This window comes from Sphaerodactylus townsendi, unplaced genomic scaffold (genome assembly GCF_021028975.2).
Source record: "Sphaerodactylus townsendi isolate TG3544 unplaced genomic scaffold, MPM_Stown_v2.3 scaffold_38, whole genome shotgun sequence".
In the NCBI taxonomy this organism is placed as follows: domain Eukaryota; kingdom Metazoa; phylum Chordata; class Lepidosauria; order Squamata; family Sphaerodactylidae; genus Sphaerodactylus; species Sphaerodactylus townsendi.
The window spans coordinates 1,767-73,855 of record NW_025950561.1 but is presented as its reverse complement, the minus strand read 5'-3'; the positions used below and the strand labels follow the sequence as shown (position 1 = coordinate 73,855).

The following is a 72,089-nucleotide window of genomic DNA, read 5'->3' as shown; positions in this document are numbered from 1 at the left end:
CTGGGAGTCTCATACTTGAAACAGCATCTCTAGGGACCCACTGACCAGCTACATTAAACCCTCCAACGGTTATTGGAAAATCCTTCTTACTGCTGTCTCGTGTTCTGTAACATTCTGACCTGGTGGATTGAGCAACCCAAGGGCGTGCCACATTCAGCCCGCTTCCACAAGTTTTGGACAGCAATTTCACTTCAGCAAGTTCTTTCCAACTGAGCCAGAAATGAGATTTTGGTGAGCTTGTGGTTCTGGACTAGTTTTGCGGGAACAGACATTATTTGATCCACTGTACTTGATAAGCTTGTTTTAATAGGATTTCTGTGTTCTGCAGTTTTTCACGGATCAGTAAGGCACTCCAAGTGTTTTCAGAAGCAAAGTCAATAGGTTCAAAAGAAGTTTAAAAAGAGAGACAAATGTTTTCAGTGTTGGATAAAGACATCCATACAATGTCCTTGAGTCTGCATTCCTAAAATCAAAACTGTTGAAAAGTTCCAGGAAGGACAATAACATTTTGCCACCTCGAACAACTTCAAAGCAGTTTGGGTACATCTCAGAAGCTAAGCAGTGTCAGATGGCAACGGCAAACCATCTCTGTTTGTTTCTTGCACCGAAAACCCTATGACAGTGATGGCGAACCTTTTTGAGACCGAGTGCCCAAATTGCAACCCAAAACCCACTTATTTATCGCAAAGTGCCAACACAGCAATTTAACCTGAATACTGAGGTTTTAGTTGAGAAAAAAAAACGGTTGGCTCCGTTACTCGGGAGTAAGCTTGGTGGTAGTCGGTGGCTTTGCAACTCTTCCAACGGGTGAATCACAACCCTAGGACCATTGCCAGCAACCGAGCTTACTCCCAGGTAAAGGATCACGCTTTAGTTGTTTGCATGAAAATCAGTGGGGTTTAACAGTGCTTGACAGGGTTACCTACACAACTTTCCAAAACTAAGTCTTTGGTTTTAATGCTAATAATCGAACCCAGTGTTGGAGCCGGCCTAGATGTATGTCGGGGGGGGGCTATGTTTGTCTTACGTGCCCACAGAGAGAGCTCTGAGTGCCACCTCTGGCACCCGTGCCATAGGTTCGCCATCACTGCCGTATGATGTCACCAACAGTTGACTACAGTTTGCTGGCAGTTAGTATTTCAGTAGAGAGAACAGCACTGTGGGCTATATTACTAATATTTATTATCCCACTTTTAACTATATGCTATCAGCGCATGATTGGAAGTCTATAGGATTGTGCATGGTGTAGAAATGTTGACAGAGGAGACAAACACCTATACCCTGCAATACTAGAACCAGGGGGCATCCATTGAAAATGCTGGGAAAGAGAATTAGGACTAATAAAGAACACTTCTTCGCGCAGCGTGGCGGTTGGGTGTTTGGAATATGCTGCCACAGAGGTGGTGATGGCCACTAACCTGGATAGCTTTAAAAGGGGCTTGGACAGATTTATGGAGGAGAAGTCAATTTATGGCTACCAATCTTGATCCTCCTTGATCTGAGATTGCAAATGCCTTAACAGTCCAGGTGCTTTCGGGAGCAACAGCCACAGAGAAAGGCCATTCGCGTTCACATCCTGCATGTGAGCTCCCAAAGGCACCTGGTGGACCCTTTCACGGTGGCGAAGGCTGGACGGGCGGACTCACAATTCTGATCAGCTGGCTTGTTCTTATGTTCTTATATTTAGCTTGCTTTCACTGTTATATTTCTGTATACAGCATACCATTTTTTACCGTCTTGCGCGTGGTGCCGTACGTGGTCAATACTTGCGCCCTGATTCAGACTTCTGCAAACCTAGTGTGGTTTATTATAATTTTATTACAATGCTTATTACATGACTCCTCAGCCTATCGATTGTAAGTACGCTGAGCAATCCATCTTGAGTCTCACAAAGCTGGACTGTAAATAACGTACAAAATAAAAAGAAATGTATAGAACACCAAAACAGTTGGCATATATGATAAGTGGACTCAGTCCGATGTTGGCATTGTGGGGATAAAAATGCAATATATATCCATATGTGGCTAGAGTGTCCAGAGGTAAAACATTTTTTGGGAAAATGTTATAATATACATAGAAAAATATGTGAAGGTAAAAATAAAGATAAACATAGATTTATTATTTATAGGCATATTGGATTATATACTAATAGAACAAAGAAAGAGAAAGTTATTCAAACTCATGATCAGAGCGGCCCATGCAGTAATAGCATTGGGGTGGAAAGACAAAAAAATCTGGACAATGCAGAAGTGGTTGGAATAGATATGGGAGCAAATAGATATGGGAGCAAATTCTCACAATACTAGAACCAGGGGACATTCATTGAAAATGCTGGGGGGAAGAATTAGGACTAATAAAAGGAAACACTTCTTCACGCAACGTGTGATTGGTGTTTGGAATATGCTGCCACAGGAGGTGGTGATGGCCACTCACCTGGATAGCTTTAAAAGGGGCTTGGACAGATTGATGGAGGAGAAGTTGATTTATGGCTACCAATCTTGATCCTCTTTGATCTGAGATTGCAAATGCCTTAGCAGACCAGGTGCTCGGGAGCAACAGCCGCAGAAGGCCATTGCGTTCACATCCTACATGTGAGCTCCCAAAGGCACCTGGTGGGCCACTGCGAGTAGCAGAGAGCTGGACTAGATGGACTCTGGTCTGATCCAGCTGGCTTGTTCTTATGTTCTTATGTTCTAAATACAATTAGAAATTTTTGACATAATGTCCAGAAACCAAAGATGGCAAGAAAAACAAAAAAGATATGAAGTGGATCTGGATGGAATTCAAAGACTGGTTAAACGAAATTGGAATTGCAGAAGAAAAATGGACAAGAAGATTGAAAAGAATGGACCTTCTGCTGCACATTTAAAGAAGAAAAGAAGAGGGGGGAGGGAGAAAAAAAGGGGGGGGGAGATATGGAGGATGAAATATAAGATGTACAATATAAATCTGTAATTTGGGTGCTGTGTGGTTTCCGGGCTGTATGGCCGTGTTCTAGCAGCATTCTCTCCTGACGTTTCGCCTGCGTCTGTGGCTGGCATCTTCAGAGGATCTGATGTTGGGAAAGCAAGTGGAGTACATCAGATCCTCTGGCTGCAAGCAACGTCAATACTAAATGCAAACCACTAATATTTAACATAATGAAAGCCTTCGACAATACATTAAATCTGTAATAATCCAAAATATCAATAAAATATTATTTTAAAAAAATCAAATAAAAAGAAATAAAGCAATGTCAAATCCAAGTGTCATTCGTTTTGATTGCCAGCTGCTCCTGCAATACAGTCGCCAACGCCTGCTTGGGAAAATTCCTGGACTTTTTTTCGGGGGGCGGGGGGTCGGTGCCTGGGGAAAGCAGAGTTTGGGGAGGGAGGGCTCAAAATCCTATGCTCATGGGAGAAACAAAATCCTCTTTATCCATTTTCTCTGCACTGTGCAGATATCTTATATACTCCTCTCACAGGACAACTCAGCCGCATTCCTTCTCAACTGAAAAGCTGCCAGCGTTGTAGTTTGTTTGTTTGGCACCCAAGATACGACTGGATGTTTTTGCTTATTATATTTTTATCACATGTCTATGATTCTGTTTGGTACCTTTTTTGACAGATCCTACTTTCCCCCCAAACTGTTCCAGTGGGTCCACAAAGGGCTACAGCAAGAGGAAAAATTAATGTGCATAAATGCCCTTCCTTTTTTTTAAACATCTAGCCAGCTTTTTCTATCACACCCAGTTTTCCTCCTTGTTGCAGCTGAGGTATTGCCACAAAGTAACTAAATATTAATCCCATGATCCCCAGCATAGCCTTTTGAAGGGGTAGAGGCAGTAAGGTGGGATCCACAAATTTACAATGGCTGGAGTTCCCCTTGGTGGTGGGATTCAAACAGTGGCCGGGCTCCAGTGGGACTGGGCGAGGAGACTTACTGACGGGGGGGGGTCTGTGGCAGACATTCGAGCGGGGCATTAATAATTTCTCTGTTACTGTAAAAAACTCTTACTGTAAAAAAAAGTTCCTAATTTCCAGCTGGTATCTTTCTGTCCATAATTTAAATTCATGATAGCAAGTCCTATAAGTCTACTGTAACCAAGAAACAACTACTTCTCCTCCTAACTGACTGCCTGTCAAATACCCAATACTTTCAAATACCTAATTTGTTTCTAGGAAATCCAAGAAGGATACTTTCCTTAAACAAGGAACTTTACCATATTTCTAAAACATGTTTTAAAACAATAACAGAATTATCCAGTTTTTCTACCTTAAGCTAACCAGCCACATAGAACAACAGGACTCTGGTTGCTTGGACCTAATGGAATTTCCTAGCGGGCAGACCCAATGAGTAACCCCCTCTCGGCACACACAAATAGTGGTAACCCTCTGGGAACTGGGTGAGGAGCCTACTGGATCCCACCTCTGGTGACATGCTCTGTAGCAGCTCTAAAGGAGACTTCAAGGTGGCTGGGGTGTTTTTTTTCTTTTGGCTGCCTGACCCCTGTGGACTTTCCCCAACTGAGGCCCTTGCTCTTAATGATCATCGTGAAACAATACACAGAATTCATAGAAATAATTATTCCCCATGACAACTGTCTATGCGTCATGGTGCCTAACAGTCTTGGTATGCCTCCAGAGAGACATGGTTTTCGTTGGTAATTATTTTTGTTCTTACAGACACACCTTCTAAGCCTGCTACGTATTAATAGTTACACTGAAGCCCACATACCCATTCTTTCTTCGCATAGCCTACCAATGACATCGCCAGATACTACGGTTACAGGTTCAAGGTATGGAAAATCCTGATGCGGCACTTGTTGATTAATAGCACGATAGATGGAGCAGCGTCCTAAATAGTACACCAATGCAGAAATGGAAACCATTTCCAGAGCAAAGGAGTCTAGATTTGCACTGAGCCTACAGTCTAGAGACATACGTGCTCTTCTACAAGCAAACCTTCATTAGCGCATTGTCAAATTATGGGAAGCCACTGTTGATGATCCCGTCTTGTATACAACTAGAAGTAAATTACCTGACAGAAAATATATTCTGGTTGCTTTTTGATGTATAGCTTCCTAAAAAATAATCCCAAGCAATCTGAACCACAGAATGGGTGAAGACTGCCTGCCCTTTCGCCAACACTGAAGGGTATATCTGTGCTGTTTTATCAAGGGAAGGGGGAAAATAGACATAAGGAGGATTTCTGATCACATTGTGAATGCCCTTCTGTTGTCTGATTCCCGATGGATCCAGGAAACAGGAGCAGTGTGCAAGAATTCATTTTGCTGGGATTTGGAGGCGGGCGTCAGAGGCGGTTCTGCCTCCTGATCTTTTTCGCCGTTCTGTACGTGCTCGCTTTGGCGGAGAACCTCTTCATCATCGTACTGGTGGCCCTAGATGCTCAGTTGGCCCGGCTTCCCATGTACGTCTTGCTCAGCAACTTCTCTTGGCTGGAGATGTGTTATGTGACTTCGACTGTGCCTCGCATGCTGGTTGACTTGGCCTCCGCTCAAGGAGTCATCTCCTTCAATGCCTGCATCCTTCAGTTTTATACCTTCTTCTCTCTGGGTGCCGCAGAATGTTTATTCCTCTCAGCCTTGGCCGGATGGTGGCCATCTGCCACAGATCATGTCCCGAGATTTCTGCTATTCTCTGGTAGTAGCATGTTGGGCCCTCGGTTTCATGTGGCATGTTTTTCCAGTGGTTTTGATTTCCAGGTTGTCCTTCTGTGGTTCAAACATAATTGATCACTTTGTATGTGATCCCGGGACAATTTTGTCATTGGCTTGCCCTCCAGGAAAAAACTTATCCTTCATCAGTCAAATTGTAACTGATGCCTCAGTCATTCTGGCCAATTTCTTCTTCGTTGCGCTGTCCTACGGTGCCATAATTCTCACCCTGATGAAAACCTCTCGCAAAGGCAGTCGTGTGAAAGCATTCTCTACCATATCTTTCCACTTGGTGGTGGTGATGCTGTTCTATGGCCCCGTGGCAGGGATGTACATGATTCCAAATGGAGGAAGTGAGTCCGAAGTTGCTAAGTTGGTCACGGTGTTCTACACGGCCGTGACACCTTTTCTCAACCCCCTGATTTACAGTCTGAGGAACGATCAGGTGAAAGAGGCACTGAGGAGGCTGAGAAGGAGAAAGGTGAGATTATTAGGAAGAAGGGAGAGGGGTTAAAAAGATATAGCTAAACAAGGAAGCAACCATGTATTGTCGAAGGCTTTCACGGCCGGAATCACTGGGGTGCTGTGTGGTTTCCGGGCTGTATGGCCGTGTTCTAGCAGCATTCTCTCCTGACGTTTCACCTGCATCTGTGGCTGGCATCTTCAGAGGATCCTGCAAGAAATTGCAGCCCAAAACCCACTTATTTATCGCAAAGTGCCAACACGGCTATTTAACCTGAATACTGATATTTTAGGTGAAAAAAACGCTGGTCTAAGTTACTGGGAGGTAAGCTTTGCGGTAGTCGGTGGTTTTGCAACTCTTCCAACTGGTGAACTACAACCCTAGGAGAGGTTTTGTTTCCAGAAGCAAGCCCCACGCCATTGCAACCGAGCTTACTCCCAGGTAAAGGATCACGCTTTAGTTCTTCGCATGAAAATCAGTGGGATTTAACAGTGCTTGACAGGGTTACCTACACTGCTTTCCCAAAACGAAGTCTTTGGTTTAATGCTAATAATCGAGCCCAGTGGCCCAGGCCAGCCTAGATGTATGTGTGTGGGGGAGGGGGGGCAACTGTGTTTGTGAATGCCCACAGAGAGGGCTCTGAGTCCCACCTCTGGCCCCCGTGTTGTGGTTACGCTATCACTGCCCTAAGGATGTCACTCATCGCTGACTGCAGCCGTATTGCGGCGAAGTTAGTATTTCAGTAGAGGGAACAGCACTGTGGGCTATATTACTAATATTTATTATCCACTGCTATATGCTATCAACTTTTATGATTGAAGCCTATAAAATTATGCATGGGGTGGAAAATGTTGACAGAGAGAATTTTTTCTCTCTTTCTCACAATACTAGAACCAGGGGGCATCCATTGAAAATGCTGGGGGGAAGAATTGGGACTAATAAAGGGAAACACTTCTTCCACTTAACGTGTGATAGGTGTTTGGAATATGCTGCCACAGGAGGTGGTGATGGCCACTCACCTGGATAGCTTTAAAAGGGGCTTGGACAGATTTATGGAGGAGAAGTCGATCTATGGCTACCAATCTTGATCCTCTTTGATCTGAGATGGCAAATGCCTTAACAGTCCAGGTGCTCGGGAGCAACAGCCGCAGAAGGCCATTGCTTTCACATCACTGCATGTGAGTCTCCTAAGGCACCTGGTGGGCCACCGCGAGTAGCAGAGAGCTGGACTAGATGGACTCTTGGTCTGATCCATTGGTTTGTTCTTATGTTCTTATGTTAACTCCTGGTTTCTCACTGCATTATATATTTCTGTATACAGCCCACCATTTTACCACTGCCCTATTCCTTTGTCAATGCCTTGTCATGGTCAATAACTTGTTCTGATTCAGGACCCCCCCTGCAAACCCTAGTGTGGTTTATTATGAATTTTATTACAATGTTTATTACATGACTCCTCAGCCTATCGCATTGTGGCATTTTGAGCTTGAGTCTCTACAGCACGCCTGAGCTTGAGTCTCACAAAGCTGGACTGTAAATAACGTGACAAAAATAAAAAAAAAGAAACTAATAGAACACCAAAAACAGTTGGTATATGTGATAAAGTGGACCTAGTCCAAATGTTGGCATTGTGGGGATAAAAAATGCAATATATATCCATATGTGGCTAGAATGTCCAGAGGTAAAACATTTTGGGGAAAATGTTATAATATACATAGAAATATGTGAAGGTAAAAATAAAGATAAACATAGATTTGTTATTCATAGGCATATTGGATTATATAATAAAAGAACAAAGAAAGAGAAAGTTATTCAAACTCATGATCAAGGAGGCGGTGGCCCATGCAGTAATAGTATCAGTGTGGAAAGACAAAAAAAAAAAATCTGGACAATGTAGAAATGGTGGGAATAGATATGGGAGCAAATACAATTAGAAATTTTTGACATAATGTCCAGAAACCAAAGATGGCAAGAAAACCAAAAAAGATATGAAGTGGATCTGGACGGAATTCAAAGACTGGTTGAACAAAATTGGAATTGCAAAAGAAAAATGGTCAAGAAGATTGAAAAGAATGGACCTGCTGCTTTACATCTAAAGAAGAAAAGAAGAGGGGGGAGGGAGAAAAAAGGGGGAAGAAGATATGGAGGATGAAATATAAGATGTACAATATAAATATGTAATAATCCAAAATATCAATAAAATATTATTTTTAAAAAAAATCAAATAAAAAGAAATAAAGCAATGTCAAATCCAAGTGTCATTCGTTTTGATTGCCAGCTGCTCCTGCAATACAGTCGCCAACGCCTGCTTGGGAAAATTCCTGGACTTTTTTTCGGGGGGCAGGGGTGCCTGGGGAAAGCAGAGTTTGGGGAGGGAGGGCTCAAAATCCTATGCTTATGGGAGAAACAAAATCCTCTTTATCCATTTTCTCTGCACTGTGCATATATCTTACATACTCCTCTCATGGGACCACTCAGCCGCATTCCTTCTCCACTGAGAAGCTGCCAGCTGCTAGAAGTTTGCTCTGTTTGGCACCCAAGATCACGACTGGATGTTTTTTTTTGCTTATTATATTTTTTATCACATGTCTAGGGATTTTGTTTGGTACCCTTTTTTGACAGATCCCTGCACTTTCCCAAACTGTTCCAGTGGAGTCCCACAAAGGGCTGGCAGTAAGAGGAAAAAATTAATGCGCATAAATGCCCTTCCTTTTTTTTTTTAAAGCATCTAGCCAGCTTTTCTATCACACCTAGCTCTCCTCCTTGTTGCAGCTTAGTGTGCCACAAGCGTAGTAATCCTCAGATATTAGTCCCATGATCCCCAGCATAGCCTTTTTGAGGGGTAGAGGCAGTGGTGGGATCCAAAAATTTTAGTAACAGGTTCCCATGGTGGTGGGATTCAAACAGTGGCGTAGCACCACTGGGGCTGGGCGGGACATTCGACAGGGGCGTGGCCGGCATTCCTGGGCGGGGCATTTGACAATTTCTCTCGGTTACCTTGTAAAAAAACTCTTTTACCGTAAAAAAGTTCCTAATTTCCAGCTGGTATCTTTCATGGTCCATAATTTAAAATTCATGATAGCAAGTCCCATCGCCTACCGCCAACAGAAAACAACTACTCTCCCTCTAACTGACTGCCCGTCAAATAATTTAATAATTTCAAATACCTAATTTTGTTTCTAGAAATCAAAAGAAGGATACCTTTCCTAAACAAGGAACTTTACCATATTTCTAAAACATGTTTTAAAACAGCCCAACAGGGAGAATTATCCAGTTTTCTACCTTCGCTAACCAGCCACAAAGGGAAAACAACAGGACTCTATGATTTTTGGACCTAATGGAATTTCTAACGGAAAAGCAGACCCAATGAGTAACCCCCTCTCGGCACACACAAATAATTAGTAACCCACTCTCGGGAACTGGTGAGAACCTGCTGGATCCCACCTCTGGTGACATAACTCTGTAACGCTCTAAAGAGGGCTTCAAGGTGGGTGGGGTTTTTTTCTTTCGGCTGCCTGAGCCCTGTGGACTTTCCCCAACTGAGGCCCTTGCTCTTAATGATCGTTGTGAAACAATACACAGAATTCATAGAAATAATTGCTCCCCATGAAAACTGTCTATGCGTCATGGCGCCTAACAGTCTTGGTATGCCTCCAGAGAGACATGGTTTTCGTTGGTAATTATTTTGTTCTCACAGACACACATTCTAAGCCTGCTACGTATTAATAGTTACACTGAAGCACACATCCCCATTCTTTCTTCTCATAGCCTACCAATGACATTGCCAGATACTACGGTTACGGGTTCAAGGTTTGGAAAATCCTGATGCGGCACTTGTGATTAGCCTTTTGATAGATGGAGCAGCGTCCTAAATAGTACACCAATGCAGAAATGGAAACCATTTCCAGAGCAAAGGAGTCTAGATTTGCACTGAGCCTACAGTCTAGAAACATATGTGCTCTTCTACAAGCAAACCTTCATTAGCGCATTGTCAAATTATGGGAAGCCACTGTTGATGATCCCGTCTTGTATACAACTAGAAGTAAATTACCTGACAGAAAATATATTCCAGTTGCTTTTTGATGTATAGCTTCCTAAAAAATAATCCCAAGCAATCTGAACCACAGAATGGGTGAAGACTGCCTGCCCTTTCGCCAACACTGAAGGGTATATCTGTGCTGTTTTATCAAGGGAAGGGGGAAAATAGACATAAGGAGGATTTCTGATCACATTGTGAATGCTCTTCTGTTGTCTGATTCCCGATGGATCCAGGAAACAGGAGCAGTGTGCAAGAATTCATTTTGCTGGGATTTGGAGGCGGGCGTCAGAGGCGGTTCTGCCTCCTGATGATCTTTTCGCCGTTCTGTACGTGCTCGCTTTGGCGGAGAACCTCTTCATCATCGTGCTGGTGGTCCTAGATGCTCAGTTGGCCCGGCTTCCCATGTACGTCTTGCTCAGCAACTTCTCTTGGCTCGAGATGTGTTATGTGACTTCTACTGTGCCTCGCATGCTGGTTGACTTGGCCTCTGCTCAAGGAGTCATCTCCTTCAATGCCTGCATTCTTCAGTTTTATACCTTCTTCTGGGGTGCCGCGAGGAATGTTCATTCCTCTCTCAGCCTTGGTCTTGGATCTGGTACTCTCTCATCTGCCATCTGCTACCCACAGATCATGTCCCAGATTTCTGCCTATTCCTCTGGTAGTAGCATGTTGGGCCCTCTGGTTTCCATGGCATAGTTCTTCCAGTGGTTTTGATTTCCAGGTTGTCCTTCTGTGGTTCAAATATAATTGATCACTTTATATGTGATCCCGGGACAATTTTGCCTTTGGCTTGCCCTCCAGGAAAAAACTTATCCTTCATCAGTCAAATTGTAACTGATGCCTCACTCATTCTGTCCAATTTCTTCTTCGTTGCGCTGTCCTACGGTGCCATAATTCTCACCCTGATGAAAACTCTTCGTGAAGCGCCATGCGTGGTGGAAAGCATTCTCTACCATATCTTTCCACTTGGTGGTGGTGACGCTGTTCTATGGCCCCTGAGCATGATGTGCCGATTTCAATGGAGGAAGTGAGTCAGAAGTTGCTAAGTTGGTCACAGTGTTCTACACGGCCGTGACACCTTTTCTCAACCCCTGATTTCATAGTCTGAGGTTCCATCCAAGGCAGTGAGGCCACCGAGGAGGCTGAGGAGGCGAAAGGTGAGATTATTAGGAAGAAGGGAGAGGGGTTGAAAAGATATAGCTAAACAAGGAGGCAACCATGTACTGTCGAAGGCTTTCACAGTTGAATCGAGCTGAAGTGCTGTGGAGCTGTTCCGGAGATGTATGGTAGTGTTCTAGCTTAGCATTTCCTCTCCCTGACGCTTCACCTGCATCTGTGGTTGGGCATCTGCCTGTGGAGAGAATACAAGGAACACGGCCATACAGCTCAGAAACCACACAGCACCCCAAGGAAGCAACCAGTCGACTGAGAGGCACTCTTTAGGATTCTTGGAAACTTCATCTTGCACAGAGAGATATGTACTGGAATAAAAGAGGCAGGCCTTTTTCACAACAATTACATTGGCTGCCCATTTGTTTCTGAACATAGCCAAAAGTTTGAATGTTAATGTGTATAGCTCTTCAGGTTGTGAGATCTGGGAGTCTCATACTTGAAACAGCATCTCTAGGGACCCACTGACCAGCTACATTTGACCCTCCAACTGTTATTGGAAAATCCTTCTTACTGCTGTCTCGTGTTCTGTAACATTCTGACCTGGTGGATTGAGCAATGCCATAAGGCAGTAGCCGATTCAGCCCGGCCTCAATAAGTTTTGGACAGAAATTTCACTTCAGCAAGTTCTTTCCATCTGAGCCAGAAATGAGATTTTGGTGAGCTTGTGGTTCTGGGCTAGTTTTACGGGAACAGACATTATTTGATCAACTGTACTTGATAAGCTGTGCTTGTTTTAATAGGATTTCTGTGTACTGCAGCTTTTCACGGATCGGTAAGGTACTCCAAGTGTTTTGAGAAGCAAAGTCAATAGGTTCAAAAGAAGTTTTAAAAAGAGAGACAAATGTTTTCAGTGTTGGATACAGACATCCATACAACGTCCTTGAGTCTGCATTCCTAAAATTGAAACTGTTGGAAAGTTCCAGGAAGGACAATAACATTTTGCCAACTCACACAACTTCGAAGCAGTTTGGGTACATCTCAGAAGCTAAGCGGTGTCAGATGCAGGCAACGGCAAACCATCTCTGTTTGTTTCTTGCACTGAAAACCCTGTGATGTCACCATCAGTTGACTGCAGTTTGCTGGCAGTCAGTACTTCGGTAGAGAACAGAACTGTGAGCTATAGTACTAATATTTATTATCCACTGCTATATGCTATCAACTTTTATGATTGAAGTCTATAAAATTATGCATGGGGTAGAAAATGTTGACAGAGAGAAATTTTTCTCTCTCTCTTCTCACAATACTAGAACCAGGGGGCCATGCATTGAAAAATGCTGGGGAAGCATTAGGATTCAATAAAAAGGAAACACTTCTTCATTTAACGCAGTGATTGGTGTTTGGAATATGCTGCCACAGGAGGTGGTGATGGCCACTAACCTGGATGTAGCTTTTAAAAGGGCTTTGGAGAAATTTCCATGGAGGAGAAGGTCGATTCATGGCTGCACCAATCTTGGATCCCTCCTTGATCTCAGATTGTGCAGATGCCTTCAGCAGACCAGGTGCTTGGGAGCAGCAGCAGCAGCAGGCCATTGCTTTCACCTCCTGCATGTGAGCTCCCAAAGGCACCTGGTGGGCCACTGCGAGTAGCAGAGAGCTGGACTAGATGGACTCTGGTCTGATCCAGCTGGCTTGTTCTTATGTTCTTATGTTAACTTGCTTTCACTGCATTATATTTCTGTATACAGCCTACCATTTTTACCACGTCTTGCCTTGTCAATGCCTTGTCATGGTCAATACTTGTGCCCTGATTCAGACTTCTGCAAACCTAGTGTGGTTTATTATAATTTTATTACAATGCTTATTACATGACTCCTCAGCCTATCGATTGTAAGTACGCTGAGCTTGAGTCTCACAAAGTACGCTGAGCTTGAGTCTCACAAAGCTGGACTGTAAATAACGTACAAAATAAAAAGAAATGTATAGAACACCAAAACAGTTGGCATATGTGATAAGTGGACTCAGTCCGAAATGTTGGCATTGTGGGGATAAAAATGCAATATATATCCATATGTGGCTAGAATGTCCAGAGGTAAAACATTTTGGGGAAAATGTTATAATATACATAGAAAAATATGTGAAGGTAAAAATAAAGATAAACATAGATTTATTATTTATAGGCATATTGGATTACATAATAATAGAACAAAGAAAGAGAAAGTTATTCAAACTCATGATTAGAGCGGCCCATGCAGTAATAGCATTGGGGTGGAAAGACAAAAAAATCTGGACAATGCAGAAGTGGTTGGAATAGATATGGGAGCAAATACAATTAGAAATTTTGACCTGTGTCCAGAGAAACCAAAAGATAACTAGAAAACCAAAAGAATATGGGGAAGTGGATCTGGGCGAATTCAAAGACTGGTTGAACAAAATTAGATTACCAAAAGAAAAAATGGTCAAGAAGATTGAAAAGAATGGACCTGCTGCTTTACATCTAAAGAAGAAAAGAAGAGGGGGGAGGGAGAAAAAAGGGGGAAGAAGATATGGAGGATGAAATATAAGATGTACAATATAAATATGTAATAATCCAAAATATCAATAAAATATTATTTTTAAAAAAACAAAATAAAAAGAAATAAAGCAATGTCAAATCCAAGTGTCATTCGTTTTGATTGCCAGCTGCTCCTGCAATACAGTCGCCAACGCCTGCTTGGGAAAATTCCTGGACTTTTTTTCGGGGGGCGGGGGTGCCTGGGGAAAGCAGAGTTTGGGGAGGGAGGGCTCAAAATCCTATAGCATGGGATAACAAAATCCTCTTTATCCATTTTCTCTACTTGCGGTGCATATATCTTATATCCTCCTCATGGGACCACTCAGCCGCATTCCTTCTCCACTGAAGCTGCCAGCGTTGTGGATTTGTTTGTTTGGCACAGAATACGACTGGATGTTTTGCTTGTGCTCATTTTTATCACATGTCTAGGATTTTGTTTGGTACCCTTTTTGACAGATCCTACTTTCCCCCCAAACTGTTCCAGTGGGTCCACAAAGGGCTACAGCAAGAGGAAAAATTAATGTGCATAAATGCCCTTCCTTTTTTAAACATCTAGCCAACACCTATCACACGGATTCTCCTCCTTATTTGCAGCTGAGTGTGCCACAAGTGACCAACCGATATTAGTCCCACGATCCCCCGCATAGCCTTTCTGAGGGGTAGAGGCAGTGAGTGGGATCCACAAATTTTAGTAACAGGTTCCCATGGTGGTGGGATTCAAACAGTGGTAACTTCCAATGAGACTGGGCGGGGACCGACAGAGGTGATGGCGAAGACATTCGAGGCGAGGACTTTAATAATTTCTCTGTTACTGTAAAAAACTCTTACTGTAAAAAAAAGTTCCTAATTTCCAGCTGGTATCTTTCTGTCCATAATTTAAATTCATGATAGCAAGTCCTATCGTCTACTGCCAACAGAAACAACTACTTCTCCTCTAACTGACTGCCTGTCAAATACTTAATACTTTCAAATACCTAATTTTGTTTCTAGAAATCAAAAGAAGGATACTTTCCTTAAACAAGGAACTTTACCATATTTCTAAAACATGTTTTTAAAACAGCCAACAGGAGGAGGTTATCCGCGTTTTCTGCAGCCGTAACCAATACAAAGGAAACAACAGGACTCTATGATTTTGGACCTAATGGAATTTCTAACGGAAAAGCAGACCCAATTAGTAACCCCCTCTCGGCACACACAAATAATTAGTAGCAAGAGGAAAAATTAATGTGCATAAATGCCCTTCCTTTTTTTTTAACATCTAGCCAGCTTTTTCTATCACACCCAGTTTTCCTCCTTGTTGCAGCTAGTGTGCCACAAGGCGTAACTTCATATTAGTCCCATGATCCCCAGCATAGCCTTTTTGAGGGGTAGAGGCAGTGGTGGGATCCAAAAATTTTAGTAACAGGTTCCCATGGTGGTGGGATTCAAACAGTGGCGGGCCTTCAATGGAGACACAAGGCGGGGGGCACAACAGAGGCGTGGCGAGACATTCAGTGAGGGCATTAATAATTTCTCTGTTACTATAAAAAACTCTTACTGTAAAAAAAAGTTCCCAATTTCCAGCGGGTATCTTTCTGTCCAACTCATTATAGCAAGTCCTATCGTCTACTGCCAACAGAAACAACTACTTCTCCTCTAATTGACTGCCTGTCAAATACTTAATACTTTCAAATACTTAATTTTGCTTCTAGAAATCAAAAGAAGGAGACTTTCCTTAAACAAGGAACTTAACCATATTTCTAAAACATGTTTTTAAAACAGCCCAACAGGGAGAATTATCCCGTTTTCTACCTTCGCTAGCCAGCCACATAGGAAACAACAGGACTTTATGATTTTTGGACCTAATGGGATTTCTAATGGAAAAGCAGACCCAATGAGTAACCCCCTCTCGGCACACACAAATAATTAGTAACCCACTCTCAGGAACTGGTGAGAACCTGCTGGATCCCACCTCAGGGCATAACTTCATATTAGTCCCATGAGTCCCACAGCGCCTTGCTAGCCTTTTTTGGCGGTAGAGGGCACCTCTCCTTCCCATTTTCATGCATGAGGAAAGCTGCTGGGATCTAAGCCTTGGCCCTATATCTGTTTGTAACCTAGTGCCATCTCAAAGAGATGGAAGGTTATCCATCCTATCTCAGCCACAGTCCTTCAGGGAGGTATCCAAGCATCCAGCCAAAGTTCTCTGTTTTTCTATGTGGAAGAAAGTATTTTTGTGGCTGTTTTGATCCCGTGGTAGTAGTTCTTCCCTTGATGCAACTACCAATAGGGGATGGTCCATGTTTACCAAACACCAGATTCCAGAGGGAAAAACTGATTGCCCATGGTAATTTTCTACATGTCATAAAAACAAAGGGCATTTAATTGTCTTCAGAATTGTAATCTACAGGCTTCGGATGATATTACTCTAAAGGGGCCCTTCCCCAACAGTCGTGATCATTTATCAGTAGCGTTCATTTTGTCCTCTCGCTTCTCGTCAAACCAGCTCCACGAACAACCGATGCTACAGCTGAACACCATTGTCAGACCAGAGGAAAGAATCGCAGGAAAAAATCTTCCCAAGATTTGACCTACTACTTCTGATGTAGCTTTTTCTGGGTAAAGCACAATTTTGAAAACTGCAGAGAGACATAAACAGGAACTTTAACAAGACAATAAACAGCAGGATGGGACATAGAGGGACTGGTTGAGTGAGCATCACCTTAATTCAATAGATGTGGATTTCTTTTAAAAAAAAAAAAAAAAAAATTATGGTCAGCTATTAGAAAAGTCTGTTTGGAAAGAGACTGAAAGGGAGAGCAAGCGTGGTGTAGTGGTTAAGAGCAGGTGGATTCTAATCTGGAGAACCGGGTTTGATTCCCCACTCCTCCACCTGAGTGGCAGAAGCTTATCTGGGGAACCAGGTGTTTTTCCGCTCTCCTACATTCCTACTGGGTGACCTTGGCCTAGTCACAGTTCTCTCAGTCCTCTCTCGGCCCCACCTGCCTCACATGGTGTCTGTTGTGGGGAGAGGAAGGGAAAGGAGCTTGTAAGCCACCTTGAGTCTCCTTACAGGAGAGAAAAGTGGGGTGTAAATCCAAACTCTTCTTCTTTTGGTTCTGGTGGGTTTTCCGGGCTGTGTGGCTATGGTCTGGTGGGTCTTGTTCCTAACGTTCTGCCTGCATCTATGGCTGCCATCTTCAGAGGTGTATCACAGAGAAAAGCCTTCTTCTTTTCTTCATCCCATATAATAGTTTAAGGACGGGTTACAATAAAAAGGCTGATAAAATCCAAGTTCTAAAAACTCCCATCCCAAACTTCCACAAAGGTGGACGGAGTGTACAGGATACCTAGTGGGAGGGTGTTCCAAGGTGCATGTCCCGCTGTTGAGGAGGTTGCCCCCACCTCCCCCTTTTCTTTTGGTTATTTGTAGGATCAATGCTTCACTGTTTCATTGCTTCAGTGCTTCCTAGCTGCAATTCTCTGTAGCTACATGTGTTTGATGGTTCAAAGATTTAAAAAAAAACCAAAGGAAAAAACCCACACAAAAACGATGAAAACAAAGAGGTGATGGGGAATGAAATCAGCTCAGGGATACGATAAAATAACACCAAGGAGGAAATTCGGGGACGGCACAGAGGCATGAAAACAGAAGTAGATGAAATGCTTTAAATATGCCCTTTAGCAAGAGAATATGTATTGAAAATGCTTTAAACCAAAGAATTATTTTAAAGAATGATTATTAAAGAATTGTTTTAAAGAATAATTTTATTAATTATTATTATTAATAAAGAATTATTAATTATTAATAATTTTATTAAAGAATTATTTTAAAGAATTATTTTATTAATTATTACTAATAAAGATTTATTAATTATTAATTATTTTATTAAAGAATTATATTATTAAATAATTATTTAAGAAAGGGATTCGAGATAAAAAGTTTCCAAGCTGGAAACAAAGGGTGTTCTGAACCAAAAGAGGGGGAGGGAGAACGTTGCAGAACTCCATGGAAGAAATATTTTACTTCCTGCCTGAGAAGCATTTGAAAGGTTTGTGCGGAGAGGGCAAACGCCTCTCTGCAGATGCTATTTTAGAGAGCTCTGGTGAGGATGAAACAGAGGAGAATATCCACAGAGACCACCCTGAGAAATTTGGGGGGAAGATGAGACAAAATGTAACAGAACTGATATATGGGGGTTTCTTTCTGTGGTAAAAGCAATTGTATGTATTGTGCCTGAGAGCATTCCATCTGTAGTTTTGACTGGGACTTTAGTTTTAACCATGACATAGGATGCTCTCAAATGGAACTTGCACTTATTCTGGTTTAGCCTCACCAGCATCATTCCAGCATTCAGTCAGACAAGGTGTGAAGACAATTCTTAGGTGTGGCGTAGGAAAGAAATGGCTCCCCACCACATTCAAATATTTATTCAAGACCAGGGATCCCCAAGCTACGGCCGGGGGGGGCGAATGTGGCCCCCTGAAGGTATTTATCTGGCCACGCCAGGCATGGCGGTGATAATCCATTCATGTGCAGTGGGGGCTCGAGGGAGAGGAGGAACCGGCATTTAACAGCCATTGATTGCAGTTACATGATGACACCCCCAAATCTCCAGCCATTTTCTGACCCAGAGTTGGAAACCTTACATGTGGCAACGCCTGCTTAAGCCCTCTCGGCTTCTCCATGTGTTTGCTCTCAGGCTTTCTGTTTCGCCTCACTCCCATTGGCATCCAGCCAGGCTATTGATAAGCTGTGGCTGGCTGCTAGGGAGGAAAGAACCCAGGAAGATACCTGATCCTGGGTTAGATGGAATGCTTCATTGGGAAAGTTCTGCTTTTTTTTGCAGGGGGAAGGTATTCCGCAGCCTCCCCAACAATATTTGGAGCCCACCCTATACTTGACATACTTTGGTCACTGTTCTAAAAATAGACCATGACAGAAAGGCTGAAAGGTGAAAGTGAATATTTTACAAACATTTTGTGCATAGGAATTTGTTCATAGTTTTTTTTAGTCCGGCCCTCCAACAGTCCTGAGGGACAGTGAACTGGCCCCCCTGTTTAAAAAGTTTGGGACCCCTGTTCCAAGACTATCAGTGCCATCCCTGTGCAGAGATACTCCAGCCTGGGAGCCACTGAAATGAGCAAGGATTAGACTGGAGTGATTCTCCTTAGGAGAAAACCCGTTAGTGATTAATCAAAAGCTGTTCTTGATACTTTACCGTGGTAGGTACTTGGTGGAGTAATTGTTTCTGCAATGGAATATTCAGATGGGAACAGGACTTCTCCCCTTCCTAGATTGGAATGGCGTGGCTCTTCAGTGTTTCTCTTTCAAATCAGGAAATAATCAGGAAATAAAACATCAAATGTAATGATATCTTATCTACTTCCAGATTGGAGTTTGTCCAGCGGGGAGTAGGAGGTTTAGGAATTACGTTTTGCTGGGATTTGAGCTTGAACCCAGTCGAAGGCGGTTCCTGCTCCTCCTCTTTTTTAGCACTCTCTCACGTGTTGGCGTTTGGCTGAGAACATCACCATCATCACCCTGGTGGTTCTAGACACCCACCTGGCCCGGCTCCCCATGTACATCCTACTAGGCAACTTCTCCTGGCTGGAGATCTGTTGCGTGAGCGCCACCGTGCCCCGGATGCTCTTTGACTTGGCATCCCCTTATGGCATCATTTCCTTCAGCGACTGCTTCCTCCAGTTTTACATCTTCTTCTCTCTGGGCACGACAGAATGCTTCTTCCTCTCCTCCATGGCCCTGGACCGGTACTTGGCCATTTGCCACCAGCTGCGCTATCCTGGAGTATGTCCCCAAATTTGTTGTTATCGCAGCTGGTAACTGCCTGTTGGCTTTGGGGATTCCTGGTGTATGTTATCCCGGTGATTTTGATCTCCAAGATGTCCTTCTGTGGCCCCAATATTATTGACCATTTTCTGTGTGATCCGGGGCCAATTTTATCCTTGGCTTGTCCCCCACTACCAAACGCACCAATCATCATTCAAACAATCATGAATGTTGTCGTTTGTCTAGGCGACATGGTCTTTGTTATGCTATCCTACGGGGCCGTGATTCTTACTCTGATGAAAAGCTCTCGCCCAGGACACCGGGTGAAGTCCTTCTCCACCATATCTTTCCACTTAGTGGTGGTAGCGCTTTTCTACGGCCCCGTGGCAGGGTCTTATGTAGTCCCCGCTGGAGAAAGCGAGGCAAAGGTCATTAAGGTAATAACACTCTTCTACACTGCGGTGACGCCATTTCTGAACCCCATGATCTATTGCCTGAGAAATGATCAGGTGAAAGAGGCACTGGGGAGGCTGTGGAAGAGAAAGGCAATGTTTCTGAAGAGGAAAGAGACCATGTGAAAAGTAGAGACACCCAACCTCTCAGCAATATTAAGGAAATCACCACGGGACGAGATTCTTTCATCGCTTTCTTGGGTTGCCAGATTAAGGGGGGGGGGGAGGGAAAGGAGTAGCTTATTAATTTCTTGGAAATCCAGACACTGCCTCAAGGAATGTTTACTATTGTTTTGTGAACCAGAACCCAGTGTTGTAAACATGTCGAGTCCAATATTATTGAGATTTCTCTGCTGTGCATCTCTTCTGTGATAACATAAAACGAAAGGCATCGCATGTGATAACAGCAGCTTCGACTGTGTGGTTTTTATGCGTTCCTTCAAATGCATTCAGAAGAACTGTCTGCAAAAAGCAAGCGTTATTTGTTTTTCTATATGATTTGTAGGAAATGGGTTGGGCATCTTTTCCAGTGGTGCAAGAGGAAGCCGTGGATTCCCTTTGGCTCTCCAAAAGGCCACAGCGGGAATTTGAGGTCATGCATGAACGAAAGACATATATGATGGACGGCATAAGAAAGAGTGAAATTGGGACAAGTTTTGCAGAAAGACTGGCTGAATACAACCCAATGCTGTTTTATGTATATAGATACATCATTGTGATAAGTGAACTCCAAATGGTACAATCAATCGACCACTCAATCATTTAATATGGGCATAGACCAGCAGAATAAAACATATGTAAACAGAGTGGCTACAGCAACATATGTACAATCTTCCATCAAAATATATATGAAAAATCAAATACGAATCACTGAATCAACATTGTCTCTCAGTAGCCTCTGGCAGCTGCATAGAATCTGGCAATTCTACCTGAGGTTTCAGATTCAAGGTCTGCCGGAAGAAAGGAGGTAGCCCATTCCTCCAATCTTCCTGGGATTTTTTTTGGATGATGGGTGTAATAAATTTAAAGAGAAGGGAAGATAAGGTGATTATAAGCCACTATGAGACTCCTTTCGGCAGAGGAAAGCAGTATATTGCTTTCTCCCTCCAGCCCCACCCCCCAGAGATACCTCCTAAATTTGCCATCATGTTGTTTTTGGCAGGTGGGGACCATGATAACTATGCAAATAAGAAGAGAGTTGCTCACACTGGGGGAAGGAAAAGAGAACATAAGAACTAGCCTGCTGGATCAGACCAGAGTCCATCTAGTCCAGCACTCTGCTACTCGCAGTGGCCCACTAGGTGCCTTCGGGAGCTCACGTGCAGGATGTGAAAGCAATGACCTTCTGCTGCTGCTGCTCCTGAGCACCTGGTCTGCTAAGGCATTTGCAATCTGAGATCAAGGAGGATCAAGATTGGTAGCCATAGATTGACTTCTCCATAAATCTGTCCAAGCCCTTTTTAAAGCTATCCAGGTTAGTGGCCATCACCACCTCCTGTGGCAGCATATTCCAAACACCAATCACACGTTGCGTGAAGAAGTGTTTGCTTTTATTAGTCCTAATTCTTCCCCCCAGCATTTTCAATGAATGCCCCCTGGTTCTAGTACTGTGAGAAAGAGAGAAAAATGTCTCTCTGTCAACATTTTCTACCCCGTGCATAATTTTAGAGACTTCAATCATATCCCCCCTCAGACGTCTCCTCTCCAAACTAAAGAGTCCCAAACACTGCAGCCTCTCCTCATAAGGAAGGTGCTCGAATCCCTCAATCATCCTCGTTTCCCTTCTCTGCACTTTTTCTATCTCTTCGATATCCTTTTTGAGATGTGGCGACCAGAACTGAACACAGTACTCCAAGTGCGGTCACAACAAGAGGCTATGCAAGACGCCATTAAAACCTTGGTCTGTATCTCTGTTAGTGAGATCCTTTCTAAAACACTATATAGAATCATGCCTCAGTCGGCTCAACAATTTTCAAGGAGAATAAGTGGTTAACATCTCTTGCCTTGAAAACCCTACGGGGTTGCCAAAGTCAGTTGTGACTTGATGACAACACACACACACACACAATATCTCTGCCTGGCACAGTTGATTTCCATGAGCAGGGTGGGTCTTGTTTTGATCTTCTGATGGCAAATAATCCATTGGGAGATATACTAATAGAACTTGAAGGCATCAGTCCTTGGGTGGAACCATTTCCTATCACATCTCACATGAACTAGAGACCTTGCCCATAATGAGTCCAAGCTATTAATATGTTTCATTGTTCATAATGATCCAAAGAAAACACAGAACTCCAAGGAGGGTTTATTTGGGGAAGTCGCCTATTTCGCTCCGCCAGGCAGAGCTAACCTACCTCCCAAGAGATAATACATTGTCTTAGATTAATACTGCTCTGAAGGGATCCTTTCCCAAGGGTCGGACTTGATGACCTTTGTGGTCTCTTCCAACTATGATTCCACCCATCATCTTCAGCTAAAAAAACCAGGTGGCAGCTAATCTGAAATACCAGCCCTGAAACCTGAAGAGTCACAGATAGTCTGAGAAAAGAATTCTAGCTTTGATAGACCAATGGTCTAATTCAGTATAAGGCAGCTTCATGCGTTTATGTGTTTCCAGAAGTTTTTGATTATGGCTTCCAAAGCCTGATGCTAGGTGTTCCTTGTGCTGGAGAAGTATGAGCAACTTTTTACCAATTGGCAATCCTCTCGTGAATGGTAAGGCCAAATTATTTTTGATAATTTTGCATTTCTGTACAAAGACGTTCTAAATCTACCCCACCCGCTTTGCTGCCTGTCTCTAGAATTCTGCACACACCGGTGGGATTAGAGACAGAGCATAAATCTGGTAGAGTGGAAATGTAGAAAAATTTGGAAAAGTAACAGTCACCTGTCAAACGTCAAGCACCCCACCATCGTGCACAGCACTGAGTCCAGAGAATGTGTTAGCAAAGACTTTCACCGCCGGAATCAACCGGCTATTCTGAGTTTTCTGGGCTGTTTGGCTGTGGTCTGGTGGTTTTTGGTCCTAATATTTTGCCCTCATCTATGGCTGGCATCTTCAGAGAGACATGTCACGGTAAGATGTGTTTCTGTGTCACGGAGAGAAACACATCTCACCATGATTTGCCTATGAAGAAATTAGAGGTAGGGAGAAACTTGATGATGCTGGGGCAAAGAGAACCTGACCCAGGTGAAAATAAATCAGGCGTGGATAAAGGAAAGGATAAAGGCTAAATCTTAACATAGAGACAAACTTGGAGAGAGAGAGATGATACAATTCCTCCTGATTATTGTTGCGTTTTGTTTGTTCTGTTTGATGTGCACTATTGTGTGTGCTACGTGTGCTACCGTGTCATTATGTACTTATTGATTTATGTTGCTGCTCTTGTCTCTTATTATAAGTTATTACTGCAGCAGCCTTTTATTGTTTGGTTTTGTTCTCTTGTAATTGGCTCTGTTCCCACCACACAATTCTTTTTCCATTTTTGCCTAAATGCCCCTGAAGATGCCAGTCATAGAGGTGAGCAAAACTTTTGGAGCAAAAACAACCAGATCATGGCCACACAGTCTGGAAAACTCACAACAGCCAGTCCATAGAAAGCTCTGGGAAGAGCAAGATAATCTCATCCTAAATGGTACATTGACTGAGAGGCCCACAGAAACAACAGGTTTACTAAATAAATTCAAAAGGCCTAACACATGCAAAACAATGTTTATTTATTATTTTCTTTCCATAGGTATATATCATTGCCACCAGGAATTTCATTCCAAATCCCTTTTTAATTTCTCCTACAGTAGCGTATCTGAGTTTTAAAGCAGTTTTGGAGGGCTATAGGGTCTTGATGAAGTTACTAGTTTAGGGTTCCAGGTTAAATTGAACAAATTTAAAAAATCATATAAATTCTTTAACTTAAAGGTTATGAGAAACGATTTGCAAAGAATAAAACAATCTGGGCAGTTTTATACATAATATAACATTTATACATAATATAACTGAATTCAGATCATACTGAATTCAGATCCTCTGAAGATGCCAGCCACAGATGCAGGCGAAACGTCAGGAGAGAATGCTGCTAGAACACGGCCATACAGCCCAGAAACCACACAGCACCCCAGTGATTCCGGCTGTGAAAGCCTTCGACAATATTCTTTGAGCAGTTTTATACATAATATAATATTAGGCTGCTAAGATCACACTGTCTCGGTTTCCTTCAGCCCCTTCTCATTCTTAGTTTAGCACGCATTAAATCTCTCTCTACACGAAAACCCATCGTAGTTTCTCTCCAGTATCAATCAAACACTTTGCTCTCTCATCCTTAGAGGCCATTGAAATGAATGGGATTAGACTGGAGTAATTCTCCTTAGGAGTGAACCGTTAGTGACCCAGTCAAAAGCTGTTCTTGATACTTTACCATTTATAGCTACTTAGTGGAGTAATCTTTTCTGTGGAATATTCAGATGAGACAAGAAACACAGGAAGACTTCTTCCCTTCCTAGACTAAATGGCATGGCTCTTCAGTGTTTCTCTTTCTAATCAGGAAATAATCAGGAAATAAAGACGCATCAAATGTAATTATATCTTATCTACTTCCAGATGGAGTTTGTCAATGGAAGTAGAGTTCAGGAATTCGTTTTGCTGGGATTTGAGCTTGGACAGTCGAAGCGGTACCTGCTCCTCCTCTTTTTTGGCACTCTCTACGTGTTGACGTTGGCTGAGAATATCACCATCATCACCCTGGTGGTTCTAGACACCCACCTGGCCCGGCTCCCCATGTACATCCTGCTGAGCAACTTCTCCTGGATAGAGATGTGCTACGTGAGTGCCACCGTGCCCCGGATGCTCTTCGACCTAGCTACCCTTCGTGGGATCATCTCCTTCCACAACTGCTTCATTCAGTTCTATGTCTTCTTCGCTCTTGGCAGCACCGAATGTTTCTACCTCTCAGCCATGGCCTTAGATCGGTACTTGGCCATCTGCCACCCTCTGAGATACCCACAAATCATGTCCGCCAACTCCTGCTATAGTCTTGTAGGTTCTTGTTGGATCATTGGCTTCCTGTGGTATCTTGTTCCAGCCGTTTTGATATCCAGGTTGCCCTTCTGTGGTTCCAACATCATTGACCACTTTTTATGTGACGCCGGGCCCATTCTGTCCCTCGCCTGCCCTCCGCTAGGAGCTGCCCCCATCATCAGCCAGTTTTGCTTAAATGCTTTGATTATTGGCAATATGTCCTTCGTCGCGCTCTCCTACAGCGTCGTGGTCAACACTCTAATGAAATCTGCCAGCCCAGGAAGCCGAATGAAGGCCTTCTCCACCATCTCATTCCACTTATTGGTGGTGATACTTTTCTACGGCTCGGTGGCGGGGATGTACTTAATTCCAGGCGGAGAAAACCAATCAGCGATAACGAAGGCCGTGACACTGTTCTACACGGCCGTGACACCTTTTCTTAACCCCATGATTTACTGTCTGAGGAACAATCAGGTGAAAGAAGCACTGTTTAGACTCCTGAAGAGAAAGGTGTCAGTATAAACAAAAGGGAGAGAGAGAAAAAGGAACAAACCATTCCACCATGGGGGGGTGGGGGTGGGGCAACTGTTATATCCATCTTTCCACTGTTTTTTTGGTGGCATGTACTAGTGGTTAAGTGCTTGCACTGCCACTCACACAATCAGGAGTTGAATCCCCCTGTGGGTCAGATATCCTGGCAGCTGGCTCATGGTCAACTCAGCCATCCATCCATTCCTTGGTCGGTAAATGAGTACCTAGGACAGCGGTGGCGAACCTTTGGCACTCCAGATGTTATAGACTACAATCAGACCCTGCCAGCATGGCCAATTGACCATGCTGGCAGGGGCTGATGGGAGTTGTAGTCCATAACATCTGGAGTGCCAAAGGTTCGCCACCACGGACCTAGGAGGTAAAGAATAGCCGGGGAAAGCAATGGCAAACTACCCCACAAAAACGGCTTGCCTATGAAATCACTGCTTGCAGGGGTACCCCAGGGTTGAACACGACTGAAGGGGAAACTTTACCTTTACTATGTATATATGCTAGGAAAGGTTGAAGGTAGCAGGAAAAGGGGAAGTCCCAAGATGAGATGGATTAACTCTATAAAGGAAGTAACAGTCATCCTCCTGCAAGACTCAAGCAAGGCTGTTAACAATAGGATGTTTTGGAGGACATTGATTCATGGGGTCACCCTGGGTTGGAAATGACTTGGTGGCACTTGAAACATGCACCCTACATACATAACAACTTACTTAACAACTACATAAGTGTTGTCAATTTACGGGGATCCCAGCAACGGGTTTTCAATGTCAGTAAGAAGCAGAGGTGGTTTGCCATTGCCTTCCTCTTTCTGGGTGGTCTGCCGTCCAAGTACCAATCCTGTTTAGCTTCTGAGATTGAGCTACACCATTCCACCTTCCCTCCATGGCCTGTACCAGATGCCCAACATTACAGTTTGAAACTCAGTCAAGGAAGAGCTTGTTGGTTTCTTGGCAACAACGTACCAGGATAAGGCAGGTGTTTGCTTGTGTTGAGAAACAGAGTACAACTCATGAAAAAAACATATTAAGTGAAATATTTGCCAGGCAAATACTCTGGGAGCCAACGGTAAGCAACAGCAAAATTAAATGGATGCCGTGTCCTTGTCTGTCTACTTTTTGTGTGTGTTCTTTGTAATGCAATAAAAATAATTAAATGCAAAGCGTGGTTTGATTTTGCTCTGTCATTGGCAACGACAGGCACTTTCACACATACTGAATCCACTTTCAACGTACTTTGCAATTGGAGTTTGTTGGTTAAAATAGCAAAATCCACTTGCAAGTGATCACTAAACTATAGCGTGGCCACCTCCGGGTTGGGAAATTCCTAGAGATTTTTTTTTGGGGGGGGGGGGGGGAGTCTTGGATGGGCAGGGTTTAGGGAGAGGGTGACCTAAGTGTCATATAATGCCAGAGTTCATCCTCCAGAACGGCCATTTTCTTCAAGGGAACTAGAGATCCATTGTAATGGTGGGAATCAGAAAGGCAACAATCCTACAGGGGTAGGGAACCTTTAACGCTCAAAGAGACATTTGGACCCATTTTCCATGGGAAAAGAAAACACTTGGAGCCGCAAATAATTTTTGACATTTAAAATAAAGATAACGCTATATATATATTGGGTTTTTTTACCTTTTACTCCGCTCATTCTGAAAAGCGCATTGATGCTCCCGCCCTGCTGCCTGCAGGGCGGGCAAGGATGAAGCCGGCGGCTTGGGAAGCTGGTGGATCGGGAAAGCGCCCGCCCCGCTCCAACGGGGCGGGTGAGAGGGGAAGCCCGCAGCGCGGCCCAGCCGACCGCAGGCAGTTAGAGCACCCGCCCTGCTGCCTGCAGGGCGGGCAAGGATGGGGCCGGCGGCTCAGCTCGTGGAGCCACAGTGCAAGGGCAGAAGAGCCGCATGCGTCTCTCGAGCCGCAGGTTCCCTACCCCTGTACCAGACAATGTCAAACAATGACCACTAATTTACTCAACTGATACTGGTGCCAAACAATTGTTGATTACATCTGGAGTTTCTTCACTCAGCCTTATTCCAGCTTGTGTATTTTGTTTGATTGTTGCTTTCAATTGTTGCGTGCTTTGTTTAATTGTTCTCTCGAACGGTTTTATACGTTTTAATGGTTTTGTTGGTTCATTGCCTTGATGTCACACCGCGGTAACATCAGGCAGGGGAGATCCAGATAGCGCCCCTTCCGTTTTGCTACTGCAAGAATTTGCTGCCCCCCCCCCCAAAAAAAAAAGCTTTTATAACCTTACTCAAGCTCATGCAGATTCAAAATGTCTCGGCTTCTTTCTTTTTTAAAGTGGAATCACAAAGGAAAAATCCCATCAACTGTCTGAAACACTACAGCAGCAAGGACACGCATGGGTTGCTGAATACGGCAAGTCTGACGAATGTTAGCAGGATGCTAGGTGTGCAGAGAAGCGGCAGCCACACTGAATAAAAGATAAATGTTTTATTTGGGAACCACATGTCAGAAAGGAAAGCGGACACTCTGGGCACTTTCACACATGCAGATTAATGCACTTTCAATCCACTTTCAGTGCACTTTGCAGCTGGATTTTACTGTGCAGAACAGCAAAATCCACTTGCAAATAATTGTGAAAGTGGATTGAAAGTGCATTATTCTGCATGTGCGAAAGTGGACAGAGATCGCCTGCAGTTACCTTGAAGTCTATAAAATTATGCATGGGGTAGAAAATGTTGACAGAGAGTCATTTTTCTCTCTTTCTCACAATACTAGAACCAGGGGGCATCCATTGAAAATGCTGGGGGGAAGAATTAGGACTAATAAAAGGAAACACTTCTTCACGCAACGTGTGATTGGTGTTTGGAATATGCTGCCCCAGGAGGTGGTGATGGCCACTCACCTGGATAGCTTTAAAAGGGGCTTGGACAGATTGATGGAGGAGAAGTCGATTTATGGCTACCCATCTTGATCCTCTTTGATCTGAGATTGCAAACGCCTTAGCAGACCAGGTGCTCGGGAGCAGCAGCCGCAGAAGGCCATTGCTTTCACATCCTGCATGTGAGCTCCCAAAGGCACCTGGTGGGCCACTGCGAGTAGCAGAGAGCTGGACTAGATGGACTCTGGTCTGATCCAGCTGGCTTGTTCTTATGTTCTTATGATCTTGCTAGCTATGGAAGGAGGGAGGGAGACTTCAGAGAAGAAGGAAATGAGATCTAAGAGTATCAGTCAAGGACAGACAAGAACTAAGACGAAAGGATGGAGGGGTCTCTCTCTAACCTTACAGTCCCATCTAGGCAACCCCTTGTCTCCTCCTGCTGGGTCTTCTTCTCAGTTCCTTTGCATGCTAAATATTGTCACTTCCAACAAGGAATCCTTTGGGATTCTGTCCAGGTGACTTCCAGCTGACATTTCAGCTGCCTCCACTCTCCTAGAAACATCTCCGCAAAAGTTGCAGTTCAGCCAATGTTCAAAATATCAATTTTGCTGATACCTGATGCTCTGGAGACAGGAATTCCCAGGGGCTCCAGCTTGCAGACCTGAAATATCTGACTCCGATTGCCAGTTGGTTTGTTGTGATTCAGGACTTGCCGATGAGTCTTCTGAAAAAGGTTAGTTCTTCCCCTACATTCTCCTTCTGCCCAGATTCTTCATCCTAGCCGGCCTCCCCTTACGATCCTCCCTGAACTATTGTGACCATCTGTCCTTTCAGAAGTCGAACTTGGGGACTCTAATAGGCTCCTGGGCAATCTTCCCCCTCCCGCACACTCATGCACTGATCTTTTGGCCAGAAAAGGAAATAGGAGTCTTGATTATGTCTGGAGGTTTAACATCTCCTGAAGTTTTGAAGTCTTAGGAGGGTGAGAAGAAATGCCACAAATGCATTTAAAGGTCTAATAGTTGCCATAAATTTTTGTCAGGACTGTACCACTTTACCCTGAGATCAAGCGCTTCTCCAATTAAAACAATTCTCTATATTTAGAAAAGCTGGAATCAAGGTTTGTTTAAAAAAAAGAGATACATAAGTATGACCTCTGTCAGAAGTGGTACACTCCAGGCAAAATTGTATTCCTTTGGTGGACTGTACATTGGCTGAAATGGTAATAAAGGTAAGTTTCCTTCAGTCGCAGTTCAATTCAAAATTCTTCTGCAAGCAGTGATTCTTACAGGCGCTTCATTTTTTTTGTGGGTAGTTTGCCATTGCTTTCCCCAGCTGTTCTTTATCCCCTAGCTATGAGCTAGGTCAGTGATGGTGAACCTTTTCGAGGCCAAGTGCCCAACTGCAACCCAAAACACACTTATTTATCGCAAAGTGCCAACATGGCAATTTAACCTGGAATACTGAGGCTTGAGTTTAGAAAAATGGTTGGTCTGAGGCACGGCTTTACTCGAGTAAGCTTTGGTGGTAGTTGGTGGCTTGCTTTGAAGCAAACTATGCAACTCTTCGAATACAAAATGACGCACCCTAGGAGGGCTTAATTCAGAAGGGTTTACTTCAGAGGGTTTAATTCTACTGCCGCTAAACTGCTTAATCCCAGGTAAAGGATCGCGGCTAGTTCTCGTGTGATGAAAATCAATGGGGTTTAACACAGCTTAACAGGGTTACTCTTGCTCAAGCTCTCAAAACTAGGTCTTAGGTTTAATGCTAATAATCGGTGCCCAGCGCCCAGGGGCAGCCTAGATGTGTGTGGGAGGGTGGGGCTTAATTCTGCTTGCATCGGCTCACAGAGAGGGTTTCTGAGTGCCACCTCTGGCATCTGTGCCATAGGTTCGGCCACCACTGAGCTAGGTACTCATTTCATCGACAAAGGAATGGATGGATGCATTGAGTTGACCATGAGCCAGCTTCCAGGATATCTGACCCACAGGAGCTCTCGAACTGACTGCGGTGGGAGTGGCAGTGCAAGCACTTAACCACTATGCCACACGGCTCCTCTTCGTAATATTTCAGTGTAAACAAGTGAGGTGGGCTTCTTTGAATGAAAATCATCCAGATAGAAAGGACGCTTGAATGTTTTCACATTTGAAAAGCAAACGTTTTCTTGGTGTTTCCTCTCCCGGACTCTCTTTGTATCCTCTTAATATTTCGAACTCTCTCTTGTACTACCTACCTCAACAAGATCTCTGTTGTGGGGAGGAGAGGAAGGGTGGATAGTCAGCTGCTTTGAGAGACTCTTTAAAGGCAGAGAAAAAGAGGGATATCAAAGCTGGAGTGTGTTTTTCCTGCCTGCTCCTCTTTCTGCAAATTGCTGACACACATGGGATCCCAAAGCCAAACGTTCTCCCTTCTCGCTCTTTCCTGAACACAGATGCCCAGCCACACGCAAAAGCTCAGCATGAGCCTTCTGCTGTGCCCTGCATGGGGTAGATGGTGTTCTCTTTTCTTTTATAGACCCATAGGATATAAGTGTCCTGAACTAGATGGCCCAGGATAGCTCAATCTCATCAGATTTCAGAAGCTAAGCAGGGTTGGCCCGGTTAGTATTTCCAATGGAAACCACTAAGGAAGTCGAATTGTTACAGAGGCAGGCAATGGCAAAATCACCTCTAGTTGCTTGTCTTGAGAACCTCTACTGGTCACCTAAGCTTCAGCTTTGACTTGATCACACACACACATGTATACACGCTAATGCTGACAGCAGCTTCAGGGGCACGCTCACCAAAATGTGGGTACCACTACGAGCCAAACCTCCCCCAACTCCCCATGGTAGTCCTTTTTTAATATTAAAGAAAAAATGTCCTCTGTGTCCAATCATAAATTGCCTATGACATGTCATTTGACTGTCTGTCCACTAACAGTTTATGATGTGGTGTGGGTGGATATTCCATAGTCTGAGTGCCACCACAGAAAAAAAGACCTTGCCTTTGCAAATGGAATAGCTTATCAGTTTTGGATCTAAAGCAACTTTTGTCCTAACAAAACTCATATAAATCGGTCCAAAGATGACTGGATACCTGGAGAGATGGTATTTCCCTCCAACACCAATCTGTTTGTATTCTAGATCCAGTGTTAAGGAATTATGACCGATGCTGTCCTTCAATCAGTCCAAACATATGGTAAGACACATTGTTAAATTATTGTCCAGTTCTTGCTCCTGAACGTTGATCGTAAAGGTAGGGTGTGTAGCATTGTGTTTTGAGGGATTGGGTATGTTTAGTCTGGAGAGCAGAAGGTTGGCTGGACACATGATAGCCGCACATCTGAAGGGATGTCAGTTGAAGAGGGAGCAAGCTTGTTTTCTGCTGCCTAGAGACTAGACCAGGGAGTCATGGGTTCAAGATGCAGGAAAAGAGATTCCACTCAAACATCAGGAAAACTTCCTGACAGTAAGGGCTGTTAAGACAGTGGAATGCACTACCTCAGAGAGTGGTAGAGTCTCCTTTGGAGGTTTTCAACAGAGACAGATGGCCATCTGTCAGGAGTGCTTGGCCTGTGCATTCCTGGATGGCAGGGGCTTGGACTTGATGGCCTCTGTGGTCTCTTCCAACTCTATGGTTCTATGTAAAGAACTGTCCCTGTTTCTAGGCTACCTGATAGCCCATCTGACCCAGCATCTTGTTTCCAACAGATGTCTCCATGAACACAGGATTAGTATAACAACATTCCCCCTGTTCTATGCCTCTGGCAGCTAGAATTCAGAGTATAATGCCTGTGGACATGGAAACACCCTTGCTGCATCAAGGATCATAATTATGTCTTCCTCCCTCCTTGAACTCTGACCACTGAATCCGGCTGAAAGCTGGCGCATTACCTATCTATATTCAGGACAGGGATGGAGAGAACCCTAGAAAAAAGTCACTGACTTTAGCTTTCCAAACTTCAAGGAGTTCACCAGAGGTGAGATCCAGCAGAGTTCTCCCACAGGTTCCTCGAGAGTAGATTACCGATATTTACGTATTGCCGAAGGTTACTAATTAGTGAGGATTTTGCCGCGTGATTTTGGCCTTAGTTACACCCTCCTCTCAGCAGTAGTGCTTGCAGAACTTCAGAAGCAGTCCGTCCCAAGCAGGAGGTGCACGGCGTGCGGCAGCCTTCCGCGCCTAGTGCATTCGCTTCCGCCCAAGGACCGAGAGCAGCAGCTCGGCACCAGTCACAGCCCCGCAACCCCAGGAATGCCACTTGTCCACGGAATGCCCGGTACGCCCGTCGCCCGTCATGCCCCGCCCATCCCCATTGGCACTACGCCACAGTTTGAATCCCACCACCATGGGAACCTGTTACTAAAATTTTTGGATCCCACTACTGGGCTTCACCATGCCTTTTGGAAGCTAATCATTTTCCTCTCTGTGCCCGTTACAGCAACGGGACAACCAGCCATTGGACCCAGTGAACACTACCAACAGGATTACAGAATTTGTCCTCTTGGGCTTCCTAAACCTCTCACCTCTCTTCCGCCTGGTCCTGGCCTCTCTGCTGTCCATCGGCTACACCTTCACCCTCGTGGGAAACTTCTGCATCGTATGGGCCATTCTCCGGGACTCTTGCCTCAGCTGCCGGCCCATGTACATCCTCCTGGGGAACTTCTCCGGGCTGGAGATGTGTTATGTAACAACCACAGTGCCACGGATGCTGCTGGATTTGACCTCTCCCTCTCCGGGAACCATCTCCTTCCGTGCCTGTTTCCTCCAATTCTACTTCTTCTTTTCTATGGGAACCACCGAGAGCTTCCTCCTGGCCGCCATGGCCTTGGACCGGTACTTGGCCATCTGCCACCCACTCCGTTACCCAGTGCTCATGTCTCAGAGGTTTTGCTACTTGCTAGCTGCTTCCTGTTGGCTCTCTGGCTTCCTGTGGTTCCTGACACCCGTCGCTTTGATCTCCCAGCTCTGCTTCTGCGGCCCCAACGTTCTCAACCATTTCCTCTGCGACCCAGGCCCTCTGCTGTCCTTGTCCTGCACGCCGGCACCTCGCACAGAAACGACCTTCTACAGCCTGAGGCTTTCGATTGCCATTTTTCCGGAACGTTCCCTTCTTCATGCGTTGTGCTCCTACACTGCAGTTTCTGCTGCTGGTCCGTGGCAAAGGTGGCCTTTCTGCTGCGGCGGGAGGCAAAAGCTGGCTTCTCCACTTGCAGCTCACACTTGGCCGTGGTGAGCCTTTTCTACGGGTCCATCATGGCCACCTACGTAGTCCCTGAAGCTTCGGGAAGCAGCAGCAAGGTGGTGACCTGCATCTATGCCCTGATGACCCCTTTGCTCAACCCACTTATCTTATAGCTTACTGAGTGAACAAAAGAGATGAAAGAGAGCCTTTGAGAAAGACTTCAGGGGAAACAGAGGCTCGCTGATCTTGAGTCTGGGACAGCTTTGAAGTAAGGAGATCAGGGCCTTTCCCCAGTAGAAAAAGTGAGGCTACTGGGGGCCACTCTCCCACATACACACACACCTCAATCCCCCCCCCCCTAAAATTCAAAAGCACACAAACAATATTAGAACTATACTCTAGTGGTACCTTTTTCTAGCTTTGGCACCCCAGAGATGTGCTGTACAGCCCTTAACGCCTTTGCTCCCACCAACCTTGTGGTGAAAATTGCTGAATGAAGTGATGTATTTTGGATGCGGGTCAGCGCAATTATGTTTATATAAGGTGCCAAAAAAAAGTACCAGTTCGGGATATTGTATTATAATTTTTTAATCGTAGAGTCATTATGGTTTCAAGATTCCGCTAGAGTTTCCTAACAACTTTTCCCTTTTATGAAAAAGTTAATATATACTCCTTCCCTCGGGCCCTATTGTTGTAAAGCAACTAGTTTATGTTGCTCTTCAAATCTCCAAATTCAGGCAAAGAGCCGGCCACCTCAGGATACTCAACATTCCAGGAATCCCACCAGAATTAAAACCAGGAAGAGAGGGAGAAGCCATCTGTGGCATCATTAACTACTGCCTGTGTTTCGGAACTTTCTTAGCTTGTTTTCTGTGGGATCCCCATTTGACAGGAACCAATTAAGATAAATGGAGCTGGCTGCAACATTTGCTGAGCTTGGGCAACTAGGTGACAGATCGGCAGTTTTAACGCTTAGAGTCAAGGAAGGTCACTGGAAGGAGTGAGCCCTGAAGTAGTTCTTTAGCAGGGAGGGCAGAATTTGTATCTCTGTGAAGTTCTAGTAGGATGATAGTGGGCTGAATCACGGCTCAAATTTAGCGATGGGGGTCTTTGAAGCCTATGGGGGGAAGCCTGAAATGGCCCAAAAAGGAGAAGAGTTCCTCCCTGGAAAAGTGGTGGTGAAAGAATTCAGCCCTAGAAATTCACAGAATTTCTTCTGTGTACAGCTTGGATAAAAAAAGTTCTCTGTATAGGAAGTCGGAAACCTCTAGACATTAGCAAACAGTGGAAGGGAGGCTAGCTGGTATAGCCCCCCTCCCATCTTTGTTTGTTTACATCTTTTATTGATGGAGTCAGCAGTCTTCCCATTTAGGGAGGGTTTTACCCCAAAATATGGGTTTGCTAGGCCAAGTGATTTGGATTTTAAACTTGTATTAAATCCACTGTTTTAAATGGGGGAGCTAGTAATTTATTTTATATTGGATGCTTAATTGTTTAGTTTTTTTGATTGTACTTGAGTCCAAGCTTGTGATTAAACTTATGCATTGCATGCGCCGCTTCAGGAAATTCTTCGAGGATAGAGTGGGTTATAAAAGCTAAACAATAAATAGACATAGATAGACTCAGATAAGATAGATAGATAGATAGATAGATAGATAGATAGATAGATAGATAGAGAGAGAGAGAGAGAGAGAGAGATAGAGAGAGAGAGAGAGAGAGAGAGAGAGATAGAGAGATAGAGAGATAGATAGATAGATAGATAGATAGATAGATAGATAGATAGATAGATAGATAGATAGATAGATAGATAGATAGATAGATAGATAGATAGATAGATAGATAGATAGATAGATAGATAGATAGATAGATAGATAGATAGATAGATAGATAGATAGATAGATAGATAGATAGATAGATAGTGGGGAAGGACACACAAAATTAGTATAATGTGTAGAAGCAAAGGGACAAGGGGCAGGTCTTGCAAGGGGGAGCCCCTGTATGCTTTGAAGACTCTTAGCACTTCTTGGCTGTTCTGCTCCCAGGCATTTCAGTATTATCTTCCATTCCCACACCATTATAACACAGAAGCAAAGCTCAGTTTAGGTGGAACATCACGGCTTGATTTTAAAATGTGTCAGCGTTCATATAAACAGTGACAGAGGGAGACTCAGATTTTGGCCAAACTACACCTTACATGCAATTCTGTGTGTCACTATATCCCAACTTACTTAAACGTTGAACAGAAAATTGGATAGTGACTACTTAGGGAGGTGGTAAGCTCCCTCTCACTGGCAGTCTTTAAGCAGCAGCTGAGCAAATGCTTGCCAGTGATATTTTAAGCTTTGAGATGGCCTGTATGACCCCTTCCAACTTGTATAATACTATGGATAAGTGTGGTGCCTCCTTACAGTCCTGGTGTTGCTGCTAAAAGCATGGTAGTGCACAGAGAATATTTGAAACTGCTGCCTTTGGCCTTGAGTGTGTTTCTTCTTGAAGGAACAGTCTAGCATATTCCTAAATGATCATGTTCAAAAGTCCAGAATGTAGAGCTGGAAAAGCTTCCTGCCTTCTGGCCATCACGATCTCTAAATTGCTTGGTTGACCTTGCTCGTTTCCCCACTTACCATCTGCTGCACGCTACTCTCGCATGAAGTTGGCAGAAGGCGAGGTCCCCAGCACTCCCCCACTACAGAGGCGTGGGCGACAAGCGCCGGCCACGCCCGCCGTTTCAAGCGTTCTCGCACCCCCTTATCCAGCGCAGCGTCATTTACCTGGCAGCTCCTCAAAGTAGCAGTAGCGCCTTTTGATGACCAGCGAAATGCCGTGGGGAAGCCCGAGGCGATGCATGAAATGACGAAAGTGCTGAAGGAGTAAGCGGCGCGCCAGCAGCAAAGGGGTGGATTGAGGTAAGTGGGGAAATGACCCTTGACTTGGAAGAATTCTTCAAATGTTGGATGCTGCAAAACATAATTTTCCACCATGGCAGCCCACAAGGTCCCTAAAAGATTGTAAATGTTGTCCTCACCGTTTTTGTGAGGCTGGACCTAAGTAGGGGCATAAAGTTTAGGGGTTAAGCATCAGATGTCTGAGCTAGGTAGAGTATAGTTTCCTCATCTATGCTCGGTCAAAATCCGTGTAGTGGAGCAATCCCTAACTTTTCCCCTCCCTCAGGTTTTTCTTAGTACAAAGACACTTAAAGACACTTAAGACACTTAAAGACAGGTTGTTTACCTCTCGGTATGAGCTGCCTTCTCCCCATACATTAAGCCCACTATTTTAGAGTCCAGAACATTTTGCTTCCACGGGTTGTTGTTGGCAAACTCTGAAACACCCTTCTGCACACGCATAAAAATAATGCATTTTCAAACTACTTTCACAACTGTTTTACTTGTAGTGGATTTTGCCATTCCGCACAGCTTCAAAGAGCACTGAAAGCAGTTTGAAAGTGCATTATTCTGCATGTGCGGAAGGAGCCTTTGTGAAGGCTGGAAAAATGAAGACAACTGTTGTGACTTTTGACTGCTTGCCTTAAGTGTTCTGTTAACCTCCAGCCATCAGAAGAGTTGTACTGATTTTGTAAGGTTGCATTCTGCTTGGGAGCAGGGCTACAATGGGAATGCTTTGGACTTAAGTGGAATTGAGCACCACTTGTAGCAAAGGTGTCATCGCTTACAAGTAAAACACTGGGACAGGACCAAAATATGATTTTGGATCAAATCTTTTTTTGGAGGAGGAGGGGGGTGTATGGCTTTCCAATTACCATTTTTGTTGTCCACTAATGAAAGAGCAGTAGTTCACCTGTGGGGTAGAAGGGTAGCTTGGGGAGAAGAGACCACCAGCACAGAAAAAAATATTGATTCACTAATTTGTTTGAGTCTTCTCCACCCACCCCCATTAGTTTTTTTAGTCTTCTCCATTCCCCCCCCCCCCTTAGTTTTTTTTTTTAGCAATTCTGGCAAATTAGGAGGAAGAGTTTGGATGGGATTTGTATTATTTTGGGGTTGCCGTCTTGCTTTACAGACGAAAATTTGCCTCAAGAATAGGTAAGGCTGTTTGACAGGAGCAGAAAGCAAAAGGCAGCAATGTGTCCAGGTACTTTCGATTTCCATCTCTCCAGTGAACTGTTTCTTTGGAAGGATTTTAACCGATTCCATGGAACATCTACTTTTGATTACTACTACATATAAATAATGGAGAAGGGAAGCAAAAAGTGACATTAAAAACGCAATGATAGTTTACATTTAGCACAAGATTCCATTTTATTTTTTATTCTGAGAATCAGCCCATTTATTCAAAAAGACATGATTGTACCTCCAAAAAGATTTAATTAATGGCATGTGGAAGCATTGGTAATGCAAACATTCAGTGTGGCCTCACCCAAGAACAGCCCTATGCCCCACCTAATGCATGCAGGGGTTTACGATGAGAGGATCTTGACAATCTTACTAATTTAGATCGCACTTTTTGGCAATAGGTGTGCTAGAAGATGGCAAAGGAACATCTGTGGGTGGAGTGGAGCTATTTGTAATCTTCATATCACGGCAGAACAAAACAGCCTCCTTTCCAAAGCCCAGGTGGTACTGCCATATGTACAACTGGCTTTTCGGCTGCAGGGTGACATTAATGCTTTCTTCTGTCTCGGTGACGTCACTCCAGTTTTCCTCTGTGGTGTTGACAGAGCGTCCACCATATTCAGGAGAGAGGGAGAACTGGAATTGGACAATGGCTTCAATGATGGGTCCTGCCTGGATTGAGGCACTCATCTGAATCTTCCATGAATGCTCCATAGTATTTATTTTCTTCTTGTCGTACCCCATCTTCTTAGTGATCTTCTTGTTCCACACGATGGGAGTGTCGGAGTCATTGGAGATGGTCTTGATTGCCTCCCATCTAGCAAAAGCTGGACCTTCAATGACAGCCAGCCCTCCAGGAATAAAAGGGGCCACAGTTTCACGGAAGGAAAGTATAGCAACATTAAGGTTTTCATTTATGTTGGTGCACCTATAGTATTGCATGCCCCATTCATCTATGGGTTTTACAAAGTAGAAGTTAAGCTTAGTACCCCAATAATAAAGGCCAACATTGCATTCTGGGTGAAGGGTACAGTCAACTAAATTTCTAGCTGTATCCAATTCAGCGACCCTACGGTAAAAGCCTTTGTTTTGGAAAATAATGTAGAAGTCACCCTGGGAAGACAGATAATGATCTCCTCCGCGGCAGTTTGGATGGAGGCTGTAAATGTCAGCATCGTCATCCTTGGTCATGTTAGTAACACGGCGATAGTGGTTTCCTTTGATGATATAGAAATGACCATCCTGATCAGCTAAGTAGTGGTCTCCACCCTGACAAGCTTTGTGGAGCTGGAACAGTTCCAGGTCATCGCCATCTCTGAAACTGGTTGACTTCATATAGCAGCCCAGGTCAGAGCGGACAATGTAGTAATCATTATCCACTCCACAGAAATCAGCTCCTGGTGCTTTGCTCTTGGGGAGTATTTGAGGCATGTTTGATCCTAGGAAACAAAAACATAATAATTATATCACAGTGATACACAAGAGGAATCATTAACAGCTGTTCTGGTTTGTGGAAAAACAGATGATTGCAGCAAGAAAAATTGAAGAGTTGGGTTTTATAACCCATTTTTCTCTTCCTTTAAGGAGACTCAAAGAGGCCTACAAGCTCCTTCCTTTCCTCTCCCCACAACAGACACCCTGTGAGGTAGGTGGGGCTGAGAGCGTTCTGAGCAAACTGTGACTAATCCATGGTCACCCAGAAGGCTACATGTGGAATAGTGGAGAAACAAATCCAGCTAACCAGATTAGAGACTGCTGCTCTTAACCACTACAACAACATGTTTGTAGACTTCCGGTTTGGCGGTTGGTGTGAACGGGCGGGCGTGTGCGCGCTCCGCTGAATTCCTCTGTTTTTGGCGGAGGAGCAAGGGTGCTTCGGGCAAGAGGGTGCTTTGGGAGGGCTCTAGGGGACCCCCTGGAAAGAAGGGGTCTGAGGACAGCGTGTCTTCGGAGAGCCTCTGCTGGCGTTCCAAGCCCACAGAGAACTAACAGCAGAGAAGAACCGTGGCATCAGCGGGCAGAGGGAGGAGCCGAGGCGGCGGAGCAGCGGCTGCAAAGCAGGCTACTGCAGTTACTAAAGAGAGGAATGGCTGCGTCTATGACACCATCCAAAGTTTTTTTTTAAAAAAACGCAAGTAACTAGCAATAAATAAATCCAACCAAATAAATAAGAAAGTTCAGAAAGAGAGTGAGCGGAGGCACGGAAGGAGGAGGAATGTACCAAATGAGCTAAAAAGAGAGCCAGAGGTGGTAAACAGCGGCTTTGAAAGAAGGTGGGGTCAATCCCCCTTCCTAAAATGAGGAGTACAGTATTTTATGTACGGGATTAAGACCATATTGAATATCAAAGGAAAGGAGAAAAACTCTGTTTAGTGTAATGTGCAGGGAGTGGACTTTGACATAACTTTAATATTTAAAGGGACAGTAGCAGACCTGTAAGCTTGATTAGAGGAGTGCTTGAAGGTATACCAAGAATGTCAAAAGACTTGAGGAAAAACAGTGTACCAGATAAATTGGAGAGAATTGAAGTAGACAAAATAGATCAGATGATGGAAATGTTGAAAAACATGAAGAAAGATACCAACTCAAGATTTAATGGTATGGAAGATAAACTTACCACCTTGAATGAGAATTATAGCAAAATGAACTCAAATTGTGATAAAATGGTAAATGAACTGTGTTATGTCTCAAAGAATCAGGAGTCGGAGGAACAAAACATGGTGCTTTATTTCAAAGCTGCTACTCACACATAGCCTAAAATCACTCTGCAGCTGTGCTCAATATAACACACCTACTGATTACCAATTCCAGTGCAACAGCTGCAGACTCTTAAAACAATACAGTACCTCACAATCAATACAATACATTACACCCCTTCCCCCTAACTCCTGTAATAATCTGGTGGGATTCTCTTTCGCTGAGATCGTCTCAGCTCCCGCTCTGGCTCCTGAGTCTGTGTTTGTTCCTGGTTCTGCAAAACAATTGGACCCTTTGCTGTTTCCTTATCCTGCATCTCCATCTGTGCCCTTAACGCCCCAGGTTCCTCTGGGACAATTGGACTATTTACTGCTTCCTCATCCTGCAGCTCCATCTGCCCCCTTAACGCCCTAGATTCGAGGACCTGGGGTTCCTGCTCTACTGTTGGACCTGGCCCTCTCTTCCTCACTTGGTCACTTTGACGGTGCGTCACCCGCCCCTCTTCAGTTTCCACCCTATAAGACAAGGGCCCTGTCGGCTGCCTCACAACTGCTGGGACCCAACATGGACCTGCTCCATAATTTCAGACATACACCGTATCATCCCTATCAAATGTCCGAGGTGCTTTCAACACCTGATCTTCTTTCCGTGGACGATCATCAACTGAATCCGGGATGCATTGGTCCAGCAACGTTAATAAGTTTCCGATTCATTAGCAACTCCGCGAGGACTCACTCCCGGTGGCTGTGCACGGTGTTATGTGCTGTGTTAACAAAAAATTCGCCAACCGGCGGTGCCAATCCCCCTCTACTATTAAGCTGCAATGCATCCTTCGTTATGCAGCACCATCCTTTCTGCCTGCCCATTCGTAGCGGATGAAAAGGGGCCGAGGTACCTGGCGAATAACACCATTGGCCAGGAATACTCTAAACTCCTTGGATACAAACGCTGTCCCATTATCCGATACCACCGTATCCGGGAGGCCATGGGTTGCAAATAACTTACGCCAGTGCCCTAATAACTGTTTGTGATGTCATTGACATTACTGGCACTACTTCTAGCCATTTGGAATATGAGTCCACTACGATGAGAAACACCTGGCCTTGGAAAGGCCCTGCAAAATCAATATGTACCCTTGACCACGGTCTTTTTGTGGACTCCCATTGATAGGTAGGGGCCTGAGGTGGGGCAGGTCGCGTTATCTGACACTCCCTGCACCTGGCCACCCACTCTTCTATTTCACTATCCATCTTTGGCCACCACACATAACTCCGGGCCAATGCCTTCATTCTCACTATTCCGGGGTGCCCTACATGTAAGGCCTCCAGCACCCTAATCCTTAAAGCTGCTGGGATCACTACTCTATTTCCCCACAGTAAGCACCCCTTGTGGACAGATATCTCGTGCTTTGCCTCATTCCAAATGGTCTGAATTTTTCCTCTAACTTACCCAATGGCCAACCCTTCCATGCCCAATTCAAAACCTGGGCAAGCACTGGGTCCTTAGCTGACCTTTCTGCTATTTCTGCCGCTTGCACTGGAGGCTCTGATAACGATTCCAACATCAAAACCTCAAAGTGGGAATGATCTTCCTCCTCCCTTTGTACTGGCAAGTGACTCAACGCATCTACATGACCAATTTTCTTTCCCGACTGGTGCTGCAAGACATAATAATATGCATTCAGGAACATTGCCACCGCAGCATTCTAGGGGACAATATCTGTGGTGTCTGGCGCTCTGAGGAAAATAATCCCAACAGCGGCTTATGGTCTGTAACAATCATAAATGGTCGCCCATACACGTAATCATGAAACTTCTTAACCCCAGCCACTATTGCTAATGCCTCCTTATCAATTTGCGCGTAATTTCGCTCCGTTGTAGACAACGTCCTAGAATAATACGCAATTGGAGCTTCCCGCATATCCTCCAATTGATGGCTCAACACTGCTCCAACTCCATACGGGGAGGCATCACACGTCAAAATTAATGGCTTCCTCTCATCAAAATGAACCAATACACTTTCTGATGACAACAATCGTTTGACATCTCGGAATGCCTTCTCATGCTGACTTGTCCACTGCCACACTGCCCGTTTATCTAATAAACGGTGCAGTGGCTCTGCCATTGTGGCCTTATGCTTTAAGAATGAATGGTAAAAATTTAGCAATCCCAAAAATGCCTGTAACTCTTGCTTTGACTGTGGTGCTGGGGCATCCTGGATGGCCCTCACCTTTGCTGATGTCGGGTGGATTCCCCTTGCATCTACCATGTATCCCAAAAACTCTACTTGCGCTACTCCAAACACGCATTTAACGCGCAACCCTACATCTGAGAAGCACTGCAGTACTTTCCGTACCCGTGTCATCAGTTCCTCCTCAGTTGCACCATCAAAATATGGTATGACTCCCGGCAAGTTTCTTAATATTTCTTCCATCAAGCTCTGGAATATCCCAGGAGCTACGCTCACTCCAAATTGCAGCCGCTTTACTCTGAATGCCCCCCTGTGAGTCACTATCGTCTGGGCTTCTGCAGTGGCATCATCCACTTCCAGCTGTTGGTATGCCTGCGTTAGATCTAATTTTGCAAAAACCTTTCCCCCTGCCAATGTTGCTAACAACTGACTGACAACTGGCACTGGGATTACGGATGTTTCTGCAATGCCTTGTTAATTGTGCGCTATAATCCAGCACAAATGCGCACATCCCCATTGGCCTTCAAGGTCACAATTGAGTTTCCCATTTTGCATTTTACCACTGGCTCCAATATTCCCTGTTCCAATAACCGATCTAGTTCTGCATCCACTTTAGAGCGCAAAGCAAATGGAATACGCCGTGATTTTAGATGTATTAAGGGTACTAAAGGATCAAGATGCAATGATCTCGGTGGACCCTTATCCTGCCCCCGTCCCCCAGCAAACCCTCTCTTAAATTCTCCCACTAAGCACCTCCCATGTCAACTTGCTAACCTCATGAATTCCAGTAATTACAATTCCCAGCCTCCCAAACCAGTCCAACCCCAATAGGCTCGTCCGCCTTCCTTCCACTATTAACAATTTCAAACATCCATCAAACATATGATATTTCACATGGACATTACACATGCCAAACACAGGTACTCTATGTCCTTGATAATCCGTAAGTGGTAAGTCACAAGATTGAATGTCCAAATCATCCTGTGGGCAAAATGTTTTATAAGTGTCCCATGAAACGATGGAGAATGCTGACCCAGAATCCACTTCCATCACACAAGGGACATCCTGGATCTTCACAGTCACCGACAACTTACGCTGGATCTCGGGTTGCACGTGGTTAATTACATCAGCTGCGTAAACACCATCACACTGCTCATGTGGGGGTTGGCCAGTCAAGCCAGCTACATGGGGACAGCAAGGTGCATCCACAGAGTGTGTAGCAGATGAGCTGGGAACATGTCTTCTTGGTCCCTGATGCCTTTTTTTCTCTGCACACTCTCCCAATATGCCCCCAACGTTTACAACAGAAACATTGTGCCTCTTTAAATTTACACCTTTCTCTCTCATGGGGCCCACCACAACTCATACATTTCTCTGTTAACATCCTCCCCTCTGTTGTGGTGGTCTTCCATCTTCATTACACCATGCTGCAGTCTCTGAATTTCACCATTACCCGGGTCTACAGTCCCACTGCCAGCTGTTTGCAATCTCTGTGGGCTCCTGGCTTGTCGCACCTCCCGAGTAGAGGCTGCAGCAAGTTCAAAATTCAAGGCTTCTTGGTATGCCATTTGAAAAGTCAAGTCTGTCTTTGCCAGCAGCAACTTTTGCAATGGTTCCTCTCTCAGAGCCACAGACCAGGCGATCCCTTAACATTTCTTCCAAATTGGAGAAATTACATTGTTGTGCCAACCGCCGTAAGACTGCAACATAATCTGCAATGCTTTCAGTCCCCTCCTGATCACGTTTATAAAAAAACACTCTGTCTAGCTATTTCTGACGGTTGGGGAATGGAATGGTTCCTTAATGCAGTCAGTATCTCTACAAGCGGTGTTGCTGATAAGTCTCTTGGCGCTATCAATGCTGAGGCGAGGTCAAACACCCCTTCACCACAGAGGCTCAAAAAACACGGCTCTTTTCCTTTCTGGGTCTGTTATGCCATTTGCCAGAAGATAAAATTCCAATCGGGCCTCATAACTCTGCCACTTCAAAGGAAACTCCAAATTAAACTGTTCCATCTGCCCTAGAAAAGCCATAAATTGCTCACATTCCTTGCTTCCCAAAAACTTGCTAGACACGTCATAAGGTAAACCTCCTCGCCAATATGTTATGTCCAAAAGGATCAGTACTCGGAGGAACAAAACATGGTGCTTTATTTCAAAGCTGCTACTCACACATAGCCTAAAATCACTCTGCAGCTGTGCTCAATATAACACACCTACTGATTACCAATTCCAGTGCAACAGCTGCAGACTCTTAAAACAATACAGTACCTCACAATCAATACAATACATTACAAACTGAGTGTTCTTAAAGAAGAAATGAAATATTTAAAAGGAATTGATTTGAAGGTGGGAAGAACATAAGGAAATGGAAGAAGAAATAAATAATCTGAGAATGAATTGGCAGGATAAAGAAGGAGTGATTAACAGGATGAAAGACCAAATGTTATTAATGGAGATACAAAGGAAAGAAAAGATACTGAGATTTAGAGGAGTTATCGAAAGAGAAAGAGAGAATGTAAAAGAGATGATTATTAGTAATGTGGCAAAATATGGACGAAGTGATTGAAGACAATATTGAAAGGGTAATAAGACTGAATTATAAGGGAAAGGAAGGAAGGTCACATGAACATGACATATTAGTCTTTTTTTCAAGAAAAAGAACACGAGATGAAATACTGATCAAGAATTCAAAGAGGAAAATGCAAATAGAAAAGAAAGAAATACTAACTTTGAAGGAAATTCCAGCAGAAATAATAAATAGGAGGAAAAATATGATCAACTAACAAAGTTTTTGAGAGAAAACCGTATAAGGTTCAGATGGGATCCTCTGGAAGGCCTAATGGTATTTCATCATTCAAAGAGAGTCAAAATTGCAAATGAACAGCAGGCTCTGGACTGCCTGAAAAAACTGAAAAAGGATCTTAAAGATTCGTATAAGGCACAGATACAAAGGTTAAATTAGTTTCAATATTATTTATTTATTTATTTATTCATTTATCTGGTAAAAATATCTGAGGTTAAGATAATTTCATGGAATATAAATGGAGCTAATGCTCCACAAAAAAGGAAAAAATATTTCATTATTTAAAGAAGCAAAAATTTGACTTTGTGTGTTTGCAGGAAACTCATATAAAAAAGGGAACGAACAGTACTTACAAAATAAGAAGCTGGGAATGCACTTTATTTCCGCAAATAAGAAAAAAAAAGAAAGGGTAGTAATATATGTTAAAGACTATTATAACCCTAAAGAAATAATAAATGATGAAGAAGGCAGATATATTGCAGTGGAAGTGGACTGGTTTGGAGAAAGATTATTGTTGGTTGGGGTATATGCTCCAAATGAAAAGAAAGGAGTGTTCTTTAAACATTTGGCTGATAAATTAATGGGTTATGAGAATATGTGCTTAATGGGAGACTGGAATGGCATAATGTCACTACAAATGGATAAAAAATTTACAGGTAAAAAGAAAAAGATCAGAGGGAAGTTACCAGAAACCTTCTTTGCCATGAAAGAAAATTTGGCTATTGAAGACATTTGGAGAGTACATAATGGTAAAGCAAGGGAGTATACTTATGCATCTGATTTTTTTAAATCATTGCACGGTTGGATATGATCATGGGAACAAAGAAATTAAATGTCTTAACTAAAAAGATTGAATTTTACCAAAATGGTTGTCGGATCATAATGCACTATCATGGACATTAAGAAGAGGGAAAATACATAGACAATGGAGGTTAAACGAATACTTACTAAAAACGTAAGTCTAGAGTTGGGGGGAAAGGAATTGGAACTTTTTATAAAAGAAAATTTGACAGGAGAAGTAGGGGTAGACATTGTATGGGAAACATGCAAAGCATATAAGAGGGTAATTTTTATGAGAGAAGGGAATAGATGGAAAAAAGAAAGAGTAAAAAAGGAGAAAGAATTGCAAGAAAAAATGAAAGAGTGGGAAGAAAAAATCCAGAATGATCCAAAGAATAAACAATTAAAAACAGAACTCAATAATTTGCAAAATCAAATGAATATGATAGTGATAAATGACATGGAGAAAAAATTAAAATATGCCAATTTAAATAAGTTTGAAAATGCAAACAAACCAGGGCAGTGGCTTGCAGGGACGTGGAGGAGGAGTCAGACAGCCAGCCAGCCCTCCCGTTCTCCCAGGACGGGAATCAGCAGGGGTTTCGAGGAAGGATGACGTTTAAGACAAGAAAAGCAAAAAAGAAGAAGAATACTATTAAAGGAAGGGGAAAATAGTTTTACAAAACAATCTGAAATAATAAGAAAATTTATGGAATATTACGAAAAGTTATATAAAGCACCGACAATAGCAGAAGAAAAAATAGATGAATATCTAAAGAAAAACTGTAAAATAAAATTTAAAAACTATCATGGGAAAATATTAAACAAAGAAATTTCACATCAGGAAATAATAGGGGCTATTAGTAAATTAAAAGAAAGAAAAGTACCAGGCCCAGATTGATTTTAAGCCTTATTTTATGAGGCATATCAAGATCAAGTGGCTAAAGTTTTACAACTGGTAATGAACAATATTATAAATAAGAAACAAATTCCAAACTCCTGGAAGGAAGCAGTGGTTACTGTGCTGCCAAAAGAAGGACAGGATTTAACATCTGTAAAAAATTACCACCCCATTGCACTGTTGAATACAGATTACAAGATTTTTGCTTCTGTATTAGCAAAGAGACTTAAAGAGGTACTAACAGAAGTAATAGGAGTAGAACAAAATGGATTCCTTCCAAAAAGATTTATGAGAAACAACACAAGGGTTGTGATAGAATATTTAAATAGAATAGAATATTTAAATAAGAGAATTAATAGAATATTTAATAGAATATTTAAATAAGAGAATTGATAAGCAAGCTGCCCTAATTTTTTTGGACATGGAAAAGGCTTTCGATTCTATCTCCTGGGACTATATGCTCAAAACTAGCAGGATGTGGGGACAAATTTGTAGATTGGCTATCAGCCATATATAATAACCAAGTAGCGAGAATAAAAGTAAATGATGAACTTTCAGCAGAAATAAATATTAGGAATGGATCCAGACAAGGCTGTCCCCTATCCCCACTAATATTTATATTTGCAATAGAAATATTAGCAACTAAAATTAAAGAAGAAAAGAACATTAGCGGCATTAAAATTAAAAAAATAGATTATAAAATAAGATTATTTGCTGACAATATAATAGTGATGTGTGAACAGCCGCTTGAATCAATTCGATTCCTGAAATTAGTTCTGGAAGAGTTTGAAATCTCAAGTCTTAAGGTAAATGAGAACAAATCCAAGATAATGTTATTTAATGTGAGGAAAGAACAGGAGAAGGAGCTGCAACAAATTACGAATTATAAAATAGTGAATAAAGTCAAATACCTGGGAATAGTTTTGGCTAAACACAACTCCCTGCTTTACAAAAATAATTATGAAAATGTTTGGAAAGGAATTCCGAAGAAAATGATCAGGTGGGAAAAGATGAAACTATCTTTGTTAGGTAGAATAGCGGCGGTTAAACAAAACATCTTGGCAAAAATGATTTTTCTTTTCCAAATGATTCCCATAATAACGAATAATAAATGTTTCCAACAGTGGAAAAAAGAAATACAAAAATTTATTTGGGACAATAAAAATCTGAGAATTAATTATAAAAATGTTTGTGATAGGCAAGAAAGAGGAGGGTTAGGAGCACCAAATTTGAAAATATATTACCAAGTGGCAGCCATGATGTGGCTAAAAGACTGGATGGGATTAGAAAAGAAAGAGATATTAAATGTAGAGGGATTTGACCTAATTTATGGCTGGCACGCCTATTTATGGCATTAGTGGCATCTAGTTGCAGGTTGTAGCAGTTAGAACAGATTGGAGCCAGAGAAGTGAGCCAAAAGGAGAGATAAGAGAATCAAACAAACTTAGCTTGCAGCGGAGAGAAAATCAAAGCAGCCGTCCCGTCACCATCTTGCTCATCTTCTCCACCAGGGGATGCAGCATAATAGACTATGGAATTTGCACACCTAACTTCATAGAACTCATCCACTCCTTCAAGATTGGAAAACGTACAGAAAGTGACCACTTAACCCTCTTGCTATCCCTGAAGAACTTGTGTTTCTGCAATAAAGTTACAACTATGGAAAACTCTCTAACCAAAAAAGAGTTATATAGAAAAAAAAATCCACTGAAATTAAGCCCAGGATGGCAAATCACCTTATCATCCACCTTGGTCAATGATCACTTCCACAATTTGAAAGACCTGATTATTAACTCTGATCCAAGCCGTTTAACATGGAATGCTTCTCTGAAATACTCACCAGACTACATTCACCTACGCAATGCGAGCTCAATTCCAATATGGCTCCCTAAAACAAAGCTGGATTCGATTACGACTGTATCCAGAGTCAAAAGAGACTGCTAGGAGAGCAATATTTAAGACCACATATAATACCAACGACTGCGTGCATCCCTAGTAACCTATCTACAACAGAAAAAGAGGAACACCAACATACTACTACAAAGGAAAAGAGATCCCAGTTTTACCAACATTCAATGGACAATAGCCAATATTATCTGGCCTTCCCTAAAATCCTAATAACACCAAACAATTACTTATGGGCAATAGTGAGCAGGACCTCCCCAAACCATTACTTGCTGCAAAATGTAACCGAACCCCAATGGACCAACTATTTCTCAGTTCTCCTTAAGTGATCCTGCTACCACATCATCGATATATGGGAGAAACTGGGCCATGGGAGACAACATTCGATCATAGCCATCTCCTACTTACTAGAAGGGACATACATAATTTAATTCATCATTTAAAGAAAGAAATAAGGCCCCACGGTCCAGGCGGGATCCCTGGCGAGGTATTCCTGGAACACACACACTGACTGGTGGGCCCCTATTCTAGATCAAGCTGTTCTCCTTCATTTGACCAGTATGGAATAATTCCTGAAACTTGGCTCCTCATCAATTATTGTGCCTTGAAATCCATAAGGAAAAGGACCAACGAACAGACCAGAGAACTTCAGACCTATCAGCTTATTATCAACCTTTTAGGAAAACTCTATGCAAAAATATCTTGAGAACAAACTAATGACATGGCAAAATAAAAACAGGATTATATAGAGTCCACAACAGGGTGGATTTAAGAGCCGGGAAATCTACAATTGACCACTTTCTGTCTCACTCTCTCTTTTTCTTGTGGACAAATATAATACTCTAACCAAGGACAAAAGAGAAATGCTCTATCACAGTAGCATTTTTGGATTTTGAGGTAATGCCCTTCCGATGAGTGTCTCTAGGACCCTTCTCTGGTCCAAACTAGACCAAATGGACATGGATCCTCGTTTATTCATGCTAATTAGAGCTTGTACAGTGCAACCTCTCCTGCCAGGTAAAGAGCTGAACCATTTTCGGGCTCACTCTCCAACAAAATACCTACCTCAAGAGGAGTCAGAACAAGAGTGCGTGCTTTGGCCCAGCACCTATTTAACCTATATATATAAATGACCTGCAAGACCATCTCAACACGGTAGAAAGGACATCCACTAGAAAGCAGGGAGAGTCACCCTATTCCATTGCTTACTGTATGCCGGCGATACTGCCATTCTATATATGGAAACCAGAGTTGGCCTTGGCCAGAGATATGTTAAAAGCATTCTTTAACTACTGTGATATAAGCGAACTAAAGAAGTTAACTACATAAAATCCAAAATAGTAGTTTTTTCTCTAACCACGCTGGAAACAGATTGACATGGAAAATCAATAACATCCATCTTAATCCAAGGTCAAAATCTTTTAAATATTTAGGCCTAAATTTCCAATATAATTTCCAGTAGGTCACTACAAAGATCTTGCTCCACATAACTTCGGGGGGGAAAAGGCTGCTATCAGGTATCACCCACATTCTATTACAGGAAGAGGTTTTCAATCCATCATTGCTTTTGCCCTGAAGATTTTTCCAAGCAAAGGTGATTCCAAAGACTCTCTACTGGGAGTTATACCCCATATGGATCAATAGCTTTCAATTCAGAAATGGGATTTAATCCAAGCCTCATTTCTGAGGAAAAGAGTAATAGGAGTCCCCAATGAGTATCACCTTCACTACTCTGTGTCTTGAATGGTGGATTATCCACAGTCCCGAAACCTACTAACCTTGGATTTTTCATGTAATAAAATTCCTGGCTCCCAAAGATCCACTTTAGATCCGATGGCGACATTACCGTACACCTACTTAAAGATAATTACATCTCCAAATGGTCCAAGGCAATTACCAACAAAATTTAGGAGCCTTGGAATAAATCTAACTGTACTTCAAAACAGCTATGAGAACTTTATTTTTTCTGCCTAATCAAAGACAGACTGAGAAAGACCATGAGGCGCCAGGCTTTCTATTCATCAAAAATTCCTGTCTGTTCTCCCCGGGCTTTGGGCATCCTTCCCAGAGTTAGGAGTAATAGCCAATTACCTAGCAACTACTTTACCGGTTGCTTACCGTGCGGGCATTTATGTTAGTAGATTCAACAGTTTTCCTTCAGCCTCTACCAGCGGAAGGTATCACCAAATTCCAAAACAACAAAGACTGTCGCTGTGGCTCCACTGACTCTCTTACCCATGTCCTCCCTAGATGCCAAATAGAAATGCTGATGTCTCGTCTCCAGACTAATCCACCCCGCTTGTATTGTATTAGTGGCGAGGAAAATTTCTAACCCTACCTGTTGCCATCACGTTTTTTTCTTCTTGGAGATTACAATGCTCATACAACAAGTATGGTACAGCTCTATACCTGACAACCATTTTAAAAGTGCTAATTTATTCCCCATTTTACTTACTTTTAACTGTATTTTAAAAATACATATTTTTTATTATTTGGCACAGAGTCAAATTTTAAAATATCATTATCGAACAACGTTAAAAAGCGATTGAAGATTTGCTTTAACCGCAGTACAGAAGCCGAGCTATCTGAAGTTGTGAGCTAAATTTCTTTTAGAGAAGTCTTGTGGGGTTAGAAAAAATACCTCAGGTTTTGCTAAGCTTAGCGCTTGTATTACGTTTTGACACTTTGTCTTTTCTTCTTTTTGAAAATGCCTAATACAAGGTTACTGAACTGAACTATTTATGGCATGATAAAGATTTAAGATGAATAAAAGAATTTTGTTATAACCATTACATAAGAAAAGCGGTTAGGAATGGTATGGGAAGGCTATAAGAACTCAACACTCCTACAAAAACACCACTTGGTGGATAATCCCCACAAGGGCTGAGCTTGTATCTTTTAAGACAAAATGAATATGATTTATAAATCCCTATTAGATGCAGAAATATAGTTAAAAAACTAATAATGAATGGAAGATGGAAGGAAGAAGAAGGAGAAATTATAATAGATGGGCAACAATGCCTTAAGTGGTTACTCTCTATCTTCAAATGCAAGACAAATTTATGAAAGAAGATGTCCAAATAGGGTTTTGAACTGAATAAATGCGATTTGTGGGAAGCTCTATTTAAAGATAGAGGAAAGGAGTATGATAAGAGTATATACATTGTTATTAGAAAAAAGAAAAAAAAGAAACAGAGAGGAAAAAAAAGTAATATATGATAATTTGGGCGCAATCAATAGGCCTTACTATTAGAAGTAAGGAAGAATGGGACAACCTATGGGAAAGATATTACATTTATAGCAGAAATGTAGAGAGTTTAAGAAGAAAAAATTGGCTAAAAATGTTCTACAGGTGGCACTTGTGCTTACGACTAAAATAATAACCCGGAAATGTATAAAGGAAGTGAGATCCAACAGATGTTGGAGATGTAAAAAAGAAAGTAAATGGAGGCTCATATGAGGCATGTAGCTGAAGGTGGGAGATGTAAAAAGATTAAAAAAGATTTTGGTTAAGAAATTAGTGAAATGATAGAAGCAAATCCATGAATGTGCATTTTAGAAATTGACAAAGGAGTACTTAATAGTAGTATGGACAAAGAAGTTTAAGAGAAATACTTTTGGAAATATAAAAAACTTTTGTTGTATATATGGTCACAGCAGCAAGGACACTGCGATGCAAGCAGTCAAGAATTGGAAGTTCCGGAGCAAGGTGCCAGCAAAAGTGAGAGACTGGTTGAATCTTTCTAACGAGGAAATACACAGCAAGCGACAAATTGTCATAATTATTAAAAAAAACAAAGAAAATAAGGACTTTTATTGAGGAACTGGGCTCCGTTTTTTTGAAATATATGAACATTAGAAGAAAGAATGTAAAAGGAATATTTTACAAAGTTATTGTATTATTTGAAGTATAAGGTTAGTGAAGGATTAGAAGTTTGTTGTCTTTTCCTTTTTTTTCTTAATATATAAATATAGGAATTTATAAATCTGAGTTGGATTATATGCAGGAAATAACTGAATAGAGAAGGGGGGAAAAGAAAGATTTAGTTAGAAGTAGAGAAAACTTTTGGTTTTTTTAAGAATAAAAGAAGAAGCTAGTAAAGGAGATCAAGAAATAAGGTGTTGTTAAGATAACATTAAGAAGAAGAAGAAAAACGAATTTGAGAGGAAGATTAGTAAGTTAGTATGTTATATAAGATAAAGAGGAGTAATGATGCTAGATTTTTAGGTAGTAGGAATTGATTGTAATAGGTAAAGTAGAAGTAAGTAATGTTGTTATTATTTGTAGTGTATGTATATAGTATGTCATCGATAATGTAAATAATGTATGTTAGTTTTATGTTTTGTTATTCAATACAAAGCTTATATAAACATGTTTGTACTTATCACGAAAAGTAGATCACTTAACGTAATATAGCAATGTTAATGGTTTTGTTGCTATCCAGGAATTGTGGCCTTCCACTCATAAGAGTGGGTTTTATATTACGAAGCTAAACTCAAGTGACTCTTATGGGTATGCAGAACAACACATTGTTTAAAAAAAATTCCTGCTAAGCAGTGCAGTGAAGAAGCACTGGTCATTCTCATTATACCCCCCCTCCCCTCCCAAACCATAGAGATCATAAAATATCATTTCAAGAAAAAAAAGGGAGAGGGAGCCTGCACCCTCCATCCCAAACAATTGTATATGCTATCACATACAGGGTCATAGGAAATAGAAGGTCATAGGAAATAAAGAAGGATATCTTCTGACCTTAATTCTACCCCCCCTCTGGTCTAGGATGTACAGAGTCTTCAAGGAGTCTGAGAGGAAGATTTATTGTCTGTGTGAAGCCCTGTTAAGTCACTTCAGGCTCATGGTATAGATCAGGAAATAAGCTCCTCCCCAAACTCCCCTTATCTCCTTTTCAGCCCTTTCAGAAGAGTACAAGGAGGAGGCAGAGGTTTTCCTGAGGGCATGTATGTGGAAACAAGGCAGATTTGCCAAGACAGGCTTTGCCCCTATGAGGCTGTACATTGTGTGTTCAGTGGAAATTTGAGGGACAAAACCTACAGGTGCACAAATATATATGTGCATAAAGGCTCTCTGTATGTTATGCCAAAAAATCTGGGTTTCACTAGAACTTGAGGTTTACAGAAGCCAAAGCATGTGTGTGGGAACATGTCGTGTGCAGACCTCTTCCACTGAACACATTCCTGGGTTGGGGAGTGGCAGCTTACTATTTGCAAAATTCTGTGCTTCATGTCCTACCTTTGTTCATTTCCTTGGATAAGGTCTGAAAAGGAATTGACACTCAATGTGAAGACAGAATACAGGAATCCTAAAGGAGGCCGTGTACCTATGAGACCTTGATAGGTCCCCAAAGATTCTTGTTAGCAGTGAGTAGCTAAGTAAAAATGTGCTGTGAGTGGCCTGAGAGAAGTCTGGCTTTAAGCTTCAACCAGGGCCTTTTTTAGATCACTTGGCCCCTACATGGTGGAATGCTCTATCTGGTGAGGTTGAGGCCGCTGTGGTGATTTACTGCAATGCTGCAGAGACAAGGAGCTGTTCCCCCAGGCACTATGGTCAGAGAAGCAACCTATGGTAGTTCCATGAGTTATGATGGTCCTCCCCTCCCTTCCCCACGCTTTCCTGTCTCATTTCCCACTTCCATTTCCCCATTCCCCCTTTTTTTGTCTCCCTTTTCTCCCATTTTTCCATCTTGGATTTGCCCTTTTTCCTGTTCTTACTGCTTCCCCACTATAGACATTTCTCCCTTAGTAAATCATAGCATTTATTCTGAGGGAGTAGTGCCATCAGTTTTTTAGACTAGCAAAGTTAAACTTTTAAAGGAGTCAAGTTTTAACTTTAACTTGTATTTACTTAATAATAATGCAGTAAGCATTTTTTTGCTTCCAGAGAAAGAAAGAGGGGTTTACAATAGTGCCTTGCATTACAAGTACCGAGGTAAGAACAATATAAAATCATCCCAAGAGGATGGAAGGTGCTTAGATGAAGCAAGAACAATATGACAATTCTGCTCTATTGACATGCAGACATCTGCCTTAACACATTAAAGTGCAATGCTAAGTACAGTTACATCCTTCCAAGTCCATAATTACTGTGCACTGTCAGGGTGATTCCAAAAGCCCCCAGATTTTTCAGAACCAAAACAGACTCCTCTCTTTTCTTGCCATAATTTTAGAGTGGGTCCTGAATTCCAGCACCCCTTCCCTCCCAAGCAGCCGGATCTCCCCAGCTGCTCCGGTGGAGGTGTCTCTGTGACCATGTTAAAGAATGTGCTACCCAGTTGCAAACTTGGGCAATGTTACAGAGAGATAGAAGCTTACCACTAAACCAACCAAGTAAAGACAGGGATCAGGTAAGGACAGCTACTGGCTCACCCAAATATTTCAATCTCACCAGGGTGAGGGAACCCATTCCAAGCCCATCCAGCCTTTAGCTCACAGAAGAAAACTGAGCACTTTAGAAACAGAACATCCGTGTGTTTCAGCCAGCCTCTCTAAGTCATCTTTTACTCCAAACCAACATTAGAAAAACAAGGCCTGGCATAAGTCCGAGATGCAGCACCTATTTATTGTACCGTATTTTCCTCCTCTTCCTTGTCTCTCCTCCTTCTCTCTTTCCTGCACCTCTCCTCTTCTCTCCTTTCCAGCCTCCCCACATTCAGCCATCCACCTCACCCTCCTCCTCTCTCCCTTCACAGGCCTGGCACCTTTTCTTCCTCCATGCTTTTCCCCCTCCTGGCTCTGCTCTGCCAATAAAGACCCCTCCCCTGCTCTGCCCCACCACCCTCCCGACCTCCTTGCCCGTCCAGCCAGCCTCAGCGGTCCCGGAACCCCCCACCGTCCACAGGCCTGCCCTGCGCAGGATGCTGCAGGCCTCGCGTGCTTTCGCTTCGAGGCAGCGTCCGGCTCGTTGCATCCTCTCGGCCCTGCCGGAGTTCCCGGCCCGGGAGGAACTGGAGGAGCTTCTGTCTGTCCTGACCTCCTCCCCTCCACATCCCTGCGTTGGCCTGGACCTGCAGCGACAGGGTCCTGCCAGCGGCATAAGAAGTTGCCGGGAGTCTGTAGCCTGAAGTCTGCGGGAGGGGGTTGAGATCCCCTCCAGCCAGTCAAGATGGGAACCCCTCCCTTGAGCTAGCCTGGGGAGGAGGTGGGTCTTCTGCCGGCGAGGTCTGGGGAGGGGACTTTTGAGCTCCCCCCACCATATGCAGCGACAACCCGCAGATTCTCCAGTCCGGCTTCGGGAGAGTTTTCAGCACCCGTCCTATAAGGCGACGTACCTGGCGTATAAAGGCGAGGCCCCAATTTTTAGAATATTTTCACTGGGTTAAAAGGGAAAGTTGTCTTATGGCACACGCAGAAAATACCACCAAGTACTTGCAGTATTTCCAAGACCATTTCGCGTGCAGATGGTGTGAGACCCTTCCCTGGCCGGAAAATAAACACTTAACAAGGACTTGCCTTGCGGGAAATGGGTGGGCCACAGCCCGAATTTATTAATTAACCAAAACCCATAACACTCAAGAAGCTGGGAGACAAAGCGGATCCACAACGCATCAGCAGGTCAGCACCGTTTGCTGACCGACCATCGCTGTTCCCAATCCCTATTGCAGGGCATTGGCGGGAAGCGGGGAGCCACCGGGGTGGATACCCTTGGTGTCAACCCTTCCTGCTGCTGGGGTAGGCGGAGCACCAGCTAAAGTCCTACCGGCTTGCTTGCTGGCTGCGCCCCATCCCCCCACGCCAGCTTTCCTTAAAGCCCAGCTCAGCTTCTCCCCACAGATGTTAGCGATTCCATTGCCAACCGCCCATGAGCTGCCCGCCAGCTCACTGCCCCAGGATTCTCTCAGAAGCCTGAATCAAGCGGAGGAAGGGTGTGTGCTGGATGGCATGAAGCCACATGTCCATCCCCTACCACGGAAAGGTGGAGGGCAGCCATCCGAGCGGAAGAGTGCATGCTGAGGTCATAAGTGATGTCGGGGGTGGTCCTACCCGCGGTACTGCACCCAGTGAAAGGGCGACCGTTACGTGCAGCTGCGCGCTACATGTCCGCACCTTTCGCCACCAGCGTTCAGCACTGGTCCACCTTACCTGGGCGGCTCAGCATCCCTCCACAGGATCGCTACAGCAGCCTGGACCAGACCAGTTTGGTGTTGAGGCGAATTGGTGATGGAGCTGTTGAAGGAATTGGCTGGCCATCTTCAGGAGGACAGTTCAAAGGCCGCTTTCTGCATAGCCCAGCAGGTACGTTCTTGCCGCAGCTGCAAAGACCAATACGTCTGGGCAGCCCATGTGGATAATGACCGAGGCACACACGCCCATTTTAACTTGGCCCATCTCATGCAGCTTTGACCCAGCCACGGAACTCCCATCACTGGGTCCAGCCCAGGTTCTGGCCTAGCCAGAAGATAAGCTGCTGCGTATGCCCAGAGACTCTCTCCATGATGATGCCTGTGCCCCATGATCCACACCTGCGGCGGAGCAGTCTGGGTGATGCTGAAGCTGAGAGGGCTACTGCAAAGGGGGGGTTAAAGCGTTGATAGAAGTGAGGGCCCACATAGGCCTTGAAGAAGATGCTCCCAAAGCGCCACCTGCCCTCACGGCCTGGATCTGGACGGGGCCCTGTCACTCCTGGACCCCTGCGAAAAGTAGGCCACCCTATCGCGGGAATGAATGGAGCCCAGAACTCCTTGCAGGGAGCAACCCCAATTCGTTCAGGCAACCCCTTAACCGCGGCCGACATCTGATACCTGGTTGGCAGGGGAACAGTCGCTGATGAATAAGAAAAAGCATGCCCTCCCACCTGGGCCGCTGAACTGTAACCAGATTGCTTGTGGAGGCACGGGGACATATGATATAAGAACATAAGAGAACAAACCACCTGGACCAGACCAGAGTCCATCTAGTCCAGCTCTCTGCTACTGCGCCAGTGGCCCACCAGGTGCCATTAGGGAGCTCACATGCACGGGATGTGAAAGCAATGGCCTTCTCTTGGCTGTTGCTCCCAAGCACCTTCTGGACTGTTCAAGGCATTTGCAATCTCAGATCAAAGGAAAGGGATCAAGATTGGTAGCCACAGATCGACTTCTCCTCCATAAAATCTGTCCAAGCCCCTTTTAAAGAGCTATCCAGGTTGGTGGCCCATCACCACCTCCTGTGCAGCAGCATATTCCAAACACCAATCACCTGCGTTAGCGTGAAGAAGTGAATTTCCTTTTATTAGTCCTAATTCTTCCCCCAGCATTTTCAATGCTTAATGCCCCCTGGTTCTGAAGTATTGTGAGAAAAGAGGAAAGAATTTCCTCTCCTCTGTCAACATTTTCTACCCCATGCATAATTTTATAGACTTCAATCATCCCCTCAGGCGTCCTCCTCTCCAAACTAAAGAGAGTCCCAAAGCGCTGCAGCCTCCTCCTCATAAGGAAGGTGCTCCAGTCCCTCAATCATCCTCGTTGCCCTTCTCTGTACTTTTTCAATCTCTTCAATATACTTTTTGAGATGTGGCAACCAGGAACTGAACCTTACGAAGTACTCCAAGTCGCGGTCGCACCACTTAGCTTTATATAAGGGGCATGACAATCTTTGCAGTTTTATTCTCAATTCCTTTCCTAATACAGATCCCCAGCGCATAGAGTTTGCCTTTTTTTCACAGCTGCCATTACGATTGAGTTGACATTCCCCATGGAACTATCAACTAAGACGCCCAAATCCCTATCCTGGTCTGTGACCTGTACTAGCACTGGCCCTGTGATGCGTGGCAATATGTGAAGTTTGGATTTTTTTTGCCCCTATGTGCATCACTTTACATTTTGCTACATTGAACTGCATTTGCCATTTCTGAGCCCACTCCACTTCTAATTTATCAAAGGTCACGGCTTGGAGCTCTTACGCCAATCACCCTTTTTTGGCAGGACTTCTGTCACCCACACTATGTAATTGCAGGCATCTATCGCTGCAAATTTGGCCACCGCAGCTACCACCCACCCTACTTCCAGGTCATTTATGAATTTAGGTTAAAAGGAGCACTGGTCCCGAAGCAGGATCAGCTTAGGAGACACCACTCCTTACATCTCTCTCCATTGGTGAAATTTCCCGTTTACACCCACTCTTTGCTTCCTGTTTCCTCCAACCAGTTTTTAATCCATAGGAGGACTTCCCCTCTTATTCCTTCACATTGCTGGAGTTTTTCTCAATAGTCTCTGGTGAGGAACTTTGTCAAAGCCTTTAGAGGGGAAATCCAAAGTAGAACCCAATGTCCACTGGTTCCCCCTTATCCACATGCCTGTTTACACCCTCAAAGAACTCTGAAGTAAGTTTGTAAGACCAGAGGATTTGCCTCTGCAAAAAGCCATGCTGACTCTTCCTCCAAGCTTGAGGTCTTGCTTTTCTACATGTTTAATAATTTTTATCTTTAATGATAGATTCTACTAATTTACCAGGAACAAGATGTCAAAACTGACTGGCCTGTAATTTTCCTGGAGTCCCCCCTAGATCGCTTTCTTAAAGACTTGGTGTGAGCATTGGCCATCTTCCAGTCTTCTTCAGGGATGGAGCCTGATTTCCAGGGAATGAAGTTGCCATATTAAAAGGTGAGAAAGATCAACAATTTCATGCTTGAGCTCTTTAAGAACTCTTGGAGTTGTGGCAGATGATACAATCCTGGGCCAGGGATTTACGAGTAGCATTTGTGGAGTTTATCAATGGCTGCCAGAACTTATGCTTCGCTTGTCTACCACTTATCTTTGCTAGTTCCTCAGGAATCGCCTCCTAAGAAGCTTGGTTCAGGTGCAGGAATTTTTCCTCCACCTCCTCTTGGGTGAAGACAGATGCAAAAGGAATTCATTCAGCTTCTCTGCAATCTCCCCTGTCATCTCTTAGCACACCCTTTGTTTCCCTTGTCATCCTAACTTGGGCCTACCGCTTCCCTAGCTGGCTTCACTTAGCTTTTGATGTGCTTGAAGAAGGCTTCATTTTGTTAGCGCTGTGGTCTTGATGTTACAGCCAATGTGCATTCCCTCATGAGTCGCTTTTGCCTCCCTTACAGCTAACTTGTTTCTCTTTTTTGCCACCATTTTGTGTTTCCCTCATCATATTCTTCATCAGTCCAAACTGGACTTCCATTTTTCTAAAAGTCATTTTCTTTTTTTCTGATAATTTCCTCAACCTCTCTTGTGCTAACCATGGTGGCTTTCTTTTTGGACTGGGAGCTGCGCTTTCCTAACCCTCGCGGAACACATTCCAGCTGAGCTTTATCACTGTGTTTTTAAATAACCTCCAAGCATCACTGGACAGTTTATGACTCTCTTGATTTTTGCACCCTTTTCAGCTTCCTGCGCACTATCCCCCTCATCTTTGAGAAATTTCCCTTTCTGAAGGCGAAGATGTAACTACATTAGTAGTTGTCACTTGATTACGCAATGCAGAGATCACTGAATCCTGACAGCATTGTGCCAATTGGCTGTTCCCCTATCGGCTCAACTTAACACTGACTTCCTGCACACCAGGTCCTGGAGTCCCACATAGAATTAGATCTAGAGGATCACCTCTCCCCTGGCGGTTTAGGTTCCACAACCCATCTGCCGCTCCTAAAAGCCACAGTCATTTAGCACATCCAGGAATGTTCTCTCCTTACTATGAGCCTGAACATGCATTTTTTTCCAGTTTATATATGGGGATAGTTAAAAATCACCCATTTACCCCACTACGCATTTTTTTGTTTTTTTGTTGGAAGCCTCTCTAATTTCTTTTTCCATCTCAGAATTTTCTTGTGTGCACTTTGGTCAGGGGACGATAATATATTCCTAATATTAGAAAACTGTCCTTCGCGCACCTGATTCTGTAGGGGAACCAGCTCCCCTTACATTGTCTATTTTACATGTGACACTATGCTCCCTTTTATGTAAAGGGCAACGCTCCACCCCAATCGCCCTGTCCTATATCCTTCCTATAGAGCCTGTAGCCTGGTATAACAGCATCCCACTGGTTCTCCTCCATTCCACCATGTCTCTACTTAATGCCCACTATATCAAAGTCCTCCTTCAAAACTCTGTACTCCCAACTCCCGCATTTTTAAGGAGTCAGAGGAGGCTTCTACACTATTAGCATAGAGACACCTGTATACCCTGTCTCTGTGTCCTTAACCTGGGATTTATGTAGCTTTACCCTCAAGTCTTTTGTAGACACTATCCCGCTTATCACATGCACATTGCTATGTTGCTTGCTTGTATGTGGTTGATTTAGAAAAACCTCCCTCTCTGTCTGCATCCCCATAGATACTGGTATTCCCGAGACCGAGAAGTCACCTCAGCTCCTGCGTCGGCTTTTCCCCAGGGCTCAGTTTAGAAAGCTGTTCTGCGCACCTTTGCCTTTTTTTTTTTACAATGTTGGCGCCAAGCAAGCTTCTGGTTCACCTCTTTGGATTTAAGATAAAGATCCGTCCCGCTTTTGTACAGGCCTGCCTTGTCCCAAAAGGTTCCCCAGTTCCTGACAAAATCTGGAAACCCTCTGCCCTTACACCACCTTCACATCCCACGCATTAAAGACCCACCTGTATCTCCGAAAGCTTGCCTGAAAGCTAAGCCCTCGCATGGAACAGCGAGGTAGCATTTCTGCAGGGAATGCCATCTTGGGGGTCCTGGACTTCCAACCTGTTACCTAGCAGCCCATAAATTTGGCTTCCAGAACCTCCGGCTACATTCCCCAATCGTAAATCGTCGGTGCCAATGTGGACCACAACTGCTGACTCCCACCCCAGCACTGTCTAAAAGCCTATCTAGATGGAAGCGTAACATCCATGACCTTAGCACCAGGCAGGCCAAAGTCACCATGTGGTCATCACGCCTCTCACAAATCCAACTCCTCTATATTTCTAATGATCGAAATCACTCTTCACTACAAGGCCCCCCACCTCCACTGAGGGGTATCCCTCCAGTCGCTTGAGGAAGGATATCTGATCACCAGCCCTAAGGAAGGGAGTCCCATCTAAAGGTAGCATCTTCACCCACACTCCAGACTGGCACCCTCCGTCCCCAAGACCTTCATTCTCCATGACGCATCTGAAGGGATGTCGCACCTTGGGAGTGGGACCCAGCTGTTAGGTCCCTGAAAGCCTCGTCTGTCACCCTCTCTGCCTCTTTCAGCTTCTCCAGGTCTGACACTTTGGCTTCAAAGAGAACTCACGCGCATGTTCGGCTTGGGGTGCCAGGAGCTCATTACAGCGAGGGCACACCCACGACTTCTGTCCCTGAAGTGGCTTGAAGATAAGTGCATACATGTGTGACACTCAGTGCAAAACACTGGAAAGCCCCCATCCCTCTGCTGGCTTCCTGCCTTCATATCTGATTTTGTTTAGATATTTAGAAAATATTAAACTTTTAGTCAGTGCCCCCTGGAGCTGTCTGTACCTACTACTATCGCTCAAGAGAATGTCCTTATTAATTTAAAACACAAAAAACAAAACACAAAACAAACAAAAACAGAATTGCTGGTTCAGAGACTGAACTAAAGACTGACTCACCTCAGGACCCCCACCTCTGAGCAGCCCAGGACAAAGGAAGGAACCTCTGTTAAGCCCCACCTCCCAGCAGTCTCAGCTCTCAGTAGCCTTACAAGGAGAAAAAGAGATAACCCCTGCCAACCCCTGTTAAAATATACTGTTTTAAAAGATGTGGCTTTGAGAAAAGCCCTCCAAAATGAACAACAGAGCTCACTCTGCTGTTCCTGGCCAGTCTTCTTCTCCACTGTTTCTCCTCTCTGCTGGTTCCAGAGACTGCTGGTTCCATAGTCACCCATGTACCCCGCGCCCGCCTGATCTGTCTTGGAATGGGAGAGCCAAACATGCATGGCATCCTCTGCCACCACTAAGTGGCGAAACTGGAGCACCTTATCTGGCCTCACAGCTTGAGAGGGGGCGACTAACTCACTGGGCCTGAACGCCCCATGATGGGCCAAGTGAAATGCAGCCATGAACAACAGAATTTCATAGTCCACTGAACAAACTCTGTGCAGTACCCCGGTAATGGCACGCAACGCCCCCTTGGTGATGGGGCGTCGGAGATCCTTTTGGCCAGGCACCAAGCGGGGCCAGTCTGCCAACAGCTTGCATACTAGAAAGGATGATGTGACGTCCAGAAAGCCAGACAACTGGCAAAAGAAGGTGATCCAAGCCAACTGCACCCAAATGGTGCGTGCGTGCAACCCCGAATCATGCAAGTGTACCAGATATTCCAGGAGTAAACTTTCCCCAACCCCTCGCTGAGGGGGGGTTACCAGCATTAGCTACGAATGATTGGAAAGCCCTCCGGCCTTCATATGTCCAGCGAAATGCCGGAGCTAGAGAACATAAGACACCTTCTATTACTGTTCGCTGCCAAGGTCCCAAAGGCCGACTGGCACGATCTCTGGAGTGTCAGCTCCACCTCCGGGGCCAAACGCCTGAAGCGATCCACCTAATGGCGGGAAAGAGCGTCGGCAATTTCGTTAGTCAGACCTGGAATAAAAGCTGCCCTAAAGGAAATGTTGTGCAACAAGCAAGTGAGCACAAGGTTTCGCACTAGACGATTACACGCTCTGATCTGCTGGACCGGCAATTGACTACTCTAACCATGGCCTGGTTGTCACACCAGAACAACACCCTCTTGTTTTGAAATTGTCTGTGCCATAATGGGAAATGGGAAAGAGCTCTAAATGGGAAAGCAAGATGGGATGGGAAAGAGCTCTAAAAATGTTAGCTCCCTGGTGATGCGGTCCTGTGCCAGGCCGGAGGCCATAAGCCCCAGGCCCACTTCCTTGGAAGTAAACTCCGAAGCCAGCCCCACCTGCGGCATCAGAGTGTAGTTGAAAATCGGAACCCGGTTCCATGGGTGCTTGCCAGAGCCATGCCGTTAAAGGCAACCAAAAAGTGCTCCCACACCCTAAGGTCGGTTTTCATGCCCTTGGTGACTCTGATCCAGTGATGTGGGGAAGCAACAGCTGAAAGGGACCTGGCCAGACAGGCGCAAAATGCCCGGCCTGGAGAAACCACCCGGCGAGGCTGTAAGTTTAAATGGCCCAGGAGTGATTGGAGAAAACAGAGCCTACATTTCTTGCTATGCAATGCCTCGGCTACGATGCCTTCCAAGGCCGCCAATTTGTCCTGAGGGAGTGATGGCGTACCTGCACGGCAGGTGTCCAGCTGCACACCCAAATAGCTGAGGCAAACCGCCGGTCCTTCCGTCTTCTTGGGGGGCTAATGGAACTCCCAACTCCTCCATTAAGGTCTGGAAGGTGTGCAATGCCCTTTGGCATTCCCCTGTTCCCCACCCCCCAATGAACAGGAAATCATCCAGGTAGTGGGTCACTAAGCCTGGCGGTGCCCTGTGGGTAAAGGCCCGCACTCAGAAAGGGTGCTGAATTCCTCAAATGCTGAGCATGCAATCCCGAGACAGCCCATCGGCATGCAGCCTTGTCAACATACCAGTGGTTCTGGAAACAAATCCCCAGCAAAGTCCAGAATCCCCAGGAAAAAATGGGCAGGAGTCCTGAAAGCCAACTGTATATTGCATTTTAAATGCCAGTTAGGCTCGGGGGCCAGCCACCCTGATCAAGCTCTACCGCCTCATCAGCATGGCGCATTACCAAACTGAGCACCTGGCTGGGTCAATAAAGAATCGTTTATTGATCCTCTCGCTTTGGGGTAAGAAAGGTGCTGGATCATCGCGAGGTACTCCCCCGGGGCCTTCTTTGGGAACGATTCCTATTGGTGAGACCCTTAACGCATGCAGCCGAAATGGGGAGAGCTGACAAATGGGCCTGCAATCCTGCCGGCTCCTCCACCTCCTTCTTGAATCTTCTCAGCCACTATCTCCGGGAATTCTCTTGCAGATCTTAAGTTAGCAGGGGCAAAGGAGGCCCGCCTCCTGGGACCCATGTATGCATGGAATCCTGAAACCCCTAAAGGAAACCTTCCCTCAAAAAACTTCGGCACAAGCCCCGGCTTATTTGGAGTACTGATGTTCTAGCCATTGGCAAAGGGCGAAGGTAAACAAACCCGGTGAAGGGGCCATGTGGACTGAAGTGGATCCAGCACCTCAATTCTTCTGGGGGGGGGGGGGCCAGCGGCTGTACTCGACCTGTCTACTGTTATTTGTCTCTTGGGATGGGGCGGGCCAGGGTTCCAACCGCAATGGCCAGAGGAGCTGCGAGAGGTTCCCCTGGAGATGCATTAGGAACTTTGGGCGTAGTGAGCCGGAGCTTAACTTCGGAAGACAGGCGATGCTTGTATTTTGCGCCTTGGCGGCTGACAGGAACCCTGTTAAAATCCAAACATGTTCCTTTTTTTAACTGGGACCTTTCTGGCCAGGGCACCCTTCGGTGCTTTATCACTTAAGCTGTTGTCACGCAGTTCCTTTTATGGAGGGGTGCACCACCACCATCCATGTCTCACAGTGCGTGGATCCAGAGTCCCAGCGGAAACTTGTTCTTTCTGACACGCCTCATCACCAGAACGCTATGGCTGCAGCGTCACCAGCTAGAACCCGAGCCGAAGGACGCATGGAGTCATCAATGGGCAAATCAAAATGCTCACCAGGCTTCGAAAGTGCAAGGGCATCCGCAAAGCGGCTACCTAAGGGCAAAGTACTCCCCAAACCCGTTCAATACCAAGTTGTCAAAGGACCTGTCTGCTGCCTGACTATCCCTCTTTTTCTTATCACCGCAATGTGCGGACGCCTGCCGAAGCGGGTCTCCCCTTCCTGATGTGAGACGTCAGTTTAATAGCATAACCGTCCTAAAGGCCCTTTTCCTGAAGTTTCCTGGAGTAGATGCAACCCAGGAGGATTTCACAGCAAAGTCATCTGAAGGTGGCCGAGAGGGTGCCACCCTCCCTGGCAGCTCCAGTTTTTTTTTTTTCTACGTTTTGCTTCAACCAAAAGGGGAGAGAAAGCGCCTACTTTCACCCTGAAACCAGGGAATTCTCCCAATGCCTGCATCGATATTATCATCATCCGGAAGACTCACTCAAAAGTGGCGAAGAACTGGGTGACCTCTGAGAGGGACCAAAGGCGCCGTGAAGAAGATGGCTTCGACGTCTGCGCCCCTCTAAACTTTTTTGTAGTGCCCATGGACACATCGACTGGCGTCGATGCACTGGCAGGAAGAAGATAGCTGGGAAGTGGAGGAAGCCCGTGCAATACAGCCAATACCACTCTGAGCCACCGAGGAAGCCATTACAGCCACTGGAGGAGGCGGGGTGCTGCCACCCGCTCCTGTAAAGGAGTGCGGCAAGGTCCAACTTCCTTATTTGCAGAAGGGACCGCTTCCAGTGCTTGGGATACAATGCATGGCAGTAATGTGTCCAGCCAAACTTTTCATCAAGCTGCTGCTGGGTCCGGCTCTGAGGCTGCCGTGCGCTGCACAGAGGAAGTGCTAGGCTCGCGCCTCGGAACTCCATTCCTGGGCCAGGATGCTGGAATCCCTGCGGCCGGGCTGGCATGGCAGGGAACTACATCTTTTCATCCCAACAGGAGCCGCTTCGCCATGAAACCACCCTCGGCGCATCGCTGACTGAGCCCTGGCACTGGAGTGCCAAGAAGCCTACCCACTACCAGATCTGCCTCATGGATGGGCCGGGCCGTGTCTGGGCACGCACCCTGTTCGCGCACAGGGCTCTGCCCACCGCCTGAAGCCCTCCAATCTACTCCGGGGCTGGAACTCTTGCTTGCTTCTTGAGCGGCTTGGGGGCATTGTGAAGTCCAGATAAAATCGCCCTTGTTCCCCATGGGAAAGTAAACGCTTGCCAAATTCTAATGCCCCTCTCTGGAGGAGAGAGGGTTTGGCTCCTGCAGGGTTCCCTTCCGCGTGGGACCACAGCCTTAACTTTGCATGATGAAACGATGACTTCCAATCGCAGCGCCTCGCGAAACCATGAATTCCTCCGGTGCCAAAGGCTGAAATACGGTACGACTTCAAGCTCATCTAGAGGCGGCTGTCACGTCGGCTCTTGATTTCAGGCTAGCCAGAAGAAGGCGAGGAGCTTTACAGGGGCGGTGGCTTGCTTATAAAGAGCTCTGCTGTTGTTCCCGCAGCTTTGCAGCTCGGGCCAATTGTTTGCAGCTCCTGCAATTGTGCCCCTCCAAGAGCCGGCTGCCCCATTCCTTTTGCCTGGAGTGCTTGCTCACCTCTGCGCCAATGGCTGTCATGCGCGTGACTTTCGATGAAGCTGCCTATTTCTCCTCAAGCCGTATAAAAGGCGGCTCCAGGCAGTTCACAACACGCACCTGTGAAAATATTATGGAATGCGTTAGGAATCACTGAGTTCATGATTGCACTAAGGGGAAGGGAGGTTGCCAAATGGGACCACCTTCCCATCAAAGAGAATTTCAGAGGGGAAAAAGCAGCAAAGCACCCTATGAGACCACTCAAAGATGACTGGCTTTGCTGGTTCACCGATTCTGCTGCTTTTGTGTGGTGCCAAAGCACATTATCCAGGTGACGCATTTTCCAATTGGCAAAAGTTTGACTGATTTATCCAAGAAGCCTGATTTTTAAATCAGCCTAAATTTAATCTGGGAAGGGTTCCCTAAGGACCTAGTGGTAGCAAAATAGCGAGGTGCATATACGTGTGTGTATCCAGTAAGTGTATTATTAGAATATATATATACCAGGGGTCCCCAAACTACGGCCGGGGGGGCCAAAATGTGGCCCCACCTGAAGGCATTTATCCGGCCACGCCAGGCATGGCGTAATGGCCTCGATTCATGTGCAGTGGGGGAGCTCGAGGGAGAGGAGGAACTGGCCCCAACTTGGCTGTTCCAGATTGCAATTATATGATGGCACCCCAAATCCTCCATGAATTTTCTGACCCAGAGTTGGAAACCTTACTGCGTGGCAACTCCTGCTCCAGCCCTTCCCTCTTAGCGGCTACTCCATGTGTGTTGCTCTCGGAAGGCTTTCTGTTCTGCCCTCACTCCCATTGGCATCAGCCCAGGCTGGTGAATCGCTAAGCGTACCAGCTAGGGAGGGAAGAACCCAGGAAGGAACTACCTGATCCTGGGGTTAGATGGAATGTTTCATTGGGGAAAGTTCTGCTTTTTTTTTTTTTTTTACAGGAGGAAGGTATTCCCACAGCCTCCCCAACAATATTTGGAGCTCACCCTGTACTTGAAGCATGCTTTGGTCCACTTTGTTCTAAAATAGACCATGTGACAAGAAAGGCTACGAAAAGGTGAAATCAAACATTTTACAATCACATTTGTGCATAGGAGATTTGTTCATAGTTTTTTTTTTTAGTCACGGCCCTCCAACAGTCTGAGAGACAGTGTACTGGCCCCCCTGTTTAAAAAGTTTGGGGACCCCTAGATATATACAAACACACACACACACATAGTAAAGAGCCAACTGTACTGTTGGTACAAGGCATTCAGACCAGAACCTTTCAAAACACACAATGTTAGCACTTAAGGTGCCACATAAGCCTCTGGAGTGCGTTTCACCCAGGACTCCTACCTGATTTATTTTTTTCCAAAAACCGGTGAAGCTATGCAAGAAAGGGAACCCCGCTTTTCGACCACCACTTACCTTCCCGGTTCGCTTTATTTTTTGCACTTCACTCCCTCACGTCGCGAGAGCCACCAGAATTGATCCCAGCCAGGGAGGCGAGAAAGGGACCCCCCAATTTACTGGCAACAAATGCACTCAGCTCCCCATGGCGAGGCAGAGGCGAGCAGGCGGCTCTGCTCTGTACTCCTCACTGGAGGACTGCCTGGGAGATCCCCTAGGGGCTGTGCTTTTACTTTCCACTCCTCCTTGTTTTTCTCAGCAACTTTTGCACCTTGGCCAATCAAGGAAAGACTATCCCCACCCCGAGCACTTCACTGCTGAGCAATTCAAGGTTGCCAGAAGTGGGCGAAGCGTTTTGGGATCTTTATTTTTTAAAGTAACTTTACTCCAAGGTTTGCCAAAAAAAGGAAACCGAACACTCTGCTCCCTTGAGTCCCAAGGGACGGTGCTGGTTTTACCAGCAGGCATCTGAACATGTTCCACACCATGAAGTTTAAGAAACACTGCTGTGACCCCATTGCTTTAAAAAAAAAACCTGCTCTGAAGAGAGTCATTTTCAGCCCGAGCAGAGTTCTCAAAAGAGGATATCACGCCAAAGAAGGATGTGCAGGACAACTTCCCTAGGCGCTGAAAGCAAGGATGTAGGTAAGGGGGGAGCTTCTCGGGGTTCCAACCCCCCCATTTACTGTCCGAAGCTCCGCCCCCCCCCCCCCCCCCCGTTTGTGGAGTTTTAAAAAAAACATTTTTAGCGTTTTTTGGTTTTGGCCTGCAGGGGAGGCGCATTGTTTAGGCTAACTAGCACCAAACCTTCCAGAAGAGATTGTTTGGAGAACTTTCTTCTAATGATACGTACCAGGTTTGGTGAGGTTTGGTTTAAGGGGTCCAAGAGTTATGGTCTTCCCAAAGGGGTGCCCCATCCTCCATTGTTTCCAATGGGAGCTAATTGAAGATGGGGGCTACACTTTTTAAGGGTCCATAATTTTTGGTCCCCTGAACTCAAACTTCACCTGAAACCTGGGAGGAGAATATCATTAGGAGGAAGTGTCCCTAAAGATACCCTGAACATTTGGTGCTTCTAGTTCTTAACAATTGCACCCTGACAGCAGAGCACTCAAAGATTTCCCAGATTTTCCTTTTTAAAATCCACCCCTTCAGCATGGATTTAAAGAGAGAATCTGAGGTCACGCAGTTGCCAGAGGAAGAAGAGTTTGGGTTATATCCCCCCTTTCTCTCCTGTAGGAGATTCAAAGAGGAGTTTACAATCTCCTTGCTGCCCTTCCCCTCTGGCACAACAAACACCCTGTGTAGAAGTGGGTGCAGGGCTGAGAGAGCTCGAAAAAGCTGTGAGCTAGCCCAAGGTCACCCAGCTGGCGTGTGTGGGAGTACACAGGCTAATCTGAATTCCCCAGATAAGCCTCCCCTACAGTTCAGAGAAGCTGACAGAGCAGGGAATCCCAAACCTGGTTCCCTCAGATTTAGAACACACCTGCTCTTAACCACTTAAGCCACATTGAAAGTGATATGCTTTCTGCTGTTTTCACAGAGTCTTGCCGGGATAAATCCCACCTAAACCAAACAGCATCACTTTCAATGTTGTTTAACTGGGGACCCCAGATTGTGTCCCTTTAAAGGTGGATTTAAAAGGAGAGATTTGGGCTCTCTGAGTTTTAAACACCTTTGAAAGTGATGCTGTTTGGGGTGGATTCCCAGCATCGCTGGCGCTTGGCTGCCGGGGGGGGGGGGGGGGGGTTCATAGAAACTCAGACTTTGCACCAGGCTCCCATTTCCCTCTATGTCTCTGCCCCAGAGGGAGGGCAGAAGGAACTGCCGGCTGGGGAGCCCAGCTGAGGTGGGGGGGGGCAAGGAGGGAGGGAGGGAGGGAGCAGGAGTCTGCCATCCCTGGCCTCCCGAGGGAGAGCTGCTTTTTATAAGCTCTAGGCAGGGCAGGGAGCTTGGGGAGGCGTGGCCATGCCCTGGGGTGGAGTGGGGAGTGTGGCCCCCCCGAGCCCCCCCTAAAAATCTATACCTACGTCCCTGGCTGAAAGCCTCGATGAAAGGTGGAAGGAGAAAGGCTCTGCGAGGCACTGTCCCATCTAGTCCCAAAGTAAAAGAAGTGAACTCTGAAGAAGCAGGCCACCTCCCCACTCCTTTCACAGGGAGAGAGTAAAGACTGTCCACATGCATTTCAGTCCCTTCGGGCCCCAAGAGCATCCACATGCAGCCTCCCCACCGGCCATTCTTGCAGAGATTGGGGCGGAGTCTGTTACCGCTGCCCAGTAATTAAAGAAGTGATTTCAGAGTGATTTCAGCTTTAGCAGTGAAAGAGAGAATGCAGGAGACAGAAGGAGTTCTTCAAAGCAGGGAATTCTTTATTTTTCAAAGAGAGGATTTCCAGGGTAGAGGGAGAGACTTCCCTCTTGGCTGAGCAAAGCCCAGGAAAGGACACCCCCCCCCCTCTCCAAAGAAGATTTGTGTTGGCCCTTTTTTATACACATAAAATCAAAGGATGGGCGAGGGGGGCAGTTCCCTTGCCCTATATAACAAAGGAAAATCTCCACAAAACAAAATACAGGAGTGAGGGTTTAAAGCTTTTACTGAATGGGCCAGCAAAATCTCAGGAAACATCCTCCCCCCAGACTTTACTGCAATGCTGAAAAGAGAGTGTGGCGGAGCAACCCATTCATGAAATGTAAAAGAGCTGATAACAGACCCAAGAGTCTTAAAAATCTCAAGGCAATGTTCACTGTTCTGCCTTGAAAGGGCTCTCCACCTCTCAGTTCTAAAACAAAAGGGAAATCAAATGGTCCAATGAATTGTTGCAGGGATGTTCTTCAGCGGCTGGAGCATCTGGATTACTGTCATCAAATCAATCTGTGAATCTAAAAGGTCTTTTGTCCTCAGTGAGAGGTTTTACTGCTTTAAAGATTCCTCAACTTGCTTCCTGGGCTCCAAATATCAAATATCCAAATCCTACCAACTAATATATTTTGCTTGCTTAAGAATACCTTATTACAACAAAGAAGCCTGAGTTTTCTTAAACGATTATTCAGGACCCAAGCAAAATATTAATATAACACTACAGAATCTACAGCGTAATAAAAGATGCATTTTGAAATAAAAATAAAGGGAAGAAAAAAAGAATTATTTTGAGCAATGTTTAGGTTTCCAATGGAGTCGGTTCTGTCACTGACATACATACACTTTCTTTCTCTGGCTGTGTCATGGGGTTTTATGAAATTACAAAAGGTACAACTAAATGGAATTCTTAGGGAATTTTTCCATTTTTTCTCAGTGGTAACAAGCCAGCACCACAGCAGAGAGGCTGAGAGCAGCTGGCATGGAGCAAGGCTCAGCCGGGCTGGGGCTGCCAGACAGGAGGAGCAGATCTTCTCCTTCTGCCCCTCCACACCTTCCAGGACTTCCCGGACTGGGCCCCGTTGCCTATCATGGGTTACCCCATGTCGCCAAAGCATTGCAAGTACGCATGTGCTTAACAACACCCCCCACCCCAGGCAACCCAGAAAGAAGACAGTGGGTAGTGTTACCAAAGAAGTGATACCATGTGAGGAGCCAGAAGTGAATTAGTCCCAG

The 72,089-nt window shown here is 44.6% G+C and overlaps 3 protein-coding genes and 3 pseudogenes across 3 annotated transcripts; all 6 read left to right on the top strand.

The window, feature by feature from the left end:
* LOC125425395 overlaps positions 1 to 4,840 on the top strand; it is a 6,300-nt pseudogene extending 1,460 nt beyond the window's left edge.
* A 390-nt stretch (positions 4,841 to 5,230) lies between these two features.
* Positions 5,231 to 6,170, top strand: LOC125425394 (olfactory receptor 11G2-like). The gene is given in 2 exon segments (XM_048483005.1): positions 5,231 to 5,589; positions 5,591 to 6,170. Coding segments are annotated over 2 exon segments (939 nt in total).
* A 4,211-nt stretch (positions 6,171 to 10,381) lies between these two features.
* LOC125425393 lies at positions 10,382 to 11,157 on the top strand (annotated as a pseudogene).
* A 6,653-nt stretch (positions 11,158 to 17,810) lies between these two features.
* Positions 17,811 to 20,170, top strand: LOC125425392 (annotated as a pseudogene).
* A 4,468-nt stretch (positions 20,171 to 24,638) lies between these two features.
* Positions 24,639 to 25,577, top strand: LOC125425396 (olfactory receptor 11G2-like). Its single transcript, XM_048483006.1, has one exon. The coding sequence runs from the start codon at positions 24,639 to 24,641 to the stop codon at positions 25,575 to 25,577; it is 939 nt and encodes a 312-aa protein (XP_048338963.1).
* A 6,011-nt stretch (positions 25,578 to 31,588) lies between these two features.
* On the top strand, positions 31,589 to 33,778 carry LOC125425391 (olfactory receptor 11H4-like). Its single transcript, XM_048483003.1, is given in 3 exon segments — positions 31,589 to 31,618; positions 32,862 to 33,617; positions 33,620 to 33,778. Coding segments are annotated over 3 exon segments (945 nt in total).
* Positions 33,779 to 72,089: the final 38,311 nt, after the last annotated feature.

Coding starts and splice junctions, on each gene's coding strand:
- LOC125425396 (XM_048483006.1), top strand. CDS start 24,639: ATGGAGTTTGTCAATGGAAGTAGAGTTCAGGAATTCGTTTTGCTGGGA.